General features: G+C 32.0%; 7 protein-coding genes, 1 long non-coding RNA gene and 1 other non-coding gene across 10 annotated transcripts; 5 read left to right on the forward strand and 4 right to left on the reverse strand.

Annotated features, from left to right (window-relative positions):
* Positions 1–296: 296 nt before the first annotated feature.
* Positions 297–3,215, forward strand: LOC108464425 (very-long-chain enoyl-CoA reductase). Its single transcript, XM_017764722.2, has 4 exons — positions 297–581; positions 704–743; positions 1,575–2,329; positions 2,780–3,215. Exons 1-4 carry the CDS (start codon positions 513–515, stop codon positions 2,846–2,848), a joined length of 933 nt encoding a protein of 310 aa, XP_017620211.1. The 5' UTR covers positions 297–512; the 3' UTR covers positions 2,849–3,215.
* A 1,810-nt stretch (positions 3,216–5,025) lies between these two features.
* Positions 5,026–7,570, forward strand: LOC108464104 (actin-like). Its single transcript, XM_017764201.2, has 5 exons — positions 5,026–5,355; positions 5,763–5,832; positions 5,931–6,324; positions 6,540–7,153; positions 7,244–7,570. The coding sequence occupies exons 2-5, from the start codon at positions 5,773–5,775 to the stop codon at positions 7,307–7,309; spliced, it is 1,134 nt and encodes a 377-aa protein (XP_017619690.1). The 5' UTR covers positions 5,026–5,355; positions 5,763–5,772; the 3' UTR covers positions 7,310–7,570.
* Positions 7,571–9,892: 2,322 nt separating this feature from the next.
* Positions 9,893–13,444, reverse strand: LOC108464106 (uncharacterized). Of its 2 annotated transcripts, none has more exons than XM_053019816.1 (10): positions 13,190–13,444; positions 13,050–13,098; positions 12,511–12,617; positions 11,985–12,030; positions 11,759–11,893; positions 11,531–11,620; positions 11,327–11,455; positions 11,142–11,225; positions 10,941–11,005; positions 9,893–10,364 (listed from the first exon to the last, which is right to left on the reverse strand). In XM_053019816.1, the coding sequence occupies exons 1-10, from the start codon at positions 13,291–13,293 to the stop codon at positions 10,238–10,240; spliced, it is 936 nt and encodes a 311-aa protein (XP_052875776.1). In that variant the 5' UTR covers positions 13,294–13,444; the 3' UTR covers positions 9,893–10,237. The 2 variants fall into 2 exon arrangements, with proteins under 2 accessions (XP_052875776.1, XP_017619692.1); XM_017764203.2 differs by having other exon boundaries at positions 9,893–10,417; positions 13,190–13,442.
* Positions 13,433–13,505, forward strand: TRNAK-CUU (transfer RNA lysine (anticodon CUU)). Its single transcript has one exon. It is a non-coding gene; the product is annotated as a tRNA-Lys (tRNA).
* Positions 13,506–21,899: 8,394 nt separating this feature from the next.
* On the forward strand, positions 21,900–22,354 carry LOC128282320 (uncharacterized). The gene is made up of 2 exons (XR_008272557.1): positions 21,900–21,987; positions 22,122–22,354. It is a non-coding gene; the product is annotated as an uncharacterized LOC128282320 (long non-coding RNA).
* Positions 22,355–22,881: 527 nt separating this feature from the next.
* Positions 22,882–23,797, reverse strand: LOC108462883 (uncharacterized). The gene has a single exon (XM_017762792.2). It carries the CDS (start codon positions 23,686–23,688, stop codon positions 23,026–23,028), a length of 663 nt encoding a protein of 220 aa, XP_017618281.1. The 5' UTR covers positions 23,689–23,797; the 3' UTR covers positions 22,882–23,025.
* Positions 23,798–40,984: 17,187 nt separating this feature from the next.
* On the reverse strand, positions 40,985–47,552 carry LOC108462298 (glucan endo-1,3-beta-glucosidase-like). The gene is made up of 4 exons (XM_017762267.2): positions 47,019–47,552; positions 45,567–46,196; positions 44,733–45,011; positions 40,985–41,257 (listed from the first exon to the last, which is right to left on the reverse strand). Exons 1-4 carry the CDS (start codon positions 47,481–47,483, stop codon positions 40,985–40,987), a joined length of 1,647 nt encoding a protein of 548 aa, XP_017617756.1. The 5' UTR covers positions 47,484–47,552.
* Positions 47,553–55,316: 7,764 nt separating this feature from the next.
* Positions 55,317–59,490, reverse strand: LOC108462297 (glucan endo-1,3-beta-glucosidase-like). The gene is made up of 4 exons (XM_053020359.1): positions 58,963–59,490; positions 57,662–58,262; positions 56,767–57,024; positions 55,317–55,389 (listed from the first exon to the last, which is right to left on the reverse strand). Exons 1-4 carry the CDS (start codon positions 59,425–59,427, stop codon positions 55,364–55,366), a joined length of 1,350 nt encoding a protein of 449 aa, XP_052876319.1. The 5' UTR covers positions 59,428–59,490; the 3' UTR covers positions 55,317–55,363.
* Positions 59,491–64,681: 5,191 nt separating this feature from the next.
* LOC108462296 (major pollen allergen Ole e 10-like) lies at positions 64,682–65,949 on the forward strand. The gene is made up of 2 exons (XM_017762264.2): positions 64,682–65,093; positions 65,595–65,949. The coding sequence occupies exons 1-2, from the start codon at positions 64,715–64,717 to the stop codon at positions 65,618–65,620; spliced, it is 405 nt and encodes a 134-aa protein (XP_017617753.1). The 5' UTR covers positions 64,682–64,714; the 3' UTR covers positions 65,621–65,949.
* The last annotated feature ends 6,140 nt before the right edge of the window (positions 65,950–72,089 follow it).

The raw sequence follows: 72,089 nt of genomic DNA on the forward strand, positions 1-72,089 counted from the left end.
GCATTAGACAAATTCAACTAGCTGAATTAATTTTTTTATAATTTTTTAATAAATTATTTATTCAGTTAAATAGATTAAATTAATTAATAATCTAATCAATTCCAACACCATTATGATTCTAAAAACCTAAAACAAAATTGAAAAATAAAGCACACATCATCACCGTTACAACCGTGAGCCACTACCAAAATGGTCCCCTTGAATCAATCAAGTCAGCCATTAAAACTTAGCGGTGTGGATCATCGGCCTAGATAAGTTAGCTCTCCTACCCCAACCATACGCCTTTAATATTATATATAAAATCATATATACAATACACTCTATCTCATTTCCATCACATGCCCCGTTCCATAAACTGTCACCACCTTCGCTTACTTTCCTTTCAAAGTTCTAATCTTTGAGATCTCCGAAGATCCAAAGATCTAACTCTCCCAAACCTTAAAAAGCTTCAAAGGGTTTCTCCCTTTAGCCATAACAAAAACTGGGTCTCATTTGTTTTGATCTCAAAAAGGATGAAGGTCACTCTAGTTTCTCGGAGTGGGAGAGAGTTCATCAAAGGTGGCCTTGAGCTTAATGACTCGGTACTGTACTTTTTTTCCATCTTTCTTACGATTTATTTTTTTTTTATTAGTTTACTTTGAAAGAAAAAATGAAAAGAAAGGAAAATTTATTGTTATTTTCTTTTCTAAAAATTGTTTTGCAGGCTACTGTGGCTGATCTGCAGGAAGCAATTCACAAGAGAAGTAAGTGATTTTCTTTTAGTAGTAAAAAAAATTAGCTTAATTGCTTGCTATGTTTGTTAATTAAGTTCTTCTTAATAAACTAGGAGGAAATATTCAATATAGTCTCTTCTCTTTAACTCTGTATTGGTGGGGAATAATTGCTTGTTTGTGGGAACTTCCTGTACTTTTGGCTTGTGTTTTTGTTTCGGGTTTTCTCTTTGCTTCAAATATTTGCAAATAGAGTCAATGATATGCTCGTTTTACCCCATTTTGTTCCATGATTGTGCTAGAGATTCATTGCTCCTTATGTGTTTTATTTTCATATTATATTGCATGGATAATGAATTTATGATGTTCTTATTTTGTGACTCTTGAGTGATGCAATTAACTAAAAACATTGAATAAGGCGATTTTCGAACTAGAAATTTTATATTGGGGCCTAGGTATAATTTAAAAAAATTGGGGAAGCTAAAAGATTTGGTGTTAAAATGGACTAATTTGAAGTATTATATTTTAAGAGGGGATAGAAATACAATTAGACCATTTAACCAAGGGGGCCAAGGCCCCTGCCTTCCCCTCTAGTGATGTTTCCTTTGGAATACTTGACTGATATCACCGTGGTAAACATTTTTTTGGTTCCTTAAAATGTATTCTTCTAGAGGGTCACTACATAAACTATTGAGTAAAGGGGTTCTATGGGAATTTTTAGATTTGTCATCGGAGCTTTTGATTGCTGATGTTTTGACTTAATTCCTCAAGAGATGTGTGTTTTTTATTGCATCGGTGTAGGTTTCAATAGACAATAGTTATTTAGAGTCTTCCTAACTGAGTTCTTGTGTGTTGTACTAACAGCTAAAAAGTTCTATCCTTCAAGACAAAGACTAACACTTCCCGTGCCATCGGGATCAAGGGAGAGGCCTGTCGTCCTTAACTACAAGAAGAGTCTCAAAGACTACTGCGATGGAAATGAGAACAGCTTAACCATAGTGTTCAAGGACTTGGGTCCACAAGTGTCGTATCGAACACTTTTCTTCTTCGAATACTTGGGTCCTTTGATCCTCTACCCTGTCTTCTACTACTTCCCTGTATACAAGTACTTTGGATACGAAGAAAAGCGTGTCATCCACCCTGTTCAAACATATGCTTTATATTACTGGTGTTTCCACTACTTCAAACGAATCATGGAAACATTCTTCATACACCGTTTCAGCCATGCAACGTCCCCACTATCAAACGTTTTCAGAAACTGTGCTTATTACTGGACCTTCGGTTCATACATTGCTTACTACGTCAACCACCCACTTTACACACCTGTTAGTGATCTTCAGATGAAGATTGGGTTCGGGTTTGGTATAGTTTGTCAACTTGCAAACTTCTATTGTCATATTATACTGAAGAATCTACGCAGTCCTGATGGTAGTGGAGGGTATCAAATTCCTCGTGGGTTTCTGTTCAACATTGTGACTTGCGCGAACTACACAACAGAGATTTACCAATGGTTGGGTTTCAATATCGCTACACAGACCGTTGCTGGCTACGTATTCCTTGTGGTTGCTACCTCTATCATGACAAATTGGGCCCTTGCAAAGCACCGTCGGTTGAAGAAGGTATTTTTCTTTTACCTTTCAAACTACTAAATCAAATAGTTTTCGTGCATACCATCTAAGTTGCCTTCATTTTAAGCTGAAAGTTGATTGCATTGAACATATATTGGCTTTTATTTAGTTTGCCTAGCATACTGGATTTGGATTTCTTTAAGTAGTTTCATTATGCTAATCAAATGCATATGCAAAGCTTTCTGTGTATAAACTTCTGTAAGTTCATATACGATACATCTGTGCTCACTTGCATACACCTCTTGTATCGAGCTCAGATCGAACATAGGCAAAGCAATTCATATCGTAGCAAATTAACTGTTTGGCAATCTGCATATCATCTTGGATAAGTTCTTTAAGACCTATGCTCGGGGCTTATACTTTAGTTTTCATTGCGTTCCATTATTCCGTCCATGGTCTATTTTTAAGTTTCCCTTACCTTTTACTTCTTGTTGTTCACAGCTATTCGACGGTAAAGATGGAAGGCCGAAGTACCCCCGAAGATGGGTTATTCTTCCTCCATTCCTGTAGAAAGGATCGATGAGCATCGTACTTTTCGAGATATTAAATTTACGACGTTGAAACATGGTTTCCGAGTTCATTGAAAGATCAATTCTTGTTAGATTATGGAATTTTAGTATGTGGGCATGCATTAGGATGCTTTTTTGCTTATGTGAAATCATTGCCGGTTTAAACTATTGCTGTTGGTTATTATTTCAATTGATGGATTTTCATTTTCTTATTTTAAATCTTGCTGTTCGGGTTCGGTTCAATTTGATTCAGTTATTTTCGAGTCGAGCAAATTAAGTCATTAAACGAGTTGAGTACGCTCGGTTCAAATAAATCGTGCTACTTGTATTGAAAATTCTAAATTTGAATTCCAGTTCTTTATTTAAAATGTTAAGTAAAATATTAAATTTTAATAGTATTAGTGTGAAATTTTGTGTGACGGTTTAAATGAATTTTATACTATTTATTTTATATATCTCGTTAATAAATATTTTAAAATTAATAAATTTTTTTTAAAAATATCAAAATTATAGAAGGATTTTAAAAGTTCAAAAATAGCATGTAGTATATATAAATTATTACGGTCCATATCATTGTTACATAATTTTTGGTAAATTTTTTTATCTTGAACCTAAGAATCTTAAACCTCAAACCCTAAACTTAAACTAAAACCCAGAATCTTGAACTTGAACCTTAAACCTAAAACATTGGACCCTAAATCCTAAACTCGAACTCTAACACAAACATAGACCTCAAAATCCTAAACTCTAAACCTTAAACTCAAGATTTATGGTTTATAATTTAATGTTCGGGGTTCAAGGTTTAGGCTTAGGGATTGAGTTTGGGCTTCAGGATAAAAAAAATTAACAAAATCATGTATCAAACAAAAAAATTGTAGAAATATCGTAAAATAATTTTGAAGAGACCATGAAAAATGTGGCGGAGAGGGTTCATAAAATAATTTTTTCTTTTTAAAAGATTGAGAGTTAAATATAATTAAAAAAATTAAATTAACAAAAATATAAACTAGGAATATCTTTTACATATAATAAATTTGAAAATCGAAAGTTGTAAGTTTCAAAAATCATATTCAATGATGGGATTACAACAACAACCTATCTCTCAACTACTCCAAATTGTGGGACTTATTATGCTAACACTTTGATGACTTATTATTACATTTTATTTTACAAGTCATCTATTAAGCATCATATATACAACAACAAAATTAACTTAACTTGATATAAAAAATATATATAATATTATTTATTTATAAAAATATTTAAATATAAACAATATATATATTATCAAATCTAAATCTCAACCGTTGAAAAACAAAATCTAAATTTATGAAAATTAATTTAGTAGGTAACCTACTTTTGATCTTTATTAATTTGAGGATTGAATTCAACAACATCTTTCAGGGTAATTTACAATAAAGGTCACCTAATTTTGGTTTTCTTTTTGCCACTTAATTACGAAAAGTTACAAAATAGTTACTCAACTATTAGTAAATTTCTTTTTTGGTCATCCAACTATGAAAAATACAAAACGATTACCCAACTATTCAATTATCTTTTTTAGTCACCCAATTATCTTGGATTTTTTGATGTTTCTGTTTTTACGTTAAATAGTTGGGTGGTCAAAAAAGAAATTTACTAATAATTAGATGACCATTTTGTAACTTTTTATAGTTGAGTGACCGAAAAGGAAAACAAACTATAGTTGGATGTCCTCTATTGTAATTTATCCCTTTAAAAAAAAGCAATTAAAAAAGCACCTTTAAATTGTAAAAATGGGTTGGTGACAGTTATAGTTGGTTGGAAGGAAAGAAATACCGTTAACCAATTAAGTTATTAAGGTATAATTATGATTTTAACCTCTACTATGCTGAAATTTGGAAATTAATCCTTCTACCTTAGTTTAACTTAATTTAATTTAAATTTTTTAATCTTTTTAATGTCATTAATTTTTTGTTGTTATAATTAAAGTGACTGTGTGAAATATATTTAGTGCAAATTTATTATTAGTTGAACATGATGATCAGATTTTTACTGAAAATAAAATCTGTAATTTTTGTAAAATTCAAAATGCAAATTTGCTTCAAAATTTGGATGTGTTTATTATCATATAAAATTCGATTATTACTTTCTAAATCTAAATTAATTAAATTATCCTCCAAATATTTGAATTATGTCAAACTAGAAAAGGATTAAATTCGAATTTGAGTACAGTAGAGTGGCTAATACAAATAGAAACAAGGTATCATTATGAATCACTAAATTTTAGTGATATTTTCTTTTTATCTGAAACAAAAATGGCTGGAAAAGCGTGAGAATGAGTCAATGAGAGCCTAAAGAATCGTTCTCTCCATAAAAATTTGGAAGGCCAGTATTGATTCCCATTCCCTTTAAATTTTTGATTTTTGGCGTTTCTTTCACATCATCCCCTTGTCTTTCGAAATATTTCCTCGCTCTCTCTTTTATCCTCACTTTCTCAGCCATCAAAGACACCCTTTTTTTCTTAAGGTTCTTTCTCAATCTCCTTTTCTGGGTGGTTTTTTTCATTTTGGCATTGGTTTTTTCTGTGGTTTTGATTTGTTTTGATCAAAATGCAGAAAATGAATCCCACTTTTTCCCATTGGGTTCGTTTCATTTTCGTGTTTCAATGGTGTTTTCTAAAGGATGCTTGAATCTTGATTTTATAAATCTTTTTTTTTAAAAAGCTAGAAAATTGGATATTTAATGGAAAATGTAAGCTTTTTTTGGCATTGAGTTCGTTTCATTTTCGTGTTTTAATAATATTTTCTAAATGATACTTGAATCTTGATTTTATAGTTTCTTTTTCTTTCTTTAAAAAAGGGTAGAAAATTGGATATTTAATGGAGAACTTAAGCATTTTTTTTTTATTATAATGGATTTGCTATGAATTGCAGGTTGTAAAAGATGGCAGATGGTGAGGATATTCAGCCACTTGTTTGCGACAATGGAACTGGAATGGTGAAGGTAAAAAAAAAATCATTGAAACCCTGAAAAATTATGTTTTTCTAATCAAAATTCATGTTAATTCTTAATGTTAATGTTCTTATATGTTCATGATTTAGGCCGGATTTGCCGGTGACGATGCTCCGAGAGCCGTGTTCCCTAGCATTGTTGGCCGGCCTCGTCACACCGGTGTGATGGTTGGTATGGGCCAAAAGGATGCATATGTTGGTGACGAGGCTCAATCTAAAAGAGGTATTTTGACATTGAAATACCCTATTGAGCACGGTATTGTGAACAATTGGGATGATATGGAAAAGATTTGGCATCATACATTTTACAACGAGCTTCGTGTTGCCCCGGAAGAGCACCCGGTTTTACTTACTGAAGCTCCCCTTAACCCGAAAGCTAACCGTGAGAAGATGACTCAAATCATGTTCGAGACCTTTAATGCACCTGCTATGTATGTTGCCATCCAGGCTGTGCTCTCTCTGTATGCTAGTGGTCGTACAACCGGTAAGCATCATATGATACATTGATGGTATGTAGCGTTTCGAGTTTATTTGAATCGTGCTTATGTGAAACTAATATGTGAAGTTCCCAATACCATAAGATGCCTCTGTTTTTGATTGTCTTGATATTGGTATAATGGCATCTGTTTGGTTCTGCTCGGAGGATTGTTACGACTAATAACCTGAATTCGGTTGAATGTATTGGCATTTTTTATGTAGGTATTGTGTTGGATTCGGGAGATGGTGTTAGCCACACGGTCCCTATTTACGAGGGTTATGCCCTCCCGCATGCTATTCTTCGTCTTGATTTGGCTGGTCGTGATCTTACCGATAACTTGATGAAGATTCTGACCGAACGTGGGTATTCATTCACCACCACAGCTGAGCGGGAAATTGTAAGGGACGTGAAGGAAAAGCTGTCATACATTGCTCTCGACTACGAACAAGAGCTAGAGACCTCCAAAACAGATTCATCGATAGAGAAAACCTACGAATTACCCGACGGTCAGATTATTACCATCGGTGCTGAACGTTTTAGATGCCCTGAAGTGCTTTTCCAACCATCTTTGATAGGTATGGAAGCTGCAGGCATTCACGAGACAACATACAACTCCATAATGAAGTGCGACGTGGATATTAGGAAAGACTTGTACGGTAACATCGTCCTCAGTGGTGGTACAACCATGTTTCCCGGTATCTCCGATAGGATGACCAAGGAGATCTCCTCATTAGCACCCAGCAGCATGAAGATCAAGGTTGTTGCACCACCTGAGAGGAAGTACAGTGTCTGGATCGGTGGCTCGATCTTGGCTTCCCTAAGCACCTTCCAACAAGTAAGCTAACCGTACTTGCATACATAATCATCTAGTTACTTGCTCGATAATCTTGAAAATAACCCGATTTGCTTGCTGTTTTGTTTGCAGATGTGGATTGCCAAGGCGGAGTACGACGAATCCGGTCCGTCAATCGTTCACCGCAAATGTTTCTAAACAGTTCAATGGGAGAAAATGATCAAAAAGAGAAAGCAATGACTGCTATTAGTGCAGCTCTGCTTTGTTCTACCGTTCTTTTTCGTCTATTTGTTTTATCTTCATGAACATTGAGAGAAAGCGAGGGGTTTCATTATCTTCTAATTCTTTTATTTGTTATAAATGAATTTGATGTTCACAAGCATTTCATTGTTTATTTCTGGTTTATGCACTTTTATCTTAAATAAACTAAATGAATCAATTTGAACAATATTAAAATAAGTGAGTAAGGTTAGACTGATCTAGAAAATGTTTTATTTATATCTGGTCGACAGAAAAAAAAAGAAAAAGAAATATTGAAATTGATCCAACCGAAAAGTAGATATTATGAATCAATTGATTGAAATTGAGTTTTTTTAAAAAAAATCATCGAAAATAGTCATTTATATGACTATTAATGTTTGGGGATTAGAAAATTGATGTCAAATAACAAAAAAGTACTCTACATTTGATGGTTACATATTTACTTATACTACACTCTTGAACTAAAAAAAAAAAAAGGAGAAAAATTATTTTCCAAGATTACATAACTATAATGTTTTAGTTTTTTTCAAACTTGTATTATAAATTACTTCAAGAAAAAGGTGTAGCATAAATGAATCATTGTTATAAATTATGGTAAAACCACAATTTGGCATAAAAATTATTTATAAAAAGTATACCCAAATCATGATATATTTATTTATTGCCTTTAGTAAAAGAATTATTAACTTTAAAAATTATTATGCGAAATCAAATTAATTTTAAATATTTATAAAAAATAGTTATCGTATTTTATTTAGGTTTGACTTAAAATTAGTATATAAATTATACCTTTTTTTTCTATCGTGATATTAAATTTAAACTATTTTTTTTATCTCTAAAGCTACCCTCTTTAACTTCTATTCTGATGAACTAAATATCCTTCATAGGAATTAATAAAGAGACCTGTGATTCTATAGAAAGACATCACGATTCCTTGTGAAAAAGAAAACTATTTGCTGAGATGAAAACAAAGATATCAAATTCCTACTAAGATAACTAGAAATTCCAACTAATAAAAACCGTAACGAACCAAAAAAAAAAAAGGATAAAGGCCTAGTAGAAATTGTTTGTTTTTCGAGATCCCACTATAAATTCTATCCATATAGATTCTGATCGCCAACTCATGCATACTAGATCCAGTTGCATTTTATTCGAATTGAGAGAATAACCAAAAAAATTGTTAAATATATATTAAGAGGCTCAATCCACAAATTGGTATCTAAATTATGTCTTTTTTATTTTATTTTGGTACCTAAGTTATTTTTGTTCTAAGTGGTATTCTGTTAGTTCAATTGTTAATTAAACTGTTACATTTATTTTAAAATAAAGATAACCAATAAAAATTGACATGTGGTAAAAAAGATAAACAAAATTATTTTCTCTTATATATATATATTTTTTATTTCTTTAGAACTAGATTGATGGTCGAACCTAATAGACCACAAATTTTCAGTTTGATCAATTTGTCTGGTTTGATCAAATGAATTATTAAAAAATTCATTTAAATAAAAATATTTTAAAAAAAACAAAGAAAATTAGTTCAACTAGTTTTTTTTAGCTTTGTTCAATCAGTCTGTATTGGTTCACGGGTCAATTGGTTCAACCTCTTATTTCCGAACTAGTACCCCCAATGATTCCCAGTCCAATTCTAAAAATATTGGATTTAATCAATGAAATAACACTTTTTGATTCCGTTAAGTAAAGCAAGCAGGTGTTGAAGTTTAAAAATAGAATTAATCATTAGCATCTTGACCTCCAGAAGGCAAAATTCGAGCATTTTTTGTATTGCCAAACATTATAAAAGAAGAAAGAAAAAGAGAGAGAGAGAGAGAATTTATGTAAAAGAAAAAGAGTTAAAACATATAATCTAAGTTTATATGACGTGGTAGGTTATTATTGGTTGAAGTTTTTAAAAAGATATAACATTTTGGTATAAATCGAGTATAAGAAGAATAGTTTAAGTACAACTTTTAATAAAAAGAAAATATAAATACCAACTTAAGAAAAAAAGTTTAACAATTTCACTAATGGACGTACCAATTTGAAAAAAAAACTAATTTAGATACCGCTTAACTAAAAAAATTTAAGTACTAAGATGAAGAAACAATATGTGGATTAAACCTTTTATTTATTAAATATTAAAATTACTTGATATTTAAAATTTTTAATACAAATAAGTAAAGAATGAAATCAATCCAAAAATCGAAGTCTCGCCAGTTTAGCTTTCCGATATGGTTTTTAAAACATTAGATTTATCATTAACTTCAATCCAAACTCAATCCTTTCCGATTTAATTGTAAAAAACCAACAACTAAACTTTAAAATATTCAAACTAGAAATGAACCAAATCCGCAATAAAATAATCGATTCGAGAAAATAATTCAAAATAACTTGAACTTGAGTCAACCTGATGCAAAAATTAGATTAACAAATCTAGATAATTCAAAGTTGAAACAAGGATGATTCGAACTCAAAACATACCAAAATGCATAATAAATTGAGCCTAAAATAATCTAAAAATTTCAAAATCCGAATTGATGCAATTCAAAATCATGCCTGTCCTAGTTTGAAAGGATATATGAAAACAGAAACAAAAAGATAGTATCGTTTTGGAATTCAAGAAGTTGGAACAGTAAAAATGTAAGAAAACATTAAAGTGTTACCTCAATATTCCAACTGAAAAAAACTGCATGTTCTGGCTGTGATATTGTATAATGAAAAAAGCTAGGATAAGCTGCAATCAGCTAACTGCAATTTCCTTTTTCCCTAAAAGAATGCTTTCAACCTAATGTTATCGAATAGGCTACATTGCTTCTCTTCATTCATTGTTGCTTGAAGGATTCGGGGAAATTGCAACCTCAGGAGTTAATTTTCCACATTTGAGTTCTGTATCCGACAGACATGAGGGCAAGTTCCCAAAGCATGTTTGGTATGCTCAATAGGTTTACCTTGGATCCAGGAATTTCGAACCAGTTTACAGATACCTCCAGCACTGGAATATGAAACCATTTGCAGAGGAAAACTAATTCAACATCGAAACACCATCTGCACATGTAATAATTCAAATGATAGGTCAATCATGGTAAATTTCAAAGACAAAAGTTGCAAATTTGTTCGAATTGAGAGATATCAAGGAGAAGAGATGCAGAACGTAGAGAAATTCTTGAATTCTTTGGGTTTTGATAGAAGGAAGTCGAAAGTAGTGTTCTCAAAACAAGCGAGGTATGGAAGGATGAAACTAACACGAACTGAAAGTAGAATTAAGTTCAATGAGAAAATCAGCATGTGTCTGATGGCATTACACTAATCTAAGCACGTAAGAGATTTGCTTCGAATCTTTTCATGACAAGACAAGCACCTACTGATGCTTGCAGATAAGGTGATCAGCGATAGAAACATGCCGTACATAGAGTACTTGATTTGAAACTGGGCATGTGTTTGATAGTATACACCAAATCTAATCATGCAGTACAGAACTATAGATCAGCTTTGAATTTTTATGATGCAATAAGCATGCAGCAATGCTAAAGGATAAGGTGATTGATAGTGTCTCCAAGGTCTGAATCACCTTTTCAAACGGATGTTCGTGAAAAGCTTCCTTGCTGCAGACCTAGTAAACATCTTAAAACCGCACTGCATTGTATGAAGATAACAAAATCAGGGAAATATTTATAGAGAAGTCAGTGCATAATTCAATTATGCTAGTAATACCAAACATATGTACTTTAGGCCAAAACAAAACGGAAATCTATACAATGAAGGAACATACCTGCGTATCACGAATTCCAGGACCAGCAGTCAAGAGAACCACAAGATGAAAACCCTTCATCAAAAAGTTGCGGTACCACTTCCTCTGAAACATAGATCGAACACATTCAAATAGAAGAATGTGGAACTTAGACGAGAAAAATCAAAATATGACTAAAAGCAAGCATCATTTCTGATAAACTTAACTGTAGCAATAGCCTTCTCTTCAAGATGCGCACGAGAACCAAATGCCACTATTGGGATATCAGATATTTTAAAGGTCGTGTCACAAGCAGCTGAATCCCCACGATGTTCTTTTCTGGCAACTGCATGGATCTGAATTGGAAAACATCAGATAACCTATACCACGCAGAATATCACCGGCTTGAGTAGCCAACCATTTTTATGTACCTGATTTTCAAGCTTTTCTAGGTCAGTAACCTTGGTGGCTCCATCAGCATCCAGCATTAGAAGTAATTCACCACGTGAATGTAGCATTCCCTGTTTTACAATGCTTTCATAGAGGTAAAGTGCTTTGATCAATTGTTGTCATGCAGGAGCAGGAAAGCATAAAAAACTTTCTATAGCATCAAAAATATGTTTGCGAATATCCAAATGAATGGCTTAGGTCAGACTCACTTTTCTTATTGCCTCTCCTTTTCCATGGTTTTTACCAAGAAGGATAGCCCTTACTTTGTCTACACCATACTTCTTTACAAAGTCGAAAGCTACTCTCTTCGTTCCATCCCTACTTCCATCATCAACAATCAATACCTGCATCTCATTCACGTAAAAAAGAATGCTGAAATAGACTTCACAAAGACAATTTAGCAATTCCGGTTAATTAGAAGAAGCAAAACAGTACCTCATAAGAAAATGATTTATCCTTTGCTTCCCGTTTTTTAAGGTAACTGCAAAGCAACAACATCACACCATTACTAATTAACATCAGAATATTTTTCAGCGATAACCAAGTACACAGTTTTAAATCATTTCAGTGAAATATGTCTAAAGAAACCAAATTTTCAATCCTAAAAATTAATAAATCACTCATCATGAAGTAAGAGCTCCATCTGTTACTTAAAAAACCATGCTCTACCATTCTACCAATTTCAGATCAAATATTAGCACCATAAAGCATAAGCCAGGACATAATGAACGGTAATGGCAGCCCACTGTCCGTACCAAAATCATTTTCGGAAAGCAAATTTCATTGAGTTTTATTGTCCGGATTGACATGTTTATATTTCAAGATATCACTGACTATTAGAAATATACATCCTGCACTATGATATGTAAAACCTAGTTTCGTTCTCACATACCAATACCATCCTACAGAAGCACATAAGTCCAAACATTAAGGGGTGTTTAAAAGAGAATCATTAACGTACTTCATGGTTTCACTGAGGGCACCAGGAAGTCTATGCTCTTCATTGAAAGCGGGAATTATCAATGACAAGTATTTCTTTGCTGGATCGAATATATCAGGACATGGAACCTGGAAAATTTGATGCATCCGGCCTTAGCATTTGTACTCAAATCATATATAAACAGAGCGAACTCGAAATCGGTGATAGAAAATTCTAATAAGTAGCATCATTTCTCAGACATGTTTATAAGAAAGTAAGTTAAAAAAAGAAAAGAAAAAGAAAACTATCAATTCTAACTGTTTTAATCATTTCTAGTCACTTATTTGCTTAAAATGAAATGAATTATAAAAACAAGTTTAATTCTAATGAACTTTATTAGTACTAATAACTATTTAGCTTCCACAGAGTTGACTTTTACGTTAATTTCCTAACCAAAATCACAAGGAAAAACAAAAACAGAAGAGGCAAAACTTGACAATTTTCTCGGCAACCAAGCAAGCGATTAAGCAGAACGATCCAAATAATAATAAACCAGAAAAGAAGAAGAAGAAGGGTTTTACCTGTTTCAGTGATTTCGGATCCTCAAAGATGGCGGGCGCGTCAACATGACTAAATTTTAAAAAAAATGAAAAGAAAGAGAAATTAAACTAAAATCAAAATGAAAACCGAAAACGAGAAAATTAGGTTAGAGAATAATTACGCATTATTAAAACTTCTTCTATAAGCTTCAAAAACGATTACAGAAACTAAACCCAAAACAACGATTAAAATCAAAGCAGCCAAAATCGTGAATAAGAACTCCATAATTTTTTTTCTCGCAAGCTTTTTGCTGTTGCAGGCAGCTGCGAAAGATTTAGTTAGTGTTTTTCAGCTTTCCTTGAAGGAGGACAGAAATTCATACATCTTCTCTAAGTAAAAAAATTTAATGAAGACAGACAACCAAGCCCGTCTAGCTCAGTCGGTAGAGCGCAAGGCTCTTAACCTTGTGGTCGTGGGTTCGAGCCCCACGGTGGGCGTTTTATCCTTTTTGTTTTTCCACTGAAAACAGAGAACCCAAATATTGTAACGGGCCTATTTGTTTGCTCTTAATAGACCGGGCTTTCAAGATTTTGGGTTCGCCCGGGTTAACCCAATTATTATTATTAATAATTAATCTCTCATTTCTCAAATGCATAATCTTTTCTCGTAACTATGAGTTATGAGCCTGAAGCTTTAAAATTTAGATTATCCAAATTGTTCTGAACATATTTTATCTAAATTTCATCTTCCATTTACTTTTTAAATTTTAAAATTTTAGTCCTCGCCAAATGATTATTATTAAATTCATTAAGTTAAATTTTGTTATTTTCAAAATCTTATGCGTCAAGCATATTATCATGTGTAATGTCATGTTAGCTTGTTATTTGTACATATTACTCACTAAAATTCAGCTAATGGATTAATGACGGTCATTTGCATCAATGACTGAAATTTCATAATTTGTTGCTTAGAATGACCCAATCGAAAAATATGTACTAAATCTACAACTGTACCTATTGTAGAAGATTAGTAATTGAATTTAAACAAATAAATTTAATAGCTATTGTTTCGAAAAATACAAGTGTGACACCCTACTCCCGATCCAATCGTCGGTTCTGAATGTACGATGACACAATATGTTTTCGGAGCAACTTAGACTATCTCAATTAAGTTACGAAATAATTATAACATATAAACATGTCATAAATCAAAACCTTTTCAATTACAAATAAAATCATGCATTATAGATGTCTAACAACCTTATTAACACATCTCGAGCTACTCAGGTTCAGATGGAGTCAGGACTCAAATCCAAACTCAACCTATCAAAACCTAGTTGTGTGTCTCGAGACATGAACACTATGTCTCAAGACATGCTTTTCCTATTTTAGATCCCTAATTTCAATATTTTCTATCTCGACATGAAAGGGCAAAAATGTAAAAAATGCATCTTTATTTCTTACACAATGACACAAAATGTACCTACATAAAATCATTTTAACATCCAATCACCAAACATCAATTGGCATAAAAAACACATTCAATCATTTAAAGTTATATACTAATGCACCAATTAAATATATATATCTAACTATGATCATTACTCAAACACACTTAGTTTAGTACAAATTTACTAATGTGATCTATTCAAATTATCATAAAGGACTCCAATAACAATTCTAGGTACGTACCAACACAGGACGTAAGACAATAAAGACAATACAAACAATGTTGAGTTTCTTTGCTCAATGTGTAGAATTATCCATTTCCATATGCAATGATTAGGTTCAACAAAGTTTTAGTTGATTAAAAACTTAATCAAGGTCACATCGAAATAGTTTTGTCCTATTCCAAGTCTCAAAATATGAATATTTTGTCTCGGGATAATCAAACATCGAAACTAAATTAAGAAAACAAGAGAGGTTGGTTTCTAAACTAGTCTCGGGACTTGAAGAGCTTTGTCTCGAGACATAGACTCTAAAGTCTCGAGGCATATTATCGTCAAAGCAAAAAATAAAAAAAATTAAATAAATAAAATAAGACTTGACTTGAGACATGAAGATCCCTGTTTCGAGACACAATGCTAGAATTTGATAAAAAAGAGTTTGGATATGAATTCTAACTATATCCATAACTTTGTATAACCCTTAAATGTTTAGAATATATTTAATGTATATTCATTCAATTTATTTATATGATTGTTTGAGAATGTATAAAAACTATAATTGCTTGAATGTCACGTTACATGTTATTTATGGTGATTTAGTCTAAGTTGCTCCCAGCAACATAATGCGATGTCACACATTTGGATCCAATGACCAGATCGAGTGTGAGATGTCACAACAGGGACTAAAATTGACCAATTCAAAAAGTATAGGGACTAAAATTGACCAATTCAAAAAGTACAAGTACTAAAAATAATCAAATTAAAGTATAAGGACTTTTGCAAAGTACAAGGAGTAATGGCAAAATTTAACCATGAAAGAACTATGGATTGGAAAGATTTTGTCAATACTTCAGCTGGTTCAATCCTCCGACGAGTCCTCGTTCAAGGGTAATTATAATCGGTTTGTCAAGGAAAATGAAGAAATTGGAGGGGGAAAGGATTTGTTGCACCCTAATTTGTTGATAGAGACTGACTTCAAGCTGGATCTTGAGGTGAAGATGAAGCCTGATTGGGATTTGTTGCTTGAGTTCTACCTCCACTACCATGTTTTCTTCCTTTAGTTCGGGATTGAGCTGTATTGGATCTTTTGCTGCCGCCAACTTTTCCTTTAGAAGTTCTCACATTGTGGCCTAATTAACCACACTTCTTGCACTTCATATGCATGCCCTTCCTCCACCATCCTTCATCTATAGTTGCGGTTTTATCTACTGCCTGGTGGCCTTCTTAGCTCTGGTGGCAGTACTGGTTCCATATTCTGAACCGTTCTCCATTGTGTTGCTAATCTGGCTGGATTGATGTGGTGTGAGTAGATACTTATCTGAGTATTCTTGCTGTAATAGTGGTGCACATAACTCTTTGGCCTATCTTGTATCATTATCATCACTAAAACGACATGGATGCATGGAATACTTGTGGAAAGAAGCAGTAGAGGTGTTAGTAACATAAATGGGTTTTAGGGATAACAACTCAGAAATGGTATTACCAGTTAGATCCCACTTTCTACATGAACAATTGTGGTCATCCAAGTTAGCCATGTTAAAAATAAAATAGAATAAAATAAATAAAAATAAAGAACACATAAATTTTACGTGGAAACCCTTTCGGGAAAAAAACCACGGGCAGAGGAGAAGAAAATTCACTATGTCGAAAAATTTTTACTCAAATACAAGAGGAATAGACTATGTCTATTTATAGGCTTGCAAAGCCATATTCTAGTAGGATTGAAACACCTTATCCTAATCAATATAAAATAGATGGAGTTTAATAAGGTTTAAAACCTTATTCTAAAATAAAATAAAAGAAGTCTAGTTCTATATGGATTTTACTTTTATTTTATTTTCCATCGTATTTTATTTAAATAAGAATTTGGGTCACTTAATTCTAACAATCTCCACCTTGACACAAATTCTCAATGAACAAGTTCTTCATCGCGAACTTTCAATAAACAAGTTCTTCACCTCTTCCAAAAACCCCTTAAGGGTTTAACTTCAACAATGAACACCAACCAAGTCTAAGCAATGCTCAAACTTGGTTATAGGAAGTGACTTAGTCATCATATCTGCAGGATTTTCATGAGTGCTAATTTTGCTCACAACAATATCACCACGAGCAATAATATCACGAACAAAATGATACCGAATATCAATGTGTTTTGTTCTCTCATGAAACATTTGATCTTTTGTAAGAAAGATGGCACTCTGACCGTCACAAAATATCTGTCTTTGAATTGAAGGTCTTCATTGAGTTCACTAAATAGTCCCTTCAACCAAATAGCTTCTTTACAAGCCTCAAGAATCGCCATGTACTCGAACTTCATTGGTAGACAAAGCGATCGTAGTTTGCAAAGTGGCTTTCCAACTAATTGCACAACCTCCGATTGTAAAGACGTAACTCGTGAGAGATCTTCTTCTATCAAGGTCTCCAAAGAAAATCAGCATCAACATACCCTATAACTCCATCTTTAGTTCTTCCAAACTGTAAGCAAACATTAGTAGTGCCTCGTAAGTATCTTAAAATCCATCCGAATCGCTTTCCGGTGTTCTTTACCGAGATTCGCCATGTATCGCTAACTGCACCGATCGCATATGATAAATCGGACGTGAACAAACCATAGCATACATGAGAGATCCTCGCACTAGAGTATGGAACATGTGACATGTACTCAATCTCATTATCGATTGAGGAGATAAGGCCGATGAAAGTCCGAAATGGGTGATAAAGGAGTACTAACAGCTTAGCACTCTGCATATTGAACTCCGCAAAGAACTTTCTCAATGTACCCTTCGACTTAGGTACAATTTACTTGCTTTTCTATCTCGAGAATCTCCATACCAAGTATCTTCTTTGCTGGTCCTAAATCTTTCATCTCAAATTCTTCACTTAGTTGGGCTTTAACCTTTCTTATCTCTCTTTTATCTTTTCTTGCTATCAACATGTCATCAATATAAAGAAGTAGATACACAAAAGAACCATCACTGTTTTTCTTAAAGTAGACACAACTGTCAAAACTACTTCTTTTGAAATCATGAGAAGTCATAAAGGAATCAAACCTCTTGTACCACTTGTCTTGGTGACTGTTTCAAACCGTAAAGGGACTTTTTCAAAGAAGCAAACATAGTCCTTTTTTCGAGACTATAAAACCCTCTGGTTGTTGCATGTAAATATCTTCCTCAAGTTCTCCATGCAAAATGCGCTTTTACATCTAACCGCTCAAGCTCCAAATCATGCATGGCAACAATACCAAGCAAAGCTCGAATCGAACTATGCTTAACAACCGGAGAGAACACATCTGTGAAGTCCACTCGGAATTTGATCAGTAACCCTTTGCAACAAGCCTTGCTTTATATCCGGTTCTTCAACTCCTGAGTCCCTTCTTTCTTTTAAACACCCATTTACAACGAATGACCTTTTTACCTTTAGGAAGTTTTACAAGATCCCATGTTCTGTTTTTGTGGAGTGATTCCATCTCCTCTTGCATAGCAAACATCCACTTTTCTCGAGTCTTCACACTAATCGCCTCGAAATAATTAAATGGCTCTTGATTCGCATCTATATCTTCACCACATTTAAAGCATAAGCAACTAGATCAACCTCGGCATACTTCTTTGGAGGTTTAATTTCTCTTCTTGTCCTGTTTTTGGCGATAGAGTATTGCGGTAAAGAAGCAACTCTATTCTCAATTTTTATCTTGGCTTGAGGAGTTGATTCGTATTAATCGATGCTCCACCGCTTTTGGTTTTCTTTATTGGAAGAGTCTTTAAGAGATAAGTTAGGTAGCATAGCGGTTTCATCAAAACAACATCTCTGCTAATCACAACTTTTCTATTTTAGGACACCATAACTTATAGCCTTTTACACCACTTTATAACCAAGAAAACGCATTTAATGGATCTCGGTTCCAATTTTCCATTATCAACATGAGCATACGCAGGACACCCAAAAATCTTTAAATCAGAATAATTAGCAGGATTACCAGACCATACCTCTTGTGGAGTCTTTTTCTCAATGGCAACGGATGGAGATCGGTTGATCAAAAACATGCGATGAGGTCGCTTACGCCCAAAATGACTTCGGTAAGTTGGCATTTGACAACATACATCGAACCTTCTCCATGATCGTTCTGTTCATTCGTTCTGCAACGCCGTTTTGCTGTGGAGTATGACGAACTATCAAGTGTCTCATGATCCCTTCTGACTTGCACAATCTATTAAACTCATCGAGCGAACTCTAAGCCATTGTGCATGCGGAGGTATTTTATCTGTTTTCCGTCTGTTTTCAATCATAATTTTCCAAGACTTAAATGTGGAAAACACATCGCTTTTCTGCTTCAGGAAGAACGCCCAAACTTTTCTGGAAAAAATCATCAATAAAGGTTAGCATATAATTAGCTCCACCTCTCGAAGGCACTCTGGACGGCCCCCACAGATCAGAATGGATATACTCCAACGTTTCCTTCGTGTTATGGATTCCTCTAGTGAATCGAACTCTCTTTTGCTTCCCAAAAACACAAGGTGCTCACAGAAATTCAGTTTGCAAATTCCTTGCCCATTAAGAAGTCCTCTTTTGCTTAATTCGCCATGCCATTCTCACTCATATGCCCTAGGCGATATGCCAAAGTTTAGTAATATCATCATCGACAAGGAAGAGGAAGCGGCAATTGCATCACCGATATGATAGAACCACAGAAACATATAACTTGGCAATCTTTCTTTGCCCTTTCATCACAACAAGGGACCCTTTGAAATCTTTAAAACCCCACTTTCATTGTGTGTATCTGCACCTTTGGAATCAAGAGTACTCAACGAAATTAAATTTCTTTTCAATTCGGAACATGCCGCACGTCACTAAGTGTTCGACAACTCCATCAAACATCTTAACTTTAATTGTTCCAACACCGCGATTTTACATGAAGCATTATTTCCCATCAAAACAACACCTTGAGATCTTTGTTTCATAAGTTGTAAACCAATCCCGATTGGGACTCATGTGGAAGGTGCAGCTGAATCAAGTATCCACTCTCGCTTACTTTAGAATCATTGATGAAGCAACTAGAAGTTCACCATCGCGTAGTCTTCTACAACATCGCCTTCACCGAATTTTACGGTTGTTTTCCCTTTTGATTCGCACCTCCCTTTTAATCTTATTTTGTAGCTTATAACACTCAGATTTAATGTGCCCTTTCTTCTTGCGAAGTTGCAAGTTTTACCTCTGCTTGAAGATTTTGATCTACCCTTAGATTTACCACGAGGATTCCGTTCTGTGTTCTACCACGATCATCATCAACATTCCGGTCTTGTCTCCCACGAACAATGAGACCCTCTCCCCGAGAGTTGGGTTTAACCACAAGATGCTTCATCTTATCATACGAGGTTAAAGAATCATAAACCTCATCAAGCTGTGAGAGACTCATGGCTATATAAAATCGTGTCTCTAAAGGTTGAATAAGACGGGGCAACGAACAAAGTAGAATCAACCCTAGATCTTCCTTATCATCTTGAACCTCCATGGCCTCCAAGTTTGAGAGAATTTCTTTAAACACTGTTAAGTGTTCGGTACTGACGCACCTTCCTCCAAACGATGAGCATAAAGACGCTTCATATGCAACTTGCTTGTTAGAGTTTTCGACATACATATTTGTTCTAGCCTCTTCCATAATGCAATGGCGGTTTTCTCTTTCATCACATCCTGCAAAATTTCGTTGGACAAATGCGGATGTAATTGTGTTAATGCCTTTCGATCCTTACGCTTCTTCTCTTCATCTGTTAATGTCGAAGGCATCTTATCTATCCTAGCGGGCATCCTCTAGATCCATCTGCAAGAAGCGCTTGCATCTTAATTTGCCACAACGCAAATCGGTGTTGCGATCCAACAATGAATTTCATACTTCAAAGACGCCATTACCGTGATCGAGATGAATAACCCTAAGCTCGATACCAATTTGTGAAAAATAAAATAGAATAAAATAAATAAAATAAAGAACACATAAATTTTACGTGAAAACCCTTTCGGAAAAAAACCACGCAGGCGAGAGGAGAAGAAAATTCACTATGTCGAAAAATTTTTACTCAAGTACAAGAGGAATAGACTATGTCTATTTATAGGCTTGCAAAGCCATATTCTAGTAGGATTGAAACACCTTATCCTAATCAATATAAAATAGATGGAGTTTAATAAGGTTTAAAAACCTTATTCTAAAATAAAATAAAAGAAGTCTAGTTCTATATGGATTTTACTTTTATTTTATTTTCCATCGTATTTTATTTAAATAAGAATTTGGGTCACTTAATTCTAACAAGCCACATGTTGGTTTGATGGACCACATGCAACTTGGTACGTTGGCCTATCAACATGCCTTGGCCAGCGCCTGTAAGCAGCCAATTAACACAAAGCAGACAAATAAGATATGAAGGAAGCAGGCAACTAAGCAACCAACATTATCATGAACTAAGCAGCCAAATAAAGTTAGCATAAGTAGCCAAATAAATGCATGAATAAGCATCTACATATACTCTGAGACTTTCTCCTTGACCTTTGGGTTGAACCTTCATCCCTAGAACTCTCTGATAACTCATGACTGAATTTAACACGTTTGAGTCTCCTTTTTTTGTTGATATTTTGATTCTCTTTTCTTTGATTTATTTTGTCCCTTTGCTTATGTAAGTCTTGTTGGGGGCTCGTTGATTTATTTTTTCTTTTTGGATTGTTGGTTCAATGTAAAGGTGTGAATAGTTTGATTATAAATTTTCTTGTGTTGTGGTTTTGATGGGAGGGAAAATGGTGAGTATGTGAAAAATAAATGATCGCTGAGTTAGTTGGATTATAAGTAAGACATGGGGTTGATTGCAGATTTATTATTTTTGTGATCCTTTCACTTAAAAAATTAAAAGAAAATAGATTTATCAATTAAATTTGATCGAAAATATACAAAAAATGAAAATATCTAAAATCCAAAATAATATTTTTTGCTTTTTTTTATTCTTTCAAAATTAACCCTCAATATCATAAAAAACGTAAAATTAAAAAAAAAAAACCAACCTACACGGAGTGTAAATGTTTATTATTGAATTTTTAGAATCAAGACTAAATTGACACAATTTATAAATCTTGAGTGTTAAAGTTACTATAATACTAATTTTAAAAGGTGTTAAATTATTTTTCGCTAATTATTTAACTACGGGTGATTAAAAAAAAAGTTAAATAATTAAATGATGAAAGGAGAAATTTTGTTAATAATTGGGTAAAAACCTATGTAAATTACCCTTTTCTTTTCCTTTTTACTTTATGGACATAAAAGGATTGGGTAGAATGGAAAGGTTGGTCCTCCACTCTTTTCTTCTTTATTATATATTTTATTTTCTCAAGAAATAAATATTTTAATCATCATCATCATTATCATCAAACTGTAAATTCATGCACCTTCCATCACATTCTGCAAATGAAATTGCAGGCCCTGACGGTGTTGGGGGGGCCAAGGAGGCACCGCAGCCAGGCAGCTCAGCCGCTTGGTTTCACGGGCTTTGTTTTAAAGAGCACATTTTACAAGAAATTCAGCATCGTTTTTGAGGCAAAGTTTTGGACGTATGTAAGCTATGAAATTGAGATATTATTAATAAATTAACATTTGGAACTTGGAAATGTATTGATAAATAAAAACAATAACAAAAGGTACATTTAGGGTTTTCTCTTCTTCTTTTTTTATTTGCAGAAAACATGTATAGTCAGTTTATGCAATAATTTAATCTAATAATTTATTTGTTAAATTGAATTTAGAATTTAATCTGATGATTAAAATAATATTTTTAAAAATCAATTTTATCATCAAGTGAGTATAATGATAAGATATAGAGTTAAATTACTTTTTAGGAATTTTGCAAGAGGCTTAAATTTTAATTTTTAAATTAGTCTTGATATTCTTTTTGAAAATTTAAAATTTAAGTTTTAATATGAAAATAATTGCTAAACATAGGGACTAATTTAGGTAAAAAGTAAATTTAACAATGCCAAAAATTGAACTTAAATTTTAAAATTTAGAAAATAAAGAGACTAATTTCTTAAAAAATAGAAGTATAAGAGTTAGATTCTAAATTTATGAAAAATATAGGAGCTATTATACATTTTAACCATTTGATAAAGTTTGCATAAATCATGCCTAGAAGTTTGAATGCTAAAGCAAAATAAAAGAAAAAAAATATATAATTGTTGAAAAATTTCCCAGAAAAAAAGTATGCACTATTGCAAATTTATTCATACTACAATTCTTTTTTTCTTAAAGATTTAAGGAAAACTAATAACATGAACAAAGATGATCCAACAAATAAACCAATCCCCCATTAAGAAAAAAAGAAGAAAAATTAGTGAGCCATTGCAACTGGATCACTGTAATTAAGGCTTCTCTGATTAGGCATAGCAAGCATAGCAGTATGATCCAAGAAATCATTGAGTTCAACAACAGATTGCAAAACAATCCTCAAATCATCAGCACAACGAAAACCCACATTTCCATTACCTCTAACTGCATAAACATAGAATGTTAAGCAACCTTTCCTGAACTTAAACCTCGCCATTTCGCACCCTTTCAATCCCCTTATCAGCTTCTTATTCACTTCACCAAGCGGGATCTCATTTGGCCAAATCTTATCCACCGAGATTTTCATGGTTTCCGATTCGAAAACGAACAAAAGCACCTTCGATTTCTTAGTGCCTAGACCCAAAGTGAGTGTGTGCCAAGCTTGGTGAGCTAAGATGGTGAAATTGGTAGGCAAAAAAGCTGTGGTTGAAGGGAAAGGGATTTTGTTGTTGGGGGGTTTGTGTGATGGTGGGGTGAAATCGAGGAGCTTGAGTAGTTCGAGTGGCTTTGCCCGTCGGATTGTGAAGGATTTAACTATGAACTGACCGCCGAATCTTAGACCTTTCACTTCGGAACTTGGTTTGAATGAGAATTCTGAGGTTGGTTTTGTGGTTTGATCATTGGGGTGTTCATGTTTTTGCTTCTTCTTCTTCTTCTTTTCTTCCATTTGCGTTTGCTTTCAATGGGTTTTGTTTTTTGGGGTAGTGGAATTAAGTTTGGTGGAAGAAAGGCTTCATTGTTTTGAGTGTGATTTACAAAAACCAATCTAAAGCTTTTAGGTGGGGTGAACTTGTTTGTTGGCTTTTTGGTCATTTGCCTTTTCATTTTTTAAATAAAATAAACGCATCAGATTAAAAAAAAAAATTTAATTTCCCAACCCCAAACTATGATACAAATTTTAAATTTATTGATAAATTTTAAATATTCGAATTAAATTTTAAATAACCATGCCGCATCACTAATAAAAATTGAACGAAGTGATAAAATGTATTACATTTCTAAAGAGAATTCTATTTGAATTTTTGAGAGAATAATATTAAGAGGCATAGTCTTTATCGATAATAAAATGGACATGAAGGATCATCAATTAGATACTAAATTATCAATTTAAATTTAATACATAATATATTTAAAAAGCGAATCAAATTATAAATTTGTATATATCTATTATAGGAATAGCTTGAATGATGTTAAAATAGAAAATATCAATAAAATTTAAGAAATGTATTTTATTTTTTATAACATTTCATATTTAAGTTATCCACGTAATTTGATCCGTGTATTTTAAATATATTCGACACTAAATTTTAACTAAAAATTAATTAAATAATTTGATATGATATTAAAATATTGTAATATTTATTTTAGAAAAATCAAAGAATTTACAAATGTTAAAATTAAAACTTCAAAATTATTAAATATTACATCTTAAATTGATAAGATGGATTAGTTAAACTAAATCTCAAATCATCTAAAAGTCAAAAAGAAGGCTATGGCTATACCACTTTGCATAAATTTGAACATCTTTTGTATTATATTTTATATGTTACCATTTTGAATGTTGGTTATGTATGGCAATACCATTCTTTTATATTATTTAAATTAGTTGGTTAACAACTTTGTTCTCTCTCTATATATATAAAAAAACCCTTTGCATTGTATATTATTTTTTTAAAAATTAATTTATTTGTAAAATTATTGAAAAAATTTTAAGTTGATATAATGTTTAAAACTATTCATAATTCATTCTAATAAATGCACTTAAACACGCTCGAACTTACGTTCTCATACACTAACAACAATACTAATGCCAAATTAGTTAAGACTCAATTGACTAATAGTGTATTAATTTTTGTTTGACATATTTTATTATAAATTAATTAATGTTAAATTATTTTTTAAAGTGTGTGTGTGTGTTTTTTTTTTTTTTACTTTTTCCCTTTTTGGAAATGAAGTAGGTTGGAGATATTGAGTACCCCAACATATTTTTCATTTTTGATGTGCCACATATTTTTCCTTCCTTTTTCATCTTTACATGTAATCACCTTTATGAATTATGCCCTTACCCCAATTCACATGACGTTATCTTTGCATACATATAACATATAAAATTAAAAATATTCTGGTGGTATTGTATTTAAAAATAAATAAATTAGTTTATCTGTGTTAGATTAAAGAGTAAATTAATTTCTTTAGTTAAAAATTTTATCTATTTGTGTCGTTAAAAACTAGCGTGGTTGACTGAATAACCAAACAGTGGCATGTGGCATGCCATGTATATCTCATGTGGACGTACAAAGACTGTTTTTTAACAGTAGAAATAGATAAAATTTTAATAAAAAAACTGTTTTATTCTTTAATTTAACGTATATAGATTAATATGTCTAATTGTTGAATAAAAAATTAAAATACAATCTAAATCTTAATATAATAACCTCTATTATAGTTTATTTAATACTAAGTGTGTATAGTAGATGTGATTACTTATCAATATATGAGTCTATCAATAGATTTTGAGATTATAACGTCGGATTTTATTGCGAAAATTCTAAAAATTTAAAAAAGAAAACACACAATAAATAAGGATAGTAACATAAACGTTGATTTTTGTAAATTATAATAATAAAATTAAATATGCTTTTAATGGTTTTTAATTGGTTTCACTGATTTTTTTTACTAGTTTATCCCTTCTTTTTTTTCGATTATATGGTATCAGTCAAACTGCTAATCCTATTTGTTTTTTATTCAATCGATCGGTCTAATCTGGGTCTAGCAATTACGTTTGTTTATTTTTATTTGAATTGAATTAAATGTTTAGTTTAATATTTTTATTGATTGATCCTGATTACAATTGTTGATATAATCGTAAGTCGTAACCTTAAAAAATAGTTACTAATATTTTTAAAAAAATTAAATTAAATTTTTCCACCGCAAATTAAAATTGATTTTCCAATAAAATAAAACAACATAAAATCAACATTTGTGACTTGCATGACTAGAATATTTTATGAACTATTTAAAATTCGATATTTTTTTTAAAAAATCAATCAAGTTAAAATCATAATACACAATAATAATGAAATTAAAATAAAATTAGAACAAAATTCAGTATTAAAAAGTCATAGTTTAATGATAAAATTTAGATTAATATAAATCTCATTTTCCTTGTAGGTTGGAGTTGTAAAGCAAAGCAATAAAGTCATTCCTATTAAAGTTTTTTCCTTCAAAAGGCAGTCACCATTGCCTTTAATCATTCATAGGAAACAGCTTTCATAGGTCCATTAAGAGGACCAACTAAAAGCAAAAAAGTCTTGCATACAAGGACCACCAATGGAGCCTAATAATAATTTTTTTAAAAGGAAATCCTACTAGAATTTCTTGTCTCCTCATTTTTTTTATTTAATACTATTTTTAAAAATTATAATTATAGGCTATGATTCTATCTACTCATTTTAAAAGATAATGTCTAGAACTATCTATAGCCCTTCATCTAACCCATAAATAAGAGGATAATGTGCTTCAGTATACATGAATCCATGTCCTCCTGCATTAGCAACAATGTCTATGCCAATTAAGTTAAGACTTAATTGATAAGATGAGATTAGACCAACTCATGGGATGGACCACCCGGCCCCATTCGAAAAGTGGGAGGGTTTTGGTAAAAATATAAGGTCGAAAAATAGGTTTTGGCATAACAATAAGACCCGTTTAAAAAATAGGCTAGGCCTCGAGTAAGACATATATTTTTGGTATGGACTTGACCAGGCCCAAATTCATAAAAGGAAAAAAAAATGCTATTTTGTTGTTGCTTTCTCCCTATTTTGCTACCATTTCACTATTATGTTATTATTATTATGTTGTTATTGTTTGGATATTGTATAATACTTGTTTTATTGTTAATTTTGTTATTATTTTGGAGCTATTTGCTTGTTAAGTTGCATCTATATTAGTGTTATTTAAGTATATATATTTTTTAAAATCTATTTTCAACTTGCTAAGAAATATTTATTTTAATATTTTAGTATTTTTATTTATATATATATATATTTAAAATTATATAAAAATTAATACGAGGTGAGCCGAGTCTGAATTTTAATATTTTTATTCGGGGCAAACTCGAACCTAACAAATAGATCTAAATTTTTAGTTGGGCCTGGCTTGAACCCAACCCGACCATGAGCTCCTCTAGATGAGATTCTTAAGAAGAAAGCATTTCCCCTTTCATTGTAATTTCAAGCACCAAAATTTGATGGTTAATTAGGTAGCAAAGAGCCAAAGAGGTTGATCATCATAAAGTTAGCTTATAAGAATGTTGATTGCAATGCTATTTTTTATTTTATAAAAAATATATAAAACATAATTTTAATTATATAATGCATATGCTTAATTAACAAGTCTACTAAATAATTACCAAGGATTCATCATGATTTTAGACTAATAATGTTTTCCTTTTGCAATAAACCACCGACACTACCCCCTTAGGGAGACATTATAATCGACATTATACTTTAAGATCTTTGAAAATTATTTATTTAACTTTTGAGAAAAATAATTTGGTAGATTTGATACTTCTATTTCTCCTTTTAATTTTAAAAATTTTATGATAGGTAACCAAACTCCCCATCTCATTCTTTAATCTCAAAATTTTCATTCCAAGATTTTTATTTGAGGGGAGAATTTAGAAAATTTTAGGGTGGAATTGAATATTAAATTCTTGATAGATCAAAACATAATAATTTATATTATTTTTGAAGGGATTAAACATAATTTTATTTTATTTTTAGGGATCAAAATGTAATTTTATTATAAATTAATTTTAAATATAATCATTTAATAAGGATTTATATAACAATTTTGAAAATTTCTATTTTAGAGGGTCATGATCCCTACCTGCCTCAGATTTGCCTTTGCTCTTAGATATGATTTGAAAACATTAATTTAAACATAATCTACGCTAATTTGAGAATTTTGTGTTAAAAGTTGGAGATAAAATCAGAGGCAGAACTAGGGCGTCGAGCCCTAAAATAAAAAAAAATCATTTAAGCTCTTTAAATTTTTTAAAAATTTAAATTAATAAAGGTAAAATTATACTTTGACCCTTAAAATATAAAAATTAATTTAATCCTTTAAAAATTATAAAGATATAGACTATTAAAATGATAAAATTACATTTTACTATTGTAAAATTCAAAATTTAATTTCAACCCTACAAGAGTTTCTAGTTTCATCCTTGAATAAAATTATAATCAAAGTTTAAAACTTTTATATTAAAAGGCTTCAGTTGAGTTATTAATTTTTTGTAAGGGATCAAAAATACAATATTTTTATTTAAGCAAGAGATTAAAAATTAAATTAAATCGTTAATATTTAGGATGTCCCAACAATGAAATTGTTTCATTTAACCAAGGTGGGCATAGCTCTACAAGGCTTCATATATGTATTAATGTATATTTATATTTAAATCACTAACAAAAATTAACATCTCCCAAAAATTATTAGGTTTTGCGCCATTATCATGGATTACCCAAGGGTTCGGTTTTGAAAAAATGTATAATGATTTGTTTGATTCTTTAATTTTATAAAATAAAATGTTATTTTAGTTATTTATTTTATTTATTTTGTCGTTAAACTTATGTTGTTTATAATATCACATTAAAATAGATAGAAAAGTTAACATTTATTAACTTTGTTAATATGGGATCTGCGTGGATTGCCATGTCATTAATTAATTAATTTTTAAAATTAAAATTTCAAAAAATATAAAAAGTATTTTAAAAATTAAAATTATGAAATAAATATTAAAATATATTATTTTTAAAATTTTGAAAAATTTAAAGTTAATTAATTGCTACCGTGGCATACACGTGGCAATCTACGATATGTCACATCAAGAAAGTTAACAAATATTATATTTTCTATCCATTTTGAGGTTTTTGACAAATAATACAAGTTTAAGGGCTAAAAGAAATGAAAAATAAAATGAAGGGCCAAATAAATTATTATTCAAAAATTTGTAACTTATAAACCTAAAATCAAATTTAACGTAATATATTCATTTATTATCCAAATTAAAATCGAACCAAATTCAATAAAAATCCAATCAAAATCCATAAATTAATTTTTAATTTTATTAAGGTTAAAATATGCTATAAGTCCCTGTATTTTTTGAAAATTAGAATTTAGTTCCTATACTTTTATTTCATGGAATTTAATCACTCTACTTTTAGATTTCAAAATTTAGGTTCAACTGTTAACACAATTAAATTTTTTATTAAATTTGTTGCTATGATATTTTGAAATAAAAAAAACTCACTTGTTAACCATGTAATTAAAAATTGAATTTGTAACTAATTTAAATTTAACAAAAAATTAACAGTGTTAACAATTAAACTTGAATTTTAAAATCTGAAAAGTAGAAAGACTAAACTCCATTAAATATAAGTACAAGGACTAAATTCTTATTTTTGAAATGTACAAAAACTTGTGTCACATTTTAACATTTTATTAATTTTATCTTGGTCCCTTCTTTTGTCAAACATTTCTTCCACTTCAATCCATTTCTATTTTACAAAAAAAGGAATAACACTAAATTTAGTCATTAATGTTTATCCTTTTTTTTAATCAATTTGATCTTTATTTTTTTGAGCTAAATTTGGACTTTATTTCTATTTTGAGCTAAATTTGACCATTGACATTGAAAGACAGTCGAATTTTTTAACGAAAATATTGACTAAAACATTAAATTTACAATAATATTAATATGAGACTTTATTTTATATGTCACATCAATAAATAATTTAAAAATTATAAAAATAAATAATTTAAAATTAAAATAATAATAAATTAACATGAAGTATACACAAATTGTAAATTATGGTATTTAAAAATTTAATATTTTAAAAAATTAGTAGTTAAATTTACTGCTTAATTTAACTAAAAAAAAATAAAACCCAACTGATAAAAGCAAAATTTATCCTTGAAGAAAAAAAAACCTTTACTACTGTTTTGAGGTATTCATGGCATGCAGCGGCTTTGAGGTTGACTCATCCAACGAACGGCGGGCCATTTCTAAATAATGCAGTCAGTTGTCATACACTATTATTGAGATGATCGTTCATGATTTAACCCATGATAGCCTCAATTTTCAGATTTAGCTCATTTAGGAGTGGAAAATAGATGTTAAATTGATGTTAAATTCAATTCTACAGTGCAGAGTAATTGTGAAAAAAATAAAGATAAACATCAAAGAATTTTTGAAATAGTTTAGTTTCTCTATATCCATGAGGTATTATCATGAAAGATGATGTATTATCTTTCAATTTTGTACAAAGTGATTTAAGTTTTATCACACACTAAGATAATATTTTTACTTTTAGATTCGTTCTTGACATTTTTTGGAGCCTTAAGCGAAATAATAAATCAGGTTACTTTTAACAAAAATTATAAAATGTAATACAATAAAAGTTGAAAAATTTTTGGGGTCCTAGGAGATGAAACGTTTATGATGAAAAATTGAAAGTCCTAGGCATTTAATTTATTTATTTTAGTCTGAACTTTTTTCCCATATTAAAAGCTGAATTTTTTTTCCATATTGAAAGCCTTAATTGTATATGCCTGATTGGTCCCTCTGCTAGTTCAACAAAAGCTTGATCGAATTGCATTTGAATCAGAAGGAAATTCTATGACTTTGGAAATAATTTAATTGAGTTGATTTATTCGATGCAAAATTAAATTGGGCGACCGTGAGAATTGTTAAATTAGAGAATTTGATTAAAGAATTTTCTTGAAAAATATATTTTGAAAAATATAAAGATTTTTGGGAAAATTAATCTTGATCAAACAAAAATAAATTAATCAAATTAATTAAAATAAATATGATATTTTTAAAAATTAATTTTCAAGTAAGATAATTGGCCAATGGGTAATTGAACTTGAAGATTGGACTTGAGATCGAAAATTGGAACTGAGAACTAAAAACCGAGATTGAGACCCAAAAACTGGTCGAACCGGGTCTGATATGTGAAATCGAGCTGATAGTCCAATCGATGGTTGGACTAGACTGATCGAACTGTCACTATCCAAACAGAATCAGCAGTAGTCGAATTGACTCGAGTGCTGTGAGGGTGTCGCGCTTGCGATGACACCACCGGGCATGACAGTGCCAACGACGAAAATTTGGTGGCTGGCGGATGGTTGGTGGCGGTGGTTCTTCGACAGTTGAGCGGTGGAAGAATTACACTCCTACTAGGATTCTACCGAATAATTTGATTTCAGATTAACTATTCTAAAATAATATTATTTTAATAAATTTAATATTAAATTTAATTTATACTTATCTTGATAATGATTATTTTAATTTAATATTAAAATGATTAAGTTTAATTATAATTGAACTCTCTAAACTCTCATTATATAAAAAGAGCCATGGGTCATTATTTTTTACACACTTGAATTTAAGAGAAAGTTGTAGAGAGAAAATTCTCTGAGAAAATTATTTCAGAAGATTTCTAGAGATATTTTTCTTATTTACAACTTGACCCAAAAGTTTAGTGAAATTACAAAATTACCCTACTAGTAATTTTGTAGAAATTTTTTTGATTCGAAGCAAGCCCACACTTGACAGACGTGAGCTTGAGGATAGCGGAGAAGACTACATGGTCGAAGTGTTCATCCTAGACAAATCGAAAACGTACAATTTTGATCAAGTATTTATTATTTTAGATATCACAACCAAGTAATTATTTTTGGAAAAATTTTTAAAACTCTTTATTTTCCCTTAAACTTATTTCCCTCTGTGTTTTTCAAACCCAATTTTCCAACAAGAACTTCATGGGTTTGATCTCCTGTTTTACATCACTTGTGCAAGTATAGTCCGCACATCTTCCTGGTGTACTCTTGCCATGCCTTATGTTGGCTTAACTTAAAAATTTGTACACTTTCTGTATTGTCACAATCTTCTATTTCTATCACTTGTGCTATAGGCTATAATATGGAATGATTTCGCTTACACATTTGTGATGATTTCATAGAAGACGAATTATTACCTCTTCTGCTAGCAGGACATATGCGAATTATCTTAGCAATACATGGAGATTCACACTTGCAGAAACTCATTCATGGAGATTCACACTTGGAGAATTTTTACATGCAAATTTACACGTAAAATCTTATATACAAGGACTCGAGTTTGGTGAATACATACTTGTAGACCATACTTGTGAACCTTTATATGCAGAATCATAATCAAAGATTCATATATGCGGGTTCATCTGCATCCTCTTGTTTGGCGGATAATCACTGTGAACTCTCGATTTAAAAATAGTCCTTGGTAGACTCCTACATAAAAGATGATCCCTGTTGGTTTTGGCTTGAGAAAAATAATTTATACGAACTCTCGTAGCTATAACATAAAGACAAGCCCATGCGATCTCTTGCTTGGATAATAGTTCATACTGACTCTTGTGAGAGATAGTCATTTTGAAGTCTTAAACTTGCAACATGAATATAAGATCAGTAGGCTGCCATAGCTTGAGTCATAAAGATAAATCCAGCGGACTGTTATATATACAGATTCATAAAGAAGATTCATGGATGCGAACTCATATATGGAGGACTCATATATGACAGACTCATACATGCAGATCCATAGGCAAATATTTATATATAGTTGCAAATTCATAAACGTGAACTGTTCTATGGACTTTTGCATGGAAAAATTCCACGTATAGTTTTGTTATGAAGCTTAGAGAACTAATCCAGCGGATTGTCGTAACTTGAATCATGAGATAAGTCCAGCGGACTACCTTATCTTGCATGTGCCCATAGTCATAAGACTTGCTTACATGAGGCTTTAAGCCTTAGACTCAGCAGAGTCTCACACTTGAAAGAACCTATGTAGGGTTTTCATAAACATGTGCGCATATATCTCCCTACAATGCAATTGAACCTTCGTAAAACCAAAATAATGTGCATACATTCTCTATACAACCCACTCAAGCCTTATCAAAACCAATAACATGTGGCACAAAGTGCACAACATGACATTTCTTCATATTCTATTCGCCATTATATACCTCCACACTCCGCATAACATTCATTTTCACAACTAACACATAACAAGCATTCAACTAAACATACTGTTAATAACACAACACAAATCATACCAAACATATCACCTATCAGACTATTTCAATGATAGCCTTTTCAGTAATTATTTTACCAATAACAATTAATCAACACAACAAACTTATACATACAACTAGACATGTGTCTGTAGATCAACACTTTGTATACTTCAACAGTACGACAAACATCCCACAACAACATAGTATCGATATACATAAAAACAAACACTGTGAATTTGAGTTAAGAAACTCACCAGCAAAATACCTGAAAGTTGATACCGACTACATCTGCTTAAATCTTTCTTTTATCGTTTGAGCCTCCTCTTTCTTGGTTAGCTAAGCATAATAACCATATCCAGGGGCGAAGCCAGAATACTTTTTTAGGGGGGCCGAATAAAATTTTAATTTTTTATAGTCTATATCTTTATAATTTTTAAAGGATTAAATTGAATTTTTATAATTTTAGGAAGCCAAAGTACAATTTTACCTTTACTAATTTAAAATTTTAAAAATTTTTCAAGGTCTTAAATAATAATTTTTCATTTTAGGGGGGACCAGGTCCCCTGCCAGCCCCCTAGCTTTGCCTTTGACCATATTAGAATCAAAACAAAGACATATATATGTAAGGAAACAATGATTCATTTGCATGCAGAGAAACTTTAAAAGTTAACTATTGTGAAAAATAAAATAAAATAAAGATAAAGAACACACAAATTTTACATGGAAACCCTTTCGGGAAAAAACCACGGGTAGAGGAGAAGAAAATTCACTATGTCGAAAATTTGAATCAATACAAGAGGAATAGACTATGTCTATTTATAGGCTTGTAAAGCCATATTCTAGTAGGATTAAAACACCTTATCCTAATCAATATAAAATAGATGGAGTTTAATAAGGTTTAAAAAACCTTATTCTAAAATAAAATAAAAGAAGTCTAGTTCTATATGGATTTTACTTTTATTTTATTTTTTATCGTATTTTATTTAAATAAGAATTTGGGTCACTTAATTCTAACAATCTCCACCTTGACACAAATTCTCAATGGACAAGTTCTTCATCACGAACTTTTAATAAACAAGTTCTCCACCTCTTCCATAAAACCTCTTAAGGGTTTAACTTCAACAATGAACACCAACCAAGTCTAAGCAATGCTCAAACTTGGTTATAGGAAGTGACGTAGTCATCATATCTGCAGGATTTTCATGAGTACTAATTTTGCTCACAACAATATCACCACGAGCAATAATATCACGAACAAAATGATACCGAACATCAATATATTTTGTTCTCTCATGAAACATTTGATCTTTTGTAAGGAAGATGGCACTCTGACTGTCACAAAATACTGTACTGATTTGAAGGTCTTCATTGAGTTCACTAAATAGTCCATTCAACCAAATAGCTTCTTTACAAGCCTCAGTAATCGCCATGTACTCAGCTTCAGTGGTAAACAAAGCGACTGTTGTTTGCAAAGTGGCTTTCCAACTAATTGCACAACCTCCAATTGTAAAGACGTAACCTATGAGAGATCTTCTTCTATCAAGGTCTCCAGAAAAATCAGCATCAACATACCCTATGACTCCATCTTTAGTTCTTCCAAACTGTAAGCAAACATTAGTAGTGCCTCGTAAGTATCTTAAAATCCACTGAATTGCTTTTCAATGTTCTTTACTGGGATTTGCTATGTATCTGCTAACTACATTGACTGCATATGATAAATCTAGACGTGAACAAACCATAGCATACATGAGAGATCCCACTACACTAGAGTATGGAACATGTGACATGTACTCAATCTCATCATCTGATTGTGGAGACAAAGCCGATGAAAGTCTGAAATGGGCTGCTAAAGGAGTACTAACTGGCTTAGCACTCTGCATATTGAACTTGCAAAGAACTTTCTCAATGTACCCTTCTGACTTAGGTACAATTTACTTGCTTTTCTATCTCTAAGAATCTCCATACCAAGTATCTTCTTTGCTGGTCCTAAATTTTTCATCTCAAATTCTTCACTTAGTTGGGCTATCAACATGTCATCAACATAAAGAAGTAGATACACAAAAGAACCATCACTGTTTTTCTTAAAGTAAACACAACTATCTAAACTACTTCTTTTGAAATCATGAGAAGTCATAAAGGAATTAAACCTCTTGTACCACTGTCTTGGTGACTATTTCAAACCGTAAAGGGACTTTCTCAGCAAGCAAACATAGTCCTCTTTTTCTGAGACTATAAAACCCTCTGGTTGTTGCATGTAAATATCCTCCTCAAGTTCTCCATGTAAAAATGTAATTTTTACATCTAACTGCTCAAGCTCCAAATCATGTATGGCCACAATACCAAGCAAAGCTCGAATCGAACTATGCTTAATAACTGGAGAGAACGCATCTGTGAAATCCACTTCTAGAATTTGACTGTAACCCTTTACAACAAGCCTTGCTTTATATCTGGGTTCTTCAACTCCTAGAGTCCCTTCTTTCTTTTTAAACACCCATTTACAACGAACAGCCTTTTTACCTTTAGGAAGTTTTACAAGATCCCATGTTTTATTTTTGTGAAGTGATTCCATCTCCTATTGCATAGCAAACATCCATTTTTCTGAGTCTTCACAGCTAACCACCTCAGAATAATTAGATGGCTCTTGATTCACATCTATATCTTCAGCCACATTTAAAGCATAAGCAACTAGATCAGCCTCGACATATTTCTTTGGAGGTTTAATCTCTTTTAGTTCTGTTTTTGGCGATAGAGTATTGTGGTGAAGAAACAACTCTATTCTCAATTTTTATTCTGGCTTGAGGAGTTGACTCTGTATTAATCTGATGCTCCACATGCTTTTGATTTTCTTTATTAGAAGAGACTTTAAGAGATAAGTTAGGTAGCATAGCAGTTTCATCAAAAATAACATCTCTGCTAATCATAACTTTTCTATTTTTAGGACACCATAACTTATACCCTTTTACACCAGCTTTATAACCAAGAAAAACGCATTTAATGGATCTCGGTTCCAATTTTCCATTATCAACATGAGCATATACAAGACACCCAAAGATCTTTCAATCAGAATAATTAGCAGGATTACCAGACCATACCTCTTGTGGAGTTTTTTTCTCAATGGCAACGAATGGAGATCGGTTGATCAAAAAATATGCAGTAGAGGCTGCTTCTGCCCAAAATGACTTCGATAAGTTGGCATTTAACAACATACACCGAACCTTCTTCATGATTGTTCTGTTCATTCGTTTTGCAACGCCGTTTTGCTGTGGAGTATGACGAACTGTCAAGTGTCTCATGATCCCTTCTGACTTGCACAATCTATTAAACTCATCAGAACAGAACTCTAAGCCATTGTCTGTGCGGATGTATATTATCTGTTTTCCCGTCTATTTTTCAATCATAATTTTTCAAGACTTAAATGCGAAAAATACATCGCTTTTCTGCTCCAGGAAGAACGCCTAAACTTTTCTGAAAAAATCATCAATAAATGTTAGCATATAATTAGCTCCACCTCTCGAAGGCACTCTGGATGGTCCCCACAGATCAGAATGAATATACTCCAACGTTCCCTTCGTGTTATGGATTCCTAAAAACACAGTGCTCATAGAAATTCAGTTTGCAAATTCCTTGCCCATCAAGAAGTCCTCTTTTGCTCAATTCTGCCATGCCATTCTCAGTCATATGCCTTAGGCGCATATGCCAAAGTTAGTAATATCATCATCTGACAAGGAAGAGGAAGCGACAGCTGCATCACCAGTAACAGTAGAACCCTGCAAAACATATAACTTGGCAATCTTTCTCTACCCTTTCATCACAACAAGGGACCCTTTGGAAATCTTTAAAACCCCACTTTCAACTGTATATCTGTACCTTTTTGAATCAAGAGTACTCAACAAAATTAAATTTCTCTTCAATTCTGGAACATGTCATACCTCACTAAGTGTTTTGACAACTCCATCAAACATTTTAACTTTAATTGTTCTAACACTTGCGATTTTACACGAAGCATTATTTCCCATCAAAATAACACCTTTAAACACTGTTTCGTAAGTTGTAAACCAATCCCTATTGGGACTCATGTGGAAGCTGCAGCCTAAATCAAGTATCCACTCCTCGCTTACTTTAGAATCATTGATAGAAGCGACTAGAAGTTCACCATCGCTGTAGTTTTCTACAACATCAGCTTTACCGGAATTTTCTGGTTGTTTCCTCTTTTTATTCACAGCCTCCCTTTTAATATTATTTTGTAGCTTATAGAACTTAGATTTAATGTGCCCTTTCTTCTTGCAGAAGTTACAAGTTTTACCTCTGTTTGAAGACTTCGATAAGATTCTGTTCCTGTGTCCTACCACGATCATCATCAGCATTCCGATCTTGTCTCCCATGAACAATGAGACCCTCTCCCTGAGAGTTGGGTTTAACCACAAGATGCTTCATCTTATCATACGAGGTTAAAGAATCATAAACCTCATCAACTGTGAGAGACTCGCGGCTATATAAAATCGTGTCTCTAAAGGTTGAATAAGATAGGGGCAACGAACAAAGTAGAATCAACCCTAGATCTTCCTTATCATACTGAACCTCCATGGCCTCCAAGTTTGAGAGAATTTCTTTAAACACTGTTAAGTGTTCATGTACAGACGCACCTTCCTCCAAACGATGAGCATAAAGACGCTGCTTCATATGCAACTTGCTTATTAGAGTTTTTGACATACATATTTGTTCTAGCCTCTTCCATAATGCAGCGGTAGTCTTCTCTTTCATCACATCTTGTAAAATTTTGTTGGACAAATGCAGATGTAATTGTGTTAACGCCTTTCGATCCTTACGTTTCTTCTCTTCATCTGTTAATGTCGAAGGCATCTTATCTATCCCTAGCAGGGCATCCTCCAAATCCATCTGCGTAAGAACTGCTTGCATCTTAATCTGCCACAATGCAAATCTGGTGTTGCGATCCAATAGTGGAATTTCATACTTCAAAGACGCCATTACTGTGATTGAGATGAACAACCTGGAAGCTCGGATACCAATTTGTGAAAAATAAAATAAAATAAAAAATAAAATAAAGATAAAGAACACACAAATTTTACGTGGAAACCCTTTCGGGAAAAAAACCACGGGCAGAGGAGAAGAAAATTCACTATGTCGAAAATTTGAATCAATACAAGAGGAATAGACTATGTCTATTTATAGGCTTGTAAAGCCATATTCTAGTAAGATTGAAACACCTTATCCTAATCAATATAAAATAGATGGAGTTTAATAAGGTTTAAAAAACCTTATTCTAAAATAAAATAAAAGAAGTCTAGTTCTATATGGATTTTACTTTTATTTTATTTTCCTTCATATTTTATTTAAATAAGAATTTGGGTCACTTAATTCTAACAACTATAAACTTAATAATCACAATACAAATTCAATGAATTAAACTGAAATCCTCGATTTTTCTTCCCGTTTCCTCAATCAAAAGATACAGAAGAGTTAGAAAGATTACTAGTTTTCTAAATTCTCAATTTCATAAGCTAATACATTAGTTTCTCCCCCTATGCAGACTGCTCCTTAATTTTTCTCTCTTACAAAACCAACCAGCGAAGAAAATAGAAGAAATAAAATGAATACAAAAAAGAGAGAGTGCTCCCAGGAGAATGACGTCTATCTCCTATATAACCTTCCTGTACTCGTTCACCAAAACCAATTCATCAACATCAAAATTAATGTTTTTCATCATAATGTTTCCTTACTAAGGAAAATACCCAGTTCTAAGGTAACAAGACTAATAGTTGAAATCTAACCAATTACCAAATCAGTTAGCACGATTCACGTAATTACACTAAGACCCTCATAAGCAGAAAGTTCTATAATTAGATACCCAAAATTACTGTTGTACCTATCCTTGAACATTTCTAGGTCTGGCCTATATTGTTTTCGACTTGCTGAAATACTAGATCAATTACAATCAATTACCCCATCAAAGTAACAACTAAAGAAGCATAAGCTTAACAAAGTCCAAGATGTTGTCAAAATATTGATACATCTTCAAGATAGTTAGATCCAATCTATATGGCGCCCTTGGGGCTTTCTATTTGATTGTATCGAAAGGCCAAATGAATTGGGATTTCCCTATTGGGCCGGGTCATTTCGGGGCAAGCGGATCATTTATGATGAAAAGGATGAGCTTCAAGAGAATGATTTGGTGTTCTTGCAGAGTGGAACCATGCAGTACCAGGCACGAGATAGATCTTCCAAAGAACAAGGCTTTTTTCGAATAAGCCAATTCATTTGGGATCCGATTGCTTGATCCAGTTTGACTATATCTTCAAGATATACTCCTTCACATGAATATATCTTCAAATAGAAATCATTGCACGCCTAAGATATCAATAAAGATTACAACCCAAAGATTTATTTCAAATGTAAGTTTCACAGTGCCAAGTGTAATTGGAATTGTTTGTGGCATTGTTCTCGTAACAGCCTTAACAAATATATATATCAAGTTGTTTATGTTTAAAATTTTAATAAATGTATTTATAAGAGTTTAAATTAAATTAGAATAATCTAAATAAAAAATATTTTTAAGCATCTACTACTAATATATCATATCATATTTGTTTAGAGAATAATCAAGAATATAATACATAAATCAACACCAAATAAATTTTCATTAGTTTTAAATTTACTTAATAAACAAACAAAAATGAATACCCAATCTTTAGGACTTAAGTTCTAAACCCTAATTCTTACTCTAACAGAAAGCTTAAATCATAAATTTTGAAATTTAAATTCTAAACCTTAATTTAATCTTAACCCTAAATCCTAAATACTATTTTTAATTGACAAACAAAATTACAACAATTATGTTAAAATAAAGCTTAAATGGTAAAAAGGGCACTTGTAAAGTAAATAAAAATAAATTGAACCCTTAATCGAAAACATCACTAAATTGAGGTTATAATAATAATAATAATAAAAACTAGTAATACATTAAGTCCTCAAAATTAACTTTTCCATGAAAGACGTAATGTTTGTTAAGGATATAGTGATTTGGATGAAAAATTTAAAATTTTGAAGATTTTCGGAATGATAACAATGTTAGTATTTGTGATTATTTAGTTTGATAAATAATATATTAATAAAAATTTAGGTTAACAAAATTTATTAAATTAAAAATTATTATAAAAGAAGAAAATGATATTGAAAATAAAAAAATGCAATATGAATATCATTATAAAAATATATAAATGTTTTAATAATGTAAAATATAAGAACTATTGGAATTAAATAAAAAAATATATTTTAAAGTTAATATTTTTTATTTTAGTTTAGGACCACATGTATTAAATGAAAAGAATTTTGAATTAACCACCTATTTAGTTGAAATTAAATAGAGAATTTGAGTTACTCAAAACCCTTTTAGAAAATTCTTAAAAATTTTAAAACTCTATTAAATTTAACCGATTAAGTAGGTTCATTTGTAAAATCTTAAATGATGCCATGAATGATGATACTGTAGTTGACGTGAAAAAATAATGATGTAGCAAGTGGTAGCATGACCAATGTTTTAATAATTAGATAGATAGTTGGACTTATCATATCAATGAAAATATGATAATTAAATAAATAGATTAAAATTTTAAAATTTAGTTTAACCGTTATTTTTATTTTAATTTTAAATCTTTATCGGTTCCGAATAATTTATTCAGAAATTGATTCAATCACTATGTCCATATCAATATATTAGTTGATTCTCTATTCGAGGCAAAAGCAGTAACCTTGATAATTTTTTTATAAAGACCCTTCAAATTTATCAAACTAAAAATTTATTATTCATTTCTAAGTGCCACACTAAACTCTTCCAGTCCCGTTGGTGTGATGAATTCCTAGCCCCACCCCTGACTTACTTGGATCGGCTTCTATGAGTACACCAGTGCCATTAAAATCACAAGCGCTTTTAAGTTCACCTGCCTCCCGATAGTAAGAATTCATGGAAAAATCTGCACAACTCACTTTGACCGGATATTCACAAGCCCCTTCCGGTTGAATCGGACTGCAATCGATGCCTTGACCGCATGTCCAGTCCAAGTTTTCCTGCAATTCTTGAGCACTAGCATCCACATCCTACACACAACATTTTCTTCTTACCATTGCTTTTGGAAAGTCTACGGGATTTCCAAAGGGTTTCAACCGCCGTGGCGGAGGAGGAAGAGGAGGAAAGAAACACTGCTCAATGATTTCATGTTTCCAATTTTATTTTTATTGTTCTATTTTTTTTTATTCCAATTTTTATTTGATCCTTGATTTTGATTTTGGGTTATAATTTGTTTGTATATATATAGAGAGAAGATGAATCAACCATGAAATGTAATTTTGTCCATTAAGGCTTTTCACATTTCAAAATATTCCAAAATTAAGCTTTTTTTTTCTTATTTCTTCTTTGAGATCCTATTTTTGTGTGTAATTCATCACTTTTTGAAATTGTGGTTTTATAATGTTTGTAAATTTTAATAATAATTAAAGATAGTGATCTAAGTTAAATTCATTATTTGGCTATGGAATTTTATTTTTGTTTTTATGAAGCTAAATTTCTTTTTGAAAAAAAATTAAAGTAACAAATATTATTATAAATATGTTTTTGTCTTTTAATTTTTATATAAAATATTTAAATAAAATAATTACTCTAAAATTATACATTACCTTCAATTTAATATGCAATATCATGAAATTTTTTTGATTTGGATTAATATTATAAAAACACTTTAAATTTAATTTAATTTTTACTTTTGAGATTTTTTACAACAATATCATACTTTTTATTTCCTTAACTATATATAGCCTTTGTAATTATTTATTGATCTGTGCTTTTTTTTTGATATATGCGTATCTAGTTTTTCTTGGGTTTAATCACTTACATAATTCTAATCTAAGATGGTTGGAAAAGTACCTTAATTACGTAAGGCATAATTTCGACACTTATAAATATTGATATTAGGGTTTTTTTTTTTTTTTCCAAAACTATGTAGGAATCCAATTCTCATTTTTTGGGACATGATAAATTGATCCGACATTGACCTCGACACTTACGGTGTCAAGGTGGATATTATTTATTAGAGATTTCTTCAAGAATTTTGTACTCTAGAAAATTTATGCTGTCAAATTTAGAGATTTTATTGGGTATTATTTTGTATTTTGCCATAGTATGAAGTGAATAACTGGTCCGAAGTATAGATGGCTGGGGTCTACGAGAACAGGTGCTCATTTGGTTGCAATCATACTTAATCACGATTTTGATGTTGAGGCCCCATCCAACTGACAATTGTTGAATTGAGATATATGTGAAGGTCAAAAATGTAGGTCATGGATGCAACATTTATGATTATCGATCGGCATCAAGGTTCCCAAGTTTACAAAATCACTCCCTTAAACTTCCAATATTTTCCTACTTAGGAGTTGGCAATGATCGAGACGCACAAGATGTTTCAATTGCTGTTAAATTCATCATTGTCGATGCTAATTGAATGGCTTCCACAATATCATACTATCAGACGATGATGCCTCAAATGAATCGATTTAATCATGCCACCCAGCGATCGGTAGGAGATATCAAAGGGGCTGAAGAGTGAGACATTATAAGGTTGGGTTGTCAAGTGGTGGTAGGATGCAGACTCGAATTGAACCGATCTGATTATTTAAGACGAAGATTCTTAATGATACAGTTGAAGATGAAACTGAGTCTCCATTGAAGCTTTTCTGGATCCTAATTATCTTGGTGATGTCATTAGAGAAATGGGAGGATCCAAAGCCATGGTTAAAACTGATGTTGACGATAACAAAATAAAAGTAGTATCAAATCTAATTAAAGTTAACTCCATAAAGTTTTATTTTATTCAAAATAAACATCTAAAAGAGATCAACACAATCGTAACCGACATCGGCCAACTCTGTGATCTAACCTAGAAAAAATAAACCATAATTGTTTCAAAGATGTTGCCATTTCATCAAAGAATATACAATCTTACATTGCATGATAAGAATCTATTTATGTCGTAAAAGCTATTCTAAAAAAGAAAAATTTCGTCACTCAATAATTGATCTTTTTACTTCAAATTCTTCAGACATAGCGGCAATTGCCATAACCTACATCAAAAATAATTTCACAGTTAAATAAATAAAATTAGAATAATATTTTTATTTAATTATTCTTATTTTTAAAACTAATAATAATCTAATAATTAATTTCAAATTTAATTTATGATCAATATAACATTGCACTTTAACTTTAGTAATCAAATTAAGTTCACTTGGGTGGATCCAAACTAATTATAATATATTGTAAGATTCTTAGTCGCAATAGTTGAAACTCGATCGCTTAATTTTACCCCAATCTCTAAAATTTTTAAAATTTTGAATTGAATTTAACTCATTTACTTTAACAATTTAAAAATAAAGTGTAATGGATGACGCTAATAACATACTTTTGTTATAATTGAATATGTGATATTCAAGGTTGACACTTTTTAGAGAAGCCTTTTAAGTGTCATTCATTTGAAACTCATAGACTTCTCAATAGGTTGGAATCTCAGGACGACCTAAGATTTTGTCTCCTAATTTTATCGAGAGTCTAAGTTGTAATTGAAGTTCACAAAACATAAGCGCATCGTTGGATCAAGCACCTACCAAGGAAATGGTGGTCATTTGCCATTGATAGGTCCACCATTTCCTTGGTAGGTGGCTAGTGTCATACATGTGGTTCGATTTCATGAAGAGCTCTTGCTCTATGAGCCTTGCCTAAGGCTCGGGTTCTCGACATAATTAGGAGACAAAAGAATGACTCGAGCTAGGGCATATTGAATTGTTGAGGGTCAGTCGACTTTAGACGGACGATAATTTGAAGATTTTTCTGGAAGGAATCGACCTCCTCTCAACTAAGTTTGGTTGATAAAATATTCAAATTTAATTTTTAAATCAAGCAAGTAGAGAAGCTATAATTTTGAAATTAAAAGTAGAGAGACTAAATCTCAAAAGTCATGATAAAAGTAGACTAAATTCAATTCAAATAATCTCAAATATATATATATATATATATATAACTATTGTTTTATAATTAGATCCATCGAAACTAAAATTTAATAATTCAACTAGGAGTGTAAATAAGATACTAATACTTGACAGCTATTCAAGCTCTATTTGAAAAAAAAAAAAAAACTCGAACTCAATTTGATAATTATCAAGCTAAACTCAAGCTCAAGTTATCAATCGAATAGAGTTCTAGCTTAATAATACTTAGATCAAGTGGCTCGCAAGCCTTAACAAACTTTTCATTTTAAATATTTTTATATTGTTAAATTATATTATGTACAAGTATAATCGAGCTACTCGAGTAACTCGATTGTATCTCAACTTAGGATCAAACTTAAAAATAGATATTCGATCAAATTGAGTATCATATTTCAAATTTTGAGTCAAACTCGAACTTATCAATATGCGAGATGTTATCCTTTAAATTTTAACCTTTCATTCGGGAAAAATATAATTTGACAAATGAAATAAAAGAAACTAATATTATTTTATGCTTACTTGGATCAACGGTGGTGACTTGACCGGTGCCGCTAAAATCACAGGCGCTATCAACACCCAACTTTGACTTAAAGTAAGAATTCATGGCAAATGCTGCACGAGACCTCACGGTGCCCGGTTCAACACAAACCCCACCCGCTTGAATCGGACGGCAATCGATTCCTTGACCGCATGCATAATCCAGGTTATTCTGCAATTGAGCATCGGTAGCTTCGGGTTTGGGCACACAAAACTTCTTAGCAGTGTCCGCTGGTGGTGCTGGCATTGGTTGAACCGGCTTTGGTAGTGGCTGGCCAGGCTTTATCAAAAGAGGAAAATTAAGAACAATTAATGAAGCTATTCAAATCATAAACGTCAAATTCTATTTATTCTTTTCACTATACTAAACTCTTAACTATCTTTGAAATAAAAATGTGGTTTAAAATCTAAATTCGTTTATTTATCCATATTAAATCTTAATATCACTGTGGGAATATGAATATATTAAAATTTCTATTGATATCCAAATCCATATTTAGTAAGTCCAAAAATATTTAAAATGTTAAAGTGAATAATAGTTATTAATATTTGATTTCGTTATCTAAAAATGTAAAATATATTCGGATAAAAATCTAAATTTATTATTCACAAAAAGTAAATTAAATTCGAGTAATAGATAGATGAGAATTAATATTTATATCTACATTAAATCCATTTTAAATAATAATTAAGATATTTAAATCTGATTCCACCAAAACCATTGCAAATATCTAAACTCGTACCATCCAATGCCATAACTAAAAAACTCTCTAAGCATAATAAAAGGACCAAAATCACAATTTAACATTTTTATGGTTTGTAAGTATAATCCTACCTTGACTTCGACGGCAAATCCAGGATTACTAAGATTAGGTTGAAGACCATCACGCAAAGCACCAGACGTATACACCGGCGAAAAATCCGGTTGAAACAATCCCCAATTCTTCTCAGTAAGCGGACCCGGTTTCTGATTCTCATTAAACAAAGCAAAAATATAAGTCTCGAACTTCCAGTTAGGCATCAATGGCGTCCCAACACCCGAAACTATTTTCCTAATCAAATGCCCATTGTACGAAGCTGCATTATCCATGTCAGCAGCTTTGTTCCCTGGATCACCCAATGAAGGCCAACCGGTCTCGCCGATGACGATATCAACGTCTGCGAAACCGAGTGCCGACATGGCAGAGTAGGTTTTGTCCAAAAGAGAATCCAAGGCGTTGCTGTATGTTTTTTTGCTGGCGGGGTCGAAAACGCCGGGGGTTTTCCTGAAAACGGCGAAATCGATGTTGTTGGACATGACGTTGAGTTCGAAGTATGGGTATGGGTTGATCATGAATGGGGATTTGTTTTGTTGATGGAATTGGAGCACTGGTTTGAAGAAGGTTTCGGTAAGGTCGATCCTGAACCTGGCTAAACTTGGGACTGTCAGACCTTGGAACATGTTAAGGGCATGAGCTGATGTAACCTGATGAATGAATAAAAACATTATAAACAATGCATAAATATTAAAATTATACATAATTTTTTTATCAAATGTGTAATATTATACATGAATTTTGATTATGTATGATTTTATATATGAAATTTTATATTGATATATTGCATATATTATTGAATTAATACTATTTTCTATTGATATATTACATACATAAATAATTATATTAATCTGATTTGAAAATAAATGTACATATTCATTTATTTAAATATGTTCAGTTGAATCAAAATTAAAGTTTCATGTATATATGCAAATCACAATTTAAGTTTCATATGTATAATTATACTAAATCAAAATGCATGTATTAAATTTTATATTGGACCAAAATTCTTGTATAAACTTGATGTTTATCCATATATATTAAAATTATTCACTTAGTCTTCTTTTAAAAATTTTAAAAATTTAAATTAATAAAGGTAAAATTATATTTGTACCCCTAAAAATGATAAAATTTTGATTTAATCATTTAAAATTATTTAAACTATTAAAATTACAATTTAATTTTCACTTCTAAATTTTTTTGGCTTCGTCTCGCTTAAATATATTATCTTCTATTTACATTCCTTATCAACGTATTTAGGGTAGCCCTTCTTGTATGAACTATGAACTAGCGTTATAATTAAGTGTTAGTATTTTATATACTATTAATGAATCAAATCATCATACATCGTTATAAAATAAGCTATATAAATTTAATTTTTTGTGATATGTCATCAAATCATGCATAAAATTATTTATTGTTTGTGCGTTATAGTGTTGTATGAACAATATAATATAAAGCATGTTCCAAACCTTAATATCTTGGAACTGAGGCCCAGCTTTACGCAATGCTTCGGTAAGAGCTTTCATTGCTGGCACAAGACCATTAATATGAGCCGGATTATCAAGAAGCACAACTTCATTGCCAACAGATATATATTTTATCTTAGTTTGTGGATGGAAAGGTTGAATATTGGCGTTCACCCATGCTGAAGCCGCCCCTTCGTTGGCCAAATTAGGGATTTCGCCGTTCGGAATGGTGACTGTCATCGTGATGTCGGTGTTGGCGAAGGCTCGAAGTACGTTAGGGTTGGTGTCGAAGATTTTGATGCTATCGAAAATAGTTTTCGTTTTGATGAAGTTGGCAACTTTGGCCGGTGAAGGGAGGTTATCTGCAACCATGCCATAGTTAACGCCGATGGCGGCGGTGGAAGAGAAGAGGTTGAAGACGGTGGTTGAGAGGAAAAGGAAGAGTTGAAGGCTGGTCAATGACTTCATCGTTGCAATTTTGTTTGACCCTTGATTTTGCTTTGGGGTTATAATTTATGCACATATATATTTATAACGACACTTGGAAAATGTAGTTTATGATGAATATTTTAACAAATGGGGAACTTTGAGAATTAACAGCTTCATCCATTAATGCATCACCTTTCAAATATTCCAAAATTAGATGGTTTTCTTTCTTTAACCGTTACTATTTGGCTATTGTTTTTTTAAAAAATAAATATAATTAAGTTTTCTCCATTACAAAACTTTCATACTTGTTGTGTGGAAGCGTGTGAAAGAGTAAAATTATTATAATAAAAAATTACACTAAGTTCAATTCCCAGGAAAGAGAGGTGGATCACAAGGATCACTTAAGTACTAAGTCTTTCCTAGTCAGAATATCCCTCTATCGTAATTTAATAGCACAATAAATCACTACAATCACACTCACAAAATATGAACAATAAATAGTAAAGAACACTAGAATTTTAACGAGGTTCAGCAAATCTTGCTTACGTCCTCGAGCACTACCAAATATATTTCACTCCAAAACACAAGTGAAACTTTACAAATAGGGAGAGAGAACAATGTCCTAAGTAGAGAATGGCAAATGTGGGATGATTAGAATGAGCAATGGTTAGGCCTATTTATAGTTGAGGTTCAAGGGTCACCTTGCAAAGTCCCTATACAATTAGGGACCAAAAATTGCTATTATCCCATGCCCAACACTAAATAAATATTTGGTGCCCATAACTTTGACCTTTCCAAGGTATGGCTAGGTATGGGAAAGGTATGGGCAAGGAATGGGGTATATTCTAATAATCTCCACCTTGAAGATTTGATTAGGATAATCTTATCTTCACACAATTCTTTCTGCCTTTGACAACAATACTTGATAGTGCCTTCTTCAACTGTTAATCTTGCAGGATATTGATCAAGTTCAAACAATGTTCGAACTTGGTTGCTGTTACTACTTTGGTCATCATATCTACGGGATTATCTGCAGTCTTGATCTTTTGAAGACAAATTTTCCCTTCTTCAATAATTTCCTGCACAAAATGGAATCGTACGTCGATATGCTTTGTACGTGCATGATAGATTTGATTCTTTGCTAAATGAATAGCACATTGACTATCACAATACACGTTAATATGCTCCTAAACCAACCCCAAGGTTTTAGCCATACCTTGTAACCATATAGCCTCATTTATAGCCTCTATTACAGCCATGTACTCGGCTTCTGTGGTTGACAACGGAACTGTAGACTGTAATGTAGACTTCCACCTTATTAGTCCTCCAGCAAGTGTAAACACATAACTGGTGGTTGATCTTCGCTTGTCCAAATCACCGGCATAGTCAGAATCAACGTACCCAATAACACCTTTACCAAGTGTATTATCCAGCTTGAACAGTAATCCAACATCCACTGTCTTTTGAATATACCATAGAATCCATTTCACAGCTTGCCAATGTCCTTTTCTAGGATTATGCATATACCTGCTCACTATACTAACTGCACGTGAAATGTCGGGTCTTGTACACACCATTGCATACATCAAGCTACCTTTGCATTAGAATACGGAACTTGCAACATGTATTCTCGTTCCGTATTCGTCGAAGGAGATAGTTGTGCGAAAGCTTGAAATGAGAAGCCAACGGGTACTTACAGTTTTTATCCGCTTCGTTCATGCCAAACCTAACATAGTACCTTCTTCAAATCTTGCTTTTGAGACAAGCTAACTCTATCATGAGCTCTATCTCTCCATATTTCCATGCCGAGAATTTTTTTAGCTTCTCCTAGATCTTTCATGTCAAACTCGAGATTGGGTTGAGTTTTCAATCTTTCAATCTCAACTCTGCTCTTAGATGCTATTAGCATATCATCAACATATAAGAGCAAGTATATGAAAGTTCCATCTTGTAACTTCTGAAAATACACACAATGATCAAATTTGCTTCTTGTGTACCTCTGCCCTTTCATAAACTGATCAAATCGCTTGTACCAGTGCCTCGGAGATTACTTCAATCCATAAAGCGACTTTGTCAGTTTGCAAACCCAATTTTCTTTTCCAGCAACCTTGAATCCATCTGGCTGAGTCATATAGATTTCCTCTTCCAAATCACCATGTAAAAACGCGGTCTTCACATCAAGCTGAACTAGTTTAAGATCATATTGCGCAACCAAGGCTAGCAAAATTTGAATAGACGAATGCTTCACAATTAGTCTATTCCTTCTTTCTGAGAGTAACCCTTTGCTACCAATCTAGCCTTGTATCGAATTTCATTTTTACCAGGAAATCCTTTCTTCTTTGCATATACCCATTTGCATCCAATTACCTTCTTTCCCTTGGGCAGTGTCACCAACTCCCAGGTCCTATTTTTATGAAGAGACTGCAATTCTTCATTCATTGCTTGCTTCTGCTTTACACCATTAGGGTTACTTATTGCTTCTGTGTAAGTAGAAGGAACATCATCATCTGCAATTGGAAGTGCATAGGCCACTATATCATCAAAGCGAGCAGGCTTACGAATCTTTCTTCTTGGCCTCCTATATGCAATTGAATCTTGTTGCTGTAGAGATTCTTTGGTAGGAACCTCTTCATCATTTGTCCCTTCAATATTAGTTGGATCATCGTTAACCTTTTCAAGCTCCACCTGCTGCAAAGTACTACTAGTTTTGTCATCCTTTTGTGAATCCTTGTACTTTAACATGGTTGATTCATCAAAAATCACATCTCTACTGAAAACAATCTTTCTTGTATCAGGACACTAGAGACAGTATCCTTTTACTCCATCAGTTATACCCAAGAATAATGCTTTCTTTGCTCTTGGGTCTAACTTAGATTCTTTACATGATAATATGCAGTGGAACCAAATACATGTAAAGAATCATAATCGATGTGATTTACCGATCCACATATCCATAGGAGTTTTTCATTTATTGCGGTGATGGCAAGCGGTTAATTAGATGGCACGCATATGTAATCGCCTCACCCAAAATTCCTTGCCCAATCCAAATTGGACAACATACATCGAACTTTCTCGGTATAGTTCGATTCATGCGTCTGCCACCCCATTCTGCTTGTGGTGTATCTCGAGCGATGAAGTGTCGCACAATGCCCTCATCTTGACATACTTGTAGAAATGGATCATTTTTGTACTCAGTACCATTATCTGATCGAAGTCGTTTGACCTTTCGACCAATCTGAGTCTCCAACATCTTCTTCCATTTCAATAATGCATCCAAAACTTCACTTTTTCTTTTCGTTAGATACACTCATACTTTTTTTGAATAATCATCAACAAAAGTAACAAAATAGTGCATACCTCCCAAAGAAGCCACTTTGGTAGGTCCCCACACATCACTGTGAGCGTAGTCCAGAATTCCTTCGTATTGTGAATTCTTGGACCAAATTTTACCCTCTTCGCTTGCCCGAACACAATGTTCACAATTCCATTTTGCAAGAATTTGCACCTTTCAACAAGCCTTGCTTCGCCAATGTCTGCAAAGCTTTTTCACCAGCATGTCCCAATCGCATATGCCATAATCTGGTAGCCTCTGAATCTACATCTTTTGTAGAAACTGTTGATATTGATCCAATAACTGTACTTCCATTTAAAAAGTACAAGTTATTTCTTCTTGTGCCTTTCATCACCGTCAATTGCCCAGCTACTACTTTTAGTAATCCATCTCTCAAAGTAATTGTGAGCCCTTTAGATTCTAGGGCCCCTAATGAGATGAGATTTTTCTTCAGGCTAGGTACGTAGCGAACATCTGTCAAGACTTGGATTGAGCCGTCGTGATTCTTCAATTGGACTGTACTCACTCCCATTGTCTTACAAGCACTATCATTGCCCATAAGAACAATTCCACCTTCTAGCTCTTTAAGACTAGAAAACCAATCCTTATTAGGACACATATGGTAAGTACATCCTGAATCCAAAATCCACTCATCCGTTTGACATGCCATTGCCATGCCAACCAAGCTAAAGGCTGACTTCTCATCATGCTTCGCTACACATGCATTAGAAATAGCCTTGCCCTTTTGTAGCTTAGGAAAATTCTTTTTCCAATGCCCTTTTTCACGACAAAAGGCACATTCATCTTTGGCGGGTCTCCCTTTGGACTTTCCCCTTCTACCAGATTTGTCTTTGTGTGAGCGACCTCTTCTTCGTTAAGACTTCTGCAGTTGTATCTATGTGATCTCTTTTATCTTTCTTTCGAGTCTCGGATCTATACAACGACTACTGATCGCATCAAATGTGATTGTGTCCTTCCCATGAAGCAATGTGGTGGTAAGATGATCATATTCATCAGGAAGGGAATTCAACAACAATAATGCCTTGTCTTCATCTTTAAATTTCTCATCCAAATTTAGCAAGTCTACTAAAATTTTATTGAATGAGTTCACATGGTCATTCATCGACATACCGGGTGCATACGTGAATCGATAAAGTTTTTTTTTCATATAAAGCCTATTTTCAAGACTTTTCGTTAGAAACTTTTCTTCCAGTGTATTCCATAACTTCTTCGCTGATGTCTCCCTCATGACAGAGTACTTCTGCTCTTTGGCCAAACATAGGCGGATTGTACCACACGCCTGTCTATTGATCTTGGCCCACTCCTTGTCATCCATCTTGCCAGGCTTTTCTTCAAGGGCTACATCTAGCTCTTGCTAACATAAGACATCCAGGATCTCACATTGCCACATACCAAAATTATTGGTACCGTCAAATTTCTCTACTTCAAATTTTGCATTTGTCACAGTAGTCTTTACTGATGACGATGATGCTGCATACGTGAATAGTGCCGTATACGTGAATAGTACCGTAAACGGTCGTATTCCTCAAGTACGAATCTGGCTCTGATACCAATTGTTGCGCAGAAGCGGTGAAAGAGTAAAATTATTGTACTAAAAAATCACACTAAGTTCAATTCCCAGGAAAGAGAGGTGGATCACGAGGATCACTTAAGTATCAAGGCTTTCCTAGTCAGAATATCCCTCTATCATAATTTAATAGCACAATAAATCACTACAATCCCACTCACAAAATATGAACAATAAATAGTAAAGAACACCAGAATTTTAACGAGGTTCAGCAAATCTTGCTTACGTCCTCGGGCACTACCAAATATATTTCACTCCAAAACATAAGTGAAACTTTACAAATAGGGAAAGAGAACAATGCCTTAAGTAGAGAATGGCAAATGTGGGATGATTAGAATGAGCAATGGTTAGGCCTATTTATAGTTGAGGTTCAAGGGCCACCTTGCAAAGTCCCTATACAATTAGGGACCAAAAATTGCTATTATCCCATGCCCAACACTAAATAAATATTTGGTGCCCATAACTTTGACCTTTCCAAGGTATGGGTAGGTATGGGAAAGGTATGGGCAAGGTATGGGCAAGGAATGGGGTATATTCTAATAATACTAACTTAAGTATCAAAGAGTAACCCGGGAAAAAAATTGGAAAAAGTGTAAGCTCAACTCACTAGCTCGAAAAGATATTCACCATCACCAAGAGGACGTAAACAAATGAAGTTGTCTGCATGATCCTATTCTCAAACCATCTTGCCCTAGGCAAAAACTTACTCCACGCCCTTGCCTAAGGAGACTAGTATTGATGGAGGAAAATATCACATATCGATTAATCAAAAATTGGATTATGACTATATATAAAAAGAATCATCTTCTCTCATGAACCACCTTTTTTTCGAAAGATACAATCATGAAACAATCTTCGACGTTTATAGCAAGTGTAGTTAGACAATACTTATATCAATATAACTCATTTCTTTTCAATCTGTTTGTATGTATTAATATTCAACTTTGTAAAGGGACCCAACCCATTACAATGTAACCATGTATTCCTCCGTTGGCAATTGAATTCTCGAAATCAAACCTCACAATCAAACACACTTAGTTAACACTTTATGATCTCTTTATTTTTATTTTAAAAAATCTTAATTTTATGTATAATTATCATCGAGTTTACCAATATAGTTTGAAAATGATTTAGTTCCATATTTGGTTTAGTTTAAATAATCTATATCATTGATTTGAATAAAATTTTTTTTATTCTTTTTTCGCAACCATAATGGATGGATTGTTAACCACACATTTTTTTACGAGACAAACATCGAAAAATGTTAATGATGTTTTTGTAATTTTTGCTTAATAAAGTTTTTGAAAATACATAAACTTATTGAAATGTATTAAATTTTTAATACAATAAGTTCGAGTGTAATAAAGCGCATTATCTTTCTATTTATGGATTGAAGAGGGTTATAAATAGTTTTAGATATTGTGTCAAAAGAGCATATATAATTAGAATATATAATGAGATTGTTTAAATTTTTTAATATAATTATAAATATGAAACTTTGATTTGGTATAATTATATATATTTTGGATTTAATTCTAGATATTAAGAAAAACAAATAAATTAAAAATTGCGTTGAGTAAATATAATTGTTTAAGAAGCCAATAGGTGGAAAATTCATGAATAATATTTTTAGAAGAAAAATTTTGAGAAATTTGAAAATATGGACTTCGTATGTGTCAAGTTGCAAGTATGTCGTGAGATAATAAAAAACTAGATGGTAGTATCATTTATTACTTTATTATTAGCTTGGTTAAAGCAAATCCAGTGGTACCATTGCAGTTTTGATCACCAAGGTTCGCAAAAACTTTGACTATATTATTTCTTATAAGAAAGCATGGATGGCAAAGCAAAATGCTATTGCATGAATCTATGGAGAATGAGATAGATCATATAATGAGCTACCTACCTGTATAAATGCTACCCAAGATATCGTCCTTGGTGTTGCCGTTGTCATGGAAATGCTTCCTTCATATTATGAGAATCATGATGTTCAGGGAAGAGCATATTCCGCTGTCATTTTTCGACTTTCGAGCCGTGTATCAAAGGGTTTAGGTACTGCAAACCGATGATGAAAATACACGACACCTTGTTCAGAAAATACACCAACCAAAATGATGTTCAAAATGTAGAAATGAAGGCTACCATAGGCGCCACTATCATCTGAGGCACCAACAAGGCAATTTTATCCATATCTAATTGAATTTTGTTTGTATAAAATATAGAGCACACCATCCATTGGGCGTGCCCTAACCTGAACGAATGTTTGTCTTGAGATCCAACCTCTCATTATCATCCAGTTCGCCTGTTCTCTGTCTAGGGCACGCATGCTCGCCATTGTCTTACTCGCCAACATCCTCCTACGGGCACCTACAGACACACTTCACCCTTAGGGGATAACGTGTTGCCACTCAGCGCCTAGTTACCCCTAGTACGTCACATCAATAAACCGTGCTTTATAAATATTAGGAGGACCCTTTATGAGAGGGATAGAGAAATTAACACTCAATAAATTTATAATTATTTTCTCCTCTTATCTAATTAATTAACCAGCGAGAAATATTAAAATTTGAGTTATCCTTATTTCGGATATTAATTTTAATTAAATATTTTGGTTATTAATTAAACTCTTCATTTATGCTAAATATAAATTTAAAATGAAATTATAATCTTTTACATGTAATTTGATTTAATGTTATATTATTATGTAAATTAATTAATAGTTTAGTGAATATTAAGTTTAATTTTACAATGTAAAAACCTAATAAAATAAGCTCTATTGAATGAAACAAAATAAAAGTAATATCAAATCTAATTAAATTTAACTCCATAAAGTTTCTTTTATTCAAAATAAACACCTAAAAGAGATGTACACAAAGATGTTGGCATTTCATCAAAGAATATACAATCTTACATTGCATGATAAGGATCTATTTTTTTCGTAAAAGCTATTTTAAACTAAAATTTTGTCACTCAATAATTGATGTTTTTATTTCAAATTCTTCAGACATAGCGGCAATTGCCATAACCTGCATCAAAAATAATTTCACAGTTAAAAAATAAAATTAGAATAAAATTTTTATTTAGTTATTCTTAACATCTCCGTACTAAAACTTTGAAATTTAATCTCATTCTTTTAATTTCATGAATTTAACTCATTTACTTTAATAATTTTAAAAAGAAAGTGTAATGGATAAGACTAATAATGTACTTTCGTTACAATTGAATATGTGACATTCTAATATTCAAAACTCCTATTTAAAAAATTAAAGTTTATTGAGTGAAGGTTGACGGTTTTCGGAAAAACCTTTTAACTGTCATCCATTTAGAGCTTATAGACTCCTCCACAAGTTGAAATTATCCCCAAGTCAACCTAAGATTTTGTCTTTTAATTTTATCGAGAGTCTGATTTGTAAGTGAAGTTCACAAAACATGAGCACCAATTTGGATCAGGCACCTACCAAGGAAATGGTGGTCATTTGCCATTGGTAGGATCACCATTTCCTTGGTAAGTGGTTAGTGTCATACATGGTTCGATTTCACGAAGAGCTCTTGATCTATGAACCTTGCTTAAGGCTTGGGCTATCAACATAATCAGGAGACAAAACAACGACTCGAGTTGGGGACCATATTGCCTTGGTGAGGGTCAATTGACTTTAGACGGACAATAATTTGAAGATGTTTTCGGAAGGAATCGACCTCCCTCTCAAAAAATTTCAATTGATAGCATATTCAAATTTAACAAAAAATCAATAATAGTATTATCTATAGGGCTTCAAATTTTAAATCAGACAAATAGAGGAACTATAATTCTGAAATATTTAAAAGTAGAGAGATTAAATTTTAAAAGTCTAAAGACTACATAAATTGAGTATAAAATTAGACTAAATTCAATTCAAATGATTTCAAATATATGTTTCTTAATTAGATCCATCGATACTAAAATTTTAATAATCCAACTAGGAGTGTGAATGAGATACTAATGCTTGTAAGATATTCAAGTTCAATTAAAAAAAAAAAAACACTTCATCTTGATTTGATAATTATTAAGCTAAACTCGAGCTCAAGTTATCAATTGAACAGAATTTTAGCTTAATAATACTTGGATCAAACGGCTTGCAAGCCTTAACAAACTTTTCATTTTAAATATTTTTATGTTGCTAAATTATATTATGTATAAGTAAAATCGAGCTTAAGTAGCTCGATTATATCTCAACCTAGGATCAAGCTTAAAAATAAATATTCGATTATTCAAATTGAATATTATGCAAACTCGAGGTTATCAATATGTGAGATTAGCTTGACTCCCTTATTCCCAATTTTTAACCTTTCATTTGGGAAGAATATAATTCCTACGACCTCAAAAATAAATGAAATAAAAGAAACTAATATTATTTTATGCTTACTTGGATCAACGTTGGTGACTTGACCGGTGCCGCTAAAATCACAGGCGCTATCAACACCCAACTTTGACTTAAAGTAAGAATTCATGGCAAATGCTGCACGAGACCTCACGGTGGCCGGTTCAACACAAACCCCACCCGCTTGAATCGGACGGCAATCGATCCCATGGCTGCATGCATAATCCAGGTTATTCTGCAATTGAGCATCGGTAGCTTCGGGTTTGGGCACACAAAATTTCTTAGCATTGTCCGCTGGTGGTGCTGCCATTGGTTGAACCGGCTTTGGTAGTGGCTGGCCAGGCTTTATCAAAAGAGGAAAATTAAGAACAATTAATGAAGCTATTCAAATCATAAACGTCAAATTCTGTTTAGTCTTTTAACCATACTGAACTGTAAAACTATCTTTGAAATAAAAAATGTAGTTTAAAATCTAAATTCGATTATTTATCCATATTAAATCTTATTATCATTATCTGAATATCAATATATTAAAATTTAAAATTTCAATTCGATATGCAAATCCAAATTTAGTAAGTCCAAAAAATTTAAAATGTTAAAAGTGAATAATGGATACTAATATTTGATTTTATTATTTAAAAATTTAAAAATATAATCGAATCCAAATTCATTATACACAAAAGTAAAATGAATTCGAGTAATAGATATATGAGGATTAATATTTATATTCACGTTGAATCAATTTTAAGTAATAATTAAGATATTTAAATCTGAGTCCACCGAAACCAACTAAGAAATTTGCAAATATCTAAACTCGTACTATCCAATGCCATAATTAAAAAATCTCTAAGCATAATAGAAGGACTAAAATCACAATTTAACATTTTTATGGTTTTTAAGTATAATCATACCTTGACTTCGACATCAAATCCAGGATTACTAAGATTAGGTTGAGGACCATCACGCAAAGCACCAGACGTATACACCGGCGAAAAATCCGGTTGAAACAATCCCCAATTCTTCTCAGTAAGCGGACCCGGTTTCTGATTCTCATTAAACAACGCAAAAATATAAGTCTCGAACTTCTTGTTAGGCATCAATGGCGTCCCAACACCCGAAACTATTTTCCTAATCAAATGCCCATTGTATGAAGCTGCATTATCCATGTCAGCAGCTTTGTTCCCTGGATCACCCAATGAAGGCCAACCGGTCTCACCGATGACGATATCCACGTCTCCGAAACCGAGTGCCGACATGGCAGTGTAGGTTTTGTCTAAAAGAGAATCCAAGGCGTTGCTGTATGTTTTTTTGCTGGCGGGGTCGAAAACGCCGGGGGTTTTCCTGAAAACGGCGAAATCGATGTTGTTGGACATGACGTTGAGTTCGAAGTATGGGTATGGGTTGATCATGAATGGGGATTTGTTTTGTTGATGGAATTGGAGCACTGGTTTGAAGAAGGTTTCGGCAAGGTCGACCCTGAACCTGGCTAAACTTGGGACTGTCAGACCTTGGAACATGTTAAGGGCATGAGCTGATGTAACCTATGAATGAATAAAAACATTATAAATCATGGATAAATATGAAAACTATACTTAAATTTTTATTAAATGTGTAATGTCATACATAAATTTTGATTATGTAAGACTTTATGTATGAAATTTTATATTGATATATTGCATATGTAAATAATTATATTAATCTGATATGAAAATAAATGTATATATATTCATTTATTTAAATACGTATAATTAAATTCAAATCAAAGTTTCATGTATACATGTGAATCCCAATTCAAATTTCATATGTATAATTGTATCAAATTATATATTAGACCAAAGTTTATGTATAAACTTAATATTTATTCATATATATTAAAAACATATTGATGGAATTTTAATTTAATTAATTACGTTTACTTTTGCAATAATAAAACAGAAGTGAGTTTAAGCATGCTTAATCACATATTATGTTTCAGTTACATTCCCTTACCAACGAATTTAGCTTCGCCCTTCTTGTATGAACTATGAACCAATGTTATAATTAAGTGTTAGTATTTTATATACTATTAATGAATCAAATCATCATATATCATTATAAAATAAGTTATGCAAATTTAATTTAATTTTTTATGATATATCATATTTAATTCGTAAATTTAATTTAACTGTTTGTGCATTAAATATAATTAAAAAATCATTTATAGTGTTGTCTGAACAATATAATATAAAGCATGTACCAAACCTTAATATCTTGGAACTGAGGCCCAGCTTTACGCAATGCTTCGGTAAGAGTTCTCATTGCTGGCACAAGACCATTAATATGAGCCGGATTACCAATAAGCACAATTTCATTGCCAATAGATATATATTTTATCTTAGTTTGTGGATGGAAAGGTTGAATATTGGCGTTCACCCATGCTGAAGCTGCCCCTTCGTTGGCCAAATTAGGGATTTCGCCGTTCGGAATGGTGACCGTCATCGTGATGCCGGTGTTGGCGAAGGCTCGAAGTACGTCAGGGTTGGTGTCGAAGATTTTGACGCTATCGAAAATAGTTTTCGTTTTGATGAAGTTGGCAACTTCGGTCGGTGAAGGGAGGTTATCTGAAACCATGCCATAGTTAACGCCGATGGCGGCGGTGGAAGAGAAGAGGTTGAAGACGGTGGTTAAGAGGAGAAGGAAGAGTTGAAGGCTGGTCAATGACTTCATCGTTGCAATTTTATTTGACCCTTGATTTTGTTTTGGGGTTATAATTTATGCATAATGTATATAAGGACACTGGGAAAATGTAGTTTATGATGAATATTTTGACAAATGGGGAACTTTGAGAATTAACAGCTTCATCCATTAATGCATCACCTTTCGAAGTATTCCAAAATTAGATAGTTTTCTTTCTTATTAACCCTTACTATTTGGCTATTGTTTTTTTTTAAAAAATAAATATAATTAAATTTTCTCCATTACAAATTTTTTATACTAACTTAACTATCAAATAATAACTCGGAATCAAAGATTTTGCAAAAAGTGTAAGCTCAACTTACTAGCTCGAAAAGATATTCACCAGTACAATCCATCACCAAGAGGACGTAAACAAATAAAGTTGTTTATATGAACCTATTCTCAATCTTCGACGTTTAGCAAGTGTAGTTAGACAATCCTTATATCAATATAACTCATTTCTTTTCAATTTGTTTTTATGTATTAAGATTTTTAACTTTGTAAAGGGACCCAACCCATTACAATGTAACCATGTATTCCTCCACTGGGAATTGAATTCTCGAGATCAAACCTCACAATCACTCTTAGTTAAGACTTTATGATCTCTTTATGACGACTTTAGTTCTATTTAAAAAGAAAATATTAGTTTTATGTATAATTATTATAGAGTTTACCGATATAGCTTGAAAATGATTTAGTTGCATATTTGATTTAGTGCAAATAATCTATATCATTGATTTGAATAAGTTATTGGATAAATTAAACTAACAGTCACTTAATTTTGATGCAATTGATAAAACAATCACTTTTATTTCAATTTAGTCACTTAACTTTTGAAAAATAACAAATCAGTCACCCATTAATATTTTCTGTTACAGGCCTAGCGGGATAGGTGATGTGGCTATTTAATTTGCCACATTGGACGAGACAAAGTTGGGTGACTATTTTTTTTCGTCATTCCTTTTTTGTTTTTTAATAATGGCCCAATATTTTTACTTTTTTCATAAATGACCCTATATGTTTATACTTCTTCTTCTCCATCCCAACAATATTTGTTTTCACATATGGTGTTTTGCTTCAATCTACCATCAATCTCTTTTCTCTCCTTCTCTACCATCCAATCTCTCCCCGTCCAAAATTTGTCATGCCAAAACCCAAACCACAACTTCTAATCTATGCCCTTGTGGTTGCTGTTGTTGTGTCGCCAAACCACTGCTTCCAATCTTGTATTGCCAAAACTGGAAACAAATATTGCAACCCAACTGTTTGTGGAAATGTCACAATGAGCTACCCTTTTCGATTACCAACCCAACCTCTCAACTGCGGTGACCATCGCTTTGAAGTTGATTGCCACAACAACAACCGCATTGTTTTATCCCTAAACCATGAAAAATTCTATGTCCAAAGCATCTAGTATGAATACTATACAATCAGAACAAGTGGGTAGTGTAATATTCTCAATGGTAGATCAGAAAGGTAATGAAATGGCTTCAACCTTGGTGGTAGCAGGTATTAATTGTGGTGACATATTTAAGGCTTGGTGGTGAGAATTAGCTTTGATGTCGAATATTGTTTTCAATTATAGGAAATGTTTCATTGTGGTATTTTGTTTGTTCCTTTGAATGTTGTTCTTGTTGTATTTAAAACAGATCAATTTGAATGAAGAAAAGAAGAAGAAGAAATAGAGATGACTTGAGATGAGATGAGATGGTGCATTTGGCCAGATACAGTGAAGAAAAGCTCTCGATTGTTCTCGTCATCGAAAATATTCTTTGTGAAGCTTGGCCCACTATCGTCACTGCGATCCACAACCTCATGTTGTTGTTGAACCACTCTAAAATTTTCTCTTTTTCTTTTTCTTCTTCTTCTCTACTTTTTTTTTTCTTTTACTGCCTAACCCAGCTAGGTTTTAAATTGGGGTCATTTACACAGTGGGATGATAGATCATCTTCCCATTACGTCTGTAACGGAAACCGGTTAGTAGTACTAATTTATTATTTTTCGAAAGTTGAATGACTGAATTGAAATAAGAGTGACTGTTTTGTCAATTGTATCAAAGTTAAGTGACGGTTGGTGTAATTTACTCTAAATTTTTTTTTTGGATTGCTAATGACGCTTTTTTTATGAGACAAACATCGAAAAATGTTAATGATGTTTTGTAATTTTTTGCATTAATAAAGTTTTTGAAAAATACATAAACCTATTAAAATGTATTAGACTTTTAATACAATCGGTTCGAGTGCATTGAAGTGCATTATCCTCTTATTTATGAATTGGGGAGGGGCTATGGGTACTTCTAAGCATTGTGTCAAAAAGAGCAGATATGATCAGAACTTATAATGAGATTGTTCAAAAATAATTAATGTAATTATAAATATGAAATTTTGATTTGGTATAATTATATACATATTTTTTTATTTAATTCTATATATTAAGAAAAACTAATAAATTTAAAATTCCTTTGAGTAAATATAATTGTTTGTATATGTAATAGACTTGTTTATAGGTTGGGTCGCGCCCATGCAAAGCATCTAGACCAATTTTTCAAGCTCGGGCCTTGCCTAAAAATGGACATAATTTTCTGCCCAAGCTCAATCCAAATTAAGAAAGGTAAATCTGGACCTGACCTAATCCATCCATATTTGATTTTTTATAAAATTAATTTTTTATATAAAACAAATATAAAAAATATAATACACTAAATGCACTAAAAAGACTAAAATAAATATTTTCTAAGACATTAAAAATATATTAAAGTAAGTTTTATATTAAAAAATGTTAACATAAATATAATAAATGTTTAATTATATTAAATATTATTTTAAAATTTTATATTGCTAAGTAGATATTTTTGAATTTGAATAATGAGTTCAATTGTTATTCGGTTAGTGATTTAATATAAAATATATATAATTATTATTTAACATATATAATTAATATAATGAACTTTTATCACATAATATATATCCGGACCAACCTCGGGCTAAAAAATTCCTACCTAACGCCCAGCCAATCAGAAAGCAAGTTTTAAATTTTGTCCAAGTCCATTTTTGAGAACGATATTTTTGTTCGATTAGATGACCCAACCTATAAACAACTCATTTTTAGATAAATTTTCAAGCCTAAACGGATAATTCAACCCATAAACAAGTCTAATATGTAGTAAAAAAATTATATACAACATGTTGATTACAATATTTGAAAATTAAACTAAAATTAAAATTAGAGATACAGTCATCATGCATGATATTTAATATTAAATTAAAATTTGTTATGCCAACCCAAAAGACTAAGTCCCATTTCCCAAAAAATTAGCATATCCAAAAATATAAGTCTCACAAATGTTTAGTTGGACCTGGTAGTTATGAACCTGACAATAGTACAATGTACATGTCAGAGATCAAAGTATAAGACTGACAAAAGAGCGAGAGATCGTGTCCTATATATCGAGCCAAAGGTTACTAGATTCAACCAATTACTATGCACCGAATGACATGACCTTAGGAGAGATTCATCATCATTCTACGAGTCTGTCCAAGTATTTTTTTCACCATGCTTCACGTCATTTATTTAATCATTAAACAACATCACAAAGCACAAACTCCGACACCCTCCATAACTTTGTTCTTATTTTTTAGGCCCCTCAATCTTTGTAGCCCAAACCTCCCATCCATCTTTGGTATTAATTAAGTTTTTGAAGTGATTGTCTTATGTGTTATCACTATATCAACTATATAACTTTGACTTATTTGTTCTCATATTTTATCAAAATATTTTGATGATTTGTTTGTTTCTATTTGAAGATTTTGTGCGATTAATCTCATGTTTATTTATAGACTAGAGATTGAATCAAATAATGTTATTTTTCAAAGATAATTTATGGATTAATTTTATGATTTTTTGTATCCTTATATTAAAGATAATTAATTTGATGATATTTGTACAAATCAAGATTGATTTGTGAAGATAAATTTGTGCTCTAAATATAAAAATTTTGTTCAACCTCGATAGATGTTTATTGTTGAGGAAAGTTCTTTTTAAGTGGCTGTTGAAATGCCAATGGAACTATGGAAGTGGCTTACGGCTAGCACTTCGATGACTAATATAGCTTGTCATTTTTGGAGTTGACAATCTTTTCAACAAATCAATTAGGCAACAACTTGGATGATTTTGTGAACATGCGTTATCTCATATTTGAAAATTTATATTGTGGAGTAACAAACATTTGAAGAGTGAATTAATTTGAATCAAGCAAATCAGACCCCTTATGTTGTGTAGATTAACGTGATTAATTTGAAGACTTATCTTAAATTTTTATTTATATATTCTAGACTTTATGAGGATATTTGTAAAGCCTTTTTATTAGGTTATATTGGTGAGATGTTGATTGTAATTGATTTTTATCATAATAAGCCTTAATCTCTTATATATTTGAGGCTTGTGTAAGTTACAACTAAGTAGTTTTTAGAGCACTTAACTCTCCATTGAGTAACTTGTATTTGAGAGTGCCTTGAGAGAGAAACACAAGTTACCTAAGTACTCAAGGAAAGAACTTAAAGATAAGTGATCAAGATATTTAGATACAAAAGTGAGATTATTATACCGGAGTGTGATAGGATTTAAATCACTTGTATTGGGGTTAAAAATAGTAGATTTCCTCATTGAATTAGGCTCTGCAAATATAGTAAAACCGATTTGCATAAACAATTCTTTTGTTTTCTATTTTTCTATTGTTTATTGTAATATCATTTTAAATGTCCACTTCTATCACCACCTCGATCATCAAGCACTATATTTTTCTTAAGCAATTATTGACTATAAGATTCAACAATTCCTTTATATTTTACAATAAATAACAATAGTAATTTTCAAAAATAAAGCTATTATATATATTTATTTATTTTTACGTAACAAAACAAAAATAAAATCAAGTAGTCAAATAATATATATTTAACTTAGATCACGATCTCTAATTCTTATAAAAATTACGAACACACTATATAATGTATGCAGATAAAAATTCTATGGACAATTTTTCTCTAAATAATAGGAGTTAGAAGAAAGAAACTTGGTTAATAATTTGAAAATCTAATTTTGGAATCTTTTGACATGTCAAAATCCTTAATGGACTAAACTAATAATTCTCAAAGTCCCCCATATGTCAAAATGTTGATCATGAACTACATTCAATGGTTGATTCATCTTCTCTATATATACACACAAATTATAACCCCCCAAAAAAAAAAAAAGATCAAAATCATTAAAACAAATTGGAATCATGAAATCATCGAGCAGTGCTTCTTTCCTCCTCCTCTGCACGGTTGTCTTCCACCTCTTCTCCTCCACCGCCGCCGTTGAAAACGATTCTAAGCCCCCTATAATTTCCAAGGGTGATTCGAAATTAAGCCAAAGCGATGGTAGGAAGTTTTGTGTGTCGAAACCCGAAGCTAGTGATGCTCAATTGAAAAAAAACTTGGATTGGGCATGCAAGCAAGGCATCGATTGCAGTCCGGTTGAACCGGGAGCGGTTTGCGATGATCCGGCCAGCCTGAGGTCTCGTGCAGATTTTGCCATGAATACTTACTATAGAACGAGAGGTGAAACTAAAAATGCTTGTGATTTTGAAGGCACTGGTCGACTCATCGATACCAATCCAAGTAAGTTCAAATATTATTATTTGGGGGGTGAGGCTACGAATTCATCCTACCAGTCGGATACCGACTAGTAGGGATTGAACTAATTTCTGAACAAACTGTTTGAAATCGATAAAGAGATAAAATCGGAACAAAAAAACAAGCGATTAAATTAATTTTATAAAATTTAAAATATTTTTACTTTTTAAATTATTTATTTAATTATCATTTTAGTCTACTCAGACGTAAAATTATTTAATAGTCATGATTTTATCTGTTGTAGTATTTAGAGACTTTCTAACTTTTATTTAGAGTTGAGAGATAAAATCTTGAAGTGAGATTATGACACCCAAACGAAACATGCCATTAAATTATGGGTTTAAAGTTGAGAAAACCCAAGGATGAATTGGTTAAATTAAGATTTTTTTTTTAATTTGAAATTACAGGAATTAAATTAAATTCCACACAAAATAAAAATCAGACATTTTTTTCTTTATTTAATTGCGTCTTTATTTTCTGATGCAGGTTATGGCGAATGCACATATCTTTGAAGGATGGTCCTTTGGTTGCCACGTGGGCCACTTTTTTATTATATAAGAAAATGGTCAAATTCCAAGTTTAGTCCTTATATTATACTCTAATTTAAGATTATACACCGATGGTCAAATTTCCAATTTGGTCTCTATACTACACTCAAATCTAAAATTTAATTTTTACACATCAACTTTTTTATATAAATTGGTGCCTCAAAATTTACAATATCATTGATTAGTTCAAATACTTTATTTTGATTAAAATGTTGATGTAACTCCTACCACTATCAAAATTACTTGTAAAATTAAAGTTCATTATAATGCTATCTTTTATTACATAGCTCTAATTGAGTTTTTTTCTTTTAATTTCAAAATGTCACACCAATGCATTTAGCATAGGCATTTAATGGTGTTAATTGGATCTAAATTTTTAAATTCGAAAAATAAAGCGATTCATTTCCTAAAAATAAAAGTACGAAGACTAAATTTCAAATATATAAAAAGTATAGAGATTTAAAGTATATTTTATTATGGTATTTGCTCTATAAGTTAATCTCAAAATAATTAATAATTAACCCAACACGAAGTGTGACAGGATCCATACTAGTAATCATATATAAGAAAGTCCAAAAGACCTTCCTCTGTCGACACGCATGATTATTATTATTATTTTTACATTATAGTTTTTGGTCGTTCTATTATACCTAAAATTAAGATTTAATTTTATTCTTTAATTTCTAACATCATCTTGTCCGTGTATTTTTATAATGTTATTATTAGTTAGTCTCAATAGTTAATATAGTTAACTTTTCAATTAAAATATTATGTGGTTATATATAATTTGAATGCCGTAAGAGTAATTGATATGTGGCTTTTCTTTTAGGTTTGTATAGCTTTTTCTTAACATTATAAGACAATGGTCAAATTTTATATTAGGTCCCTAAATTATGTTGAAACTTGAGATTTAATCTATATCCTTTTTTTTACATAATTTGGCCCTCTACTTTTGTAGTGCCGTTAGTTTAGTCTAAATAGTCAATATTGTTAACTATTTCGATCAAAATCAAAATTTATCATCTCAAGTTTGAATAAGTGTTTTTAATAAAAATCCTAATTAGTATTTTCAATTAGAGGTGTGCATGGGCCGGGTCGAACTAAAAATTTAGGCCCGTTTGCTAGGCCCAGGCCTGGCCCAACCCAAAAAATAGGCCTAAAATTTTGCCCAAACTCGGCCCAAATAAAAATGTTAAAACCCGAGCCCGACTTGGCCCGCCCATATTAATTTTTATATTAATTTTTTATATAATTTTAAAATATATATAAACCATCAAAAATACTAAAAACATCAAAAAAATATTTCACAACAAATTGAAAATAAATTTTAAAAAATATGTATACTTAAATAACACTAAAATAGATGCAATTTAACAAGAAAATACCTCTAAAATAATAACAAAATTAGTAAATGTCTTTAAAATAATAAAAACATTAACAATAAATAAGTTTTATATAATATCCAAACAATAACAACAAAATAGTAGCAAAAGAGGGAGAAAATAATATTACAAAAATAGATTTCTTTTCATTTAGTGAATCCGGGCCGGGTTGGGCCCGGTCTAGGCCAAAAATGCCTTACCTGAGGCCCGACCTGTTTTTTAAACGAGCCTTTTTTTGGCCCAAGCCCATTTTTCGGGCCTATATTTTTGCTCAAACCCTTACACATTTCGGGCGGACCTGGCCCGACTCATACACACCTCTATTTTCAATGTTATTTTTATTTTTACATAACTATCAAGTGAATTTTTGTTTAATTTCAAAATGTTACACCAAAGAATTTAATAGAAGAATATCAATATGGTGGTAACAGCTGGACCTAAATTTTTAAATTCATGAAAATAAAAGTATGGGAGCTAAATTCTAAATGTACAAAGTGTATAGGGATTTAGATAATATTTTAACATTCAAACTTTTACTTTATGATTTGATACAATCAAATAATCAACACAACGCAATGAGTGGGCTAAAAACCATACTTCGAACCTTTTATGACACGTGATTTTTTACATTTTTAAGAATTGTTACATTTTAGTTTTGGTCCTTTTATTATACCTAAAATTGAGATTTAATCTTTATAGTTTAATTCTTAATATAATTTGGTCAATATATTGTTATTATGTTATTAATTAGTCCCAATAATTAATATAGTTAACTTTTCAATTAAAATTATTACGTAGTTTCATATAATTTGAATGTCCTAAGAGTGTTTGGCACATGGCTTCCTATTTCTTTTAGGTTTTCATTACTTTTTATTAACATTATAAGATAATGGTTAAATTTTAAATTTGGCCCCTAGAGAATGTTGAAACTTGAGATTTAATCTATATACTTTATTTTTTGACATAACTTGGTCCCTCTACTTTCATAATGTCATTTGTTAGTGTAAATAATTAATCTTGTTAACTATTTCAATCAAAATGCTGATGCTAATTTTTTTTAAAAAAAGCACTATTTCAATAGAAAAAATTAGTTTACCATCACAAGTTTGAATGTGCATTTTGAGAAAAAATACTTAATTAATATTTTCAATGTTATTTTTATTTTTACATGACTACCAAGTGAATTTTTTTTAATTTCAAAATATCACACCCAAGAATTTAATTGAAGAATTTCAATATTGGTAACAACTGAACCTAATTTTTAAATTCGAAAAGTAAAGGACTAAATTTCAAATATACGAAGTGTGGGGACTTAAAGCATATTTTAACCTTTAAATTTTTATTCTATAATTTGATAAAATCAAATAATCAACCCAATGCACCGTCACTGAAAACCATACTAGTACCAATTATTGATTGAAGAGTTTTGTAAATTTTATTATTTTAAAATAAATTTTAGAAGGAAAATAAATAAATTTTGTCATGAAAATATTAATATTTGTTCAAATTGTTCAAAAAAATTCTGTCTAAAATAATGTTTTACGAAAAAATAGATCCTTATCGTGCAATGTAACTCTATATATCATTTGATGAATTGGAAAGAAAAGGATAAAATTTTAATAGCAACTTTTAGTTTGAAATATGAGTTTTATTTGTCCTAATTCGTTAAGATTTGCAAGTAATTAACTTAAGCTCAATTTGAAAAACCAATCGTGTAAGTACAAGTAAGGTGAGAATAAAAACATTTAAGTGAAAGTGTGCTGCAATTAGAAAAAAAAAAGCTCAATTGACAAATCAAATTTTCATTTCATAATTTGTTGGTGCTTGTAGTTTACTTATAATTTGTTGGTACTTGTAGTTTACTTTACGTATTAATATCATATAGTATCTTCTAATTCTCGGAGAGATAAAGAAGATGAGAGAAGGAGAAATAAGGAGGCAAGCATTATGAACAATTTAGGGGTAAATGGGGGACAATGTCATGTGCTTCACTATTTCTAGTGCTTGAAACCGTTTAGAGTGACCTTTTATTTGAATTTCGAGCCATCCTAAGCCTCTTCATGTTACAAGCCTAGAAGACCTTTGGGACTCTAATATTCCACTATAAATTTCTCTTGACTTGCTTGTATTGCTTTGGATGAACACCTTTAATTTGTTTTATGTATCCTTAATGTATCCACATAGTCTATTTTGATGGATAACATAATTGTACATATCATCATTTGAATTGCCTCTATATTTGTTAGCATTTTAATTTATTGAACTGATTTTTTGTGTGCTTTAAGAATACTTGTGTTAACTAAATATCATTCTTAGGTTGCATGTGAGATAGTTTGGGTTCAAGTTCAAAATGTTACTACCATGTTGCCTTTTTGTCCAATTTAGTCAAAAAGTCATCTCTTTTTGCATGTTTTGTGTGTTCGTTGAGAATAAGCAAAGAGTTAAGTGTGGGGGAGTTTGGTTTGCCATAATTTGATATGTCAAATCAGGCTTTCCCGTTATTCTTAAGGAGCTTGTTTTCTAGCTAATTAGTATATTTTCCGTAGTTTAGCGTAGTTTGTTGATTTTCTCTTTAATATGTGTTTAATGTGTTTTGTACTTATTTTGAGACTCAAATTGGCCAAATGCACCATTTGGACCTTAACAATCGATTGAGTGTTGTAGGAACTTGATGGTGGCTTGATTTGGAGTGAAAACATCACCAATGAGGGGGTATTGCGATATCCAAGGTTGGGTATCACGATATCCACACTGGGTATCGCGATATCCAACCCTTCAAGGGAACTCCCCATTTTCAAGACCTTCCTTGGTATTGCAATATTCAGGCCTGGGTATCGCGATATCACTGTCGTGATGGGACAAAATTGACATTAAGGATAGTCGATGTCCAACCAAAGCACTAACAAAAAAGACACATTAAGGGGCATTTTTGTAACACCCCTAACTCATATCCAACACCGGAATAGGGTTACGAGGCATTACTGGATAACGCACCTCATTCACATACATATATGCAATCATAATCAAAATCCGTTCATATCAAACACATTGTCCCATGTAAGGTCCTACAAGACCTTACAACATGCTTAGAAGTGGTTCGGGACTAAACAGATAACATTTGCAAACTTTGGGAAACTTAGAAAATTTTCAAACATTTAAGGGTCACACACCCTTGTGAATAGCCTGTGTGCCTCACAACACTACTAGACATGCTTGTGTCATAGGCCGTGTGAAAACAGGGCATGCATACTAACTTGCACCCCATGGCCGAGGACACGCCCTTGTGCTAGGCCGTGTGAAATCTAAGGGGGTTACTGACTTGGGTCACAAGGCCAACCACGCACCCATGTGCCAGCCCGTGTGTCATACACAAAGCTTGTGTGCCTAGGCCGTGTCAAAACTGTAGGTTATACTGACTTATACACCCGTGTTTCTACCAATGTGGACAAAAATAGGCCATTTGTAAAGCCAATTTGCCACCCTTTTCTCATGCACACAAAGTAACCAATTTGGTACCATGTCAACACATATATAGGCAGCCAAAACATGCCAATTCACATGGTAACTTATATCCATCACATGTATCACTTATTAAACACATAATTTAAGCCAACTTAAATGGCCATTTACATCATCATTTGCAAGCCAAATCTCATGGCTAATATCATAACTCAAAACATACCAAAATCACACTAGCCTATACATGTCATATACCATATATACAAAGCTCCAAAAATACCAACAATTAGTCGATAGTGTGATGAAGATTCCCGATGATCCCCGATGTCTGAGCTAGCTTCGATAATCTATAAAACATGGAAATAACAAACAAAGTAAGCTTTAAAAGCTTAGTAAGCCATATACAAATAAATCTATCATATGCATCTTTGCATATCAATTCAATTATGCTAAACATAACTAATCACACATGAATTCACAAACCTTTCTCATTGTACACACATTCAATATCTTAATCAAATTCATCATTTACTTCACTTCTCGACTCTCGTATGAATCTCGTACGTACCTGAGTCACTTAGCTCATTCACATATTCTTTCTCAACTAAGACTTTGACCATTGAACTGTTCGGAATCGTTAAGGATACTTGAAAATCACATATGCTTGTACGATGCCATATCCCAGATATGGTCTTACATGTTATCACATATCTATGCCACTGTCCCAGACAAGGTCTTACATGAAATTGATTAACGATGCTAATGTACCAGACATAGTCTTACATGTAATCTCAATACAATGCCAATGTCCTAGACATGGTCTTACATGTAATCACATCTCGATAACCTAATGTCATGACAATCGTATCTGTTAGAATTAAGTGACCCAAATTCTTATTTAAATAAAATACGATGGAAAATAAAATAAAAGTAAAATCCATATAGAACTAGACTTCTTTTATTTTATTTTAGAATAAGGTTTTTAAACCTTATTAAACTCCATCTATTTTATATTGATTAGGATAAGGTGTTTCAATCCTACTAGAATATGGCTTTGCAAGCCTATAAATAGACATAGTCTATTCCTCTTGTATTTGAGTAAAAATTTTTCGACATAGTGAATTTTCTTCTCCTCTTGTGTGGTTTTTTTCCGAAAGGGTTTTCACGTAAAATTTATGTGTTCTTTATTTTTATTTATTTTATTCTATTTTATTTTTCACAAATTGGTATCGAGCTTCCGGTTATTCATCTCGATCACGGTAATGGCGTCTTTGAAGTATGAAATTCACTGTTGGATCGCAACACCGATTTGCGTTGTGGCAAATTAAGATGCAAGCGCTCTTGCACGATGGATCTAAAAGATGCCCTGCTAGGATAGATAAGATGCCTTCGACATTAACAGATGAAGAGAAGAAGCGTAAGGATCGAAGGCATTAACACAATTACATCTCGCATTTGTCCAACGAAATTTTGCAGGATGTGATGAAAGAGAAAACTCGCACGCATTATGGAAGAGGCTAGAACAAATATGTATGTCGAAAACTCTAACAAGCAAGTTACATATGAAGCGGCGTCTTTATGCTCATCGTTTG

The sequence above is a fragment of the Gossypium arboreum genome, chromosome 10 (assembly GCF_025698485.1).
Source record: "Gossypium arboreum isolate Shixiya-1 chromosome 10, ASM2569848v2, whole genome shotgun sequence".
NCBI lineage: Eukaryota > Viridiplantae > Streptophyta > Magnoliopsida > Malvales > Malvaceae > Gossypium > Gossypium arboreum.

Bases quoted from the DNA above. Each gene is read 5' to 3' on its own strand.
- LOC108462883 (XM_017762792.2), bottom strand. From the start codon at position 23,688: ATGGAAGAAAAGAAGAAGAAGAAGAAGCAAAAACATGAACACCCCAAT.
- LOC108462297 (XM_053020359.1), bottom strand. From the start codon at position 59,427: ATGAAGTCATTGACCAGCCTTCAACTCTTCCTTCTCCTCTTAACCACC. The intron at 58,263-58,962 runs GTTTGGTACATG...ATTCATTCATAG, and splicing joins CTCAGTTCCAAGATATTAAG to GTTACATCAGCTCATGCCCT. The intron at 55,390-56,766 runs GTAAGCATAAAA...TTTTTGATGCAG, and splicing joins AGTCACCAACGTTGATCCAA to GTTATGGCAATTGCCGCTAT.
- LOC108464104 (XM_017764201.2), top strand. From the start codon at position 5,773: ATGGCAGATGGTGAGGATATTCAGCCACTTGTTTGCGACAATGGAACT. The intron at 5,833-5,930 runs GTAAAAAAAAAA...TTCATGATTTAG, and splicing joins ATGGAACTGGAATGGTGAAG to GCCGGATTTGCCGGTGACGA. The intron at 6,325-6,539 runs GTAAGCATCATA...TTTTTTATGTAG, and splicing joins TGCTAGTGGTCGTACAACCG to GTATTGTGTTGGATTCGGGA.
- LOC108462296 (XM_017762264.2), top strand. From the start codon at position 64,715: ATGAAATCATCGAGCAGTGCTTCTTTCCTCCTCCTCTGCACGGTTGTC. The intron at 65,094-65,594 runs GTAAGTTCAAAT...TTTCTGATGCAG, and splicing joins ACTCATCGATACCAATCCAA to GTTATGGCGAATGCACATAT.
- LOC108464106 (XM_017764203.2), bottom strand. From the start codon at position 13,293: ATGGAGTTCTTATTCACGATTTTGGCTGCTTTGATTTTAATCGTTGTT. The intron at 13,099-13,189 runs GTAATTATTCTC...TTTAAAATTTAG, and splicing joins AGAAGAAGTTTTAATAATGC to TCATGTTGACGCGCCCGCCA. The intron at 11,006-11,141 runs GTATGTTCCTTC...CATACAATGCAG, and splicing joins CTGGAATTCGTGATACGCAG to TGCGGTTTTAAGATGTTTAC.
- LOC108464425 (XM_017764722.2), top strand. From the start codon at position 513: ATGAAGGTCACTCTAGTTTCTCGGAGTGGGAGAGAGTTCATCAAAGGT. The intron at 744-1,574 runs GTAAGTGATTTT...TTGTACTAACAG, and splicing joins GGAAGCAATTCACAAGAGAA to CTAAAAAGTTCTATCCTTCA. The intron at 2,330-2,779 runs GTATTTTTCTTT...TGTTGTTCACAG, and splicing joins AGCACCGTCGGTTGAAGAAG to CTATTCGACGGTAAAGATGG.
- LOC108462298 (XM_017762267.2), bottom strand. From the start codon at position 47,483: ATGAAGTCATTGACCAGCCTTCAACTCTTCCTTTTCCTCTCAACCACC. The intron at 46,197-47,018 runs GTTTGGAACATG...TTCATTCATCAG, and splicing joins CTCAGTTCCAAGATATTAAG to GTTACATCAGCTCATGCCCT. The intron at 41,258-44,732 runs GTCACCACCGTT...TGTTGTGTGTAG, and splicing joins ATTTTAGCGGCACCGGTCAA to GATGTGGATGCTAGTGCTCA.